This window comes from Vulpes lagopus, chromosome 8, assembly GCF_018345385.1.
Source record: "Vulpes lagopus strain Blue_001 chromosome 8, ASM1834538v1, whole genome shotgun sequence".
NCBI lineage: Eukaryota > Metazoa > Chordata > Mammalia > Carnivora > Canidae > Vulpes > Vulpes lagopus.
In genome coordinates this window covers 129130301-129201365 of record NC_054831.1, presented here as the reverse complement: position 1 = coordinate 129201365, position 71065 = coordinate 129130301, and the positions used below count along the sequence as shown (strand labels likewise).

The following is a 71065-nucleotide window of genomic DNA, read 5'->3' as shown; positions in this document are numbered from 1 at the left end:
TTCCACCACCACCGCCACCACCACCCCCACCACAGATTCCACTTTTTAATCCCCTTTTACTTCAGCTAATATTGGAATGGGTTTGCCTTGCCCTGGGCACAGGCTGGGGGCGTGACCCCGAGGTGCATCTGACGGGTTGAACAGCTTCAGGTTTGATTGGGCAACACAAAGAGCTCCGTAGGGAATCCAGGGACCCAGGGACCCAGGGAGTGCAGCAACCCCAGATGCAGGCCCTGCGGTGGTCCGCAGGTCGGCTAGGCCGCTGCCCGGCTGTCTGCCATCAGGGACCTCTGGTTGAGCAGCCCTGTCTCCAGAGAAACAAAGAACAGCTCCTCGCCACCACCCCTAACCACACAGGGTGCAGCTGCATGCATGTGGGTGAGTGTACACACACACACACACACACACACACACACGCACACATATACTGGACCAGCATTTCCCAGGAAAAGAAATCAAAATCACTTCTCACAAACCTAGAAGAACTTCTCAGAACCCTGGCTCAGGACAGAAATCCCACTCTCTCTGCCATCCATCCTTTTCTCTGGCCCCTGGGGAATATTCACTCCTTCGGGGTGGAAGAATGAATGGATCTGGAGGCACATTTTTTATCTGCTACTAGCTGGCTCACCAGAAGTACATCACTTAACCTCTCTGAGCCTTACTGTCCTCTGGAACATGGGTGATGGTCCCCCCAGTGCCATAATGGTATTTACTGTTAGTTGAGCTCTTACTCTATCTCAGCCTCTGGTTGCAGAGCTTTACATATATTAATTCACTGAATCCTTAAACAACCTTCTAGAGCAAGTGTTATTATCCCCGTTCTCTTTCTAGAAATTCAGATATGAAGGCTGACCAAGGAGCCCCGAATCTTCCAGAGCCAGGACTCAAACCCAGCTAGGCCCCGGCCTACAGTGGAATATTGCCATTCCCACAGGCCCATGAGTGGCAGGGACACAGGGATGCAGAGAGAGGGAGGGACAATGAGCCATCCGCTGGCAAGGAAGCCAACTCTGACCTTTGGAAACGAGAGCCGCCAGCTGCTTAGGCCAGCTGGGTGATGCAGCACGGAGTGAACACACTGACCCTGATGACAGGCCTTGAAGGAGGAACTGTACCAACACTAGATGGGCATCGGGGATCTCTGCCTGCCCGAAATTCCCATCTCCATCTGCTTTGAGCAGATGTTCTAGAAACTTCCATTGGAGCCCCATCGCATACCAGGCTCCAAGGTAGGGCCTGGAGACCTGACCCAGGCTCCCCTGAGGGTCCCCTGTCCTCACCCCATTACTACAACCTAGAATGCCCCACTTAAGGCAACACTTCCTGGGGGCCAGTTGGACACCCCCCCCAACCCAGCTTCCAGGCCTGGGCAAAGCCAGAGGTGTGTGAGGGATGTGAGCATCGTGACCTTCAGTGGGGAACCTCTCGTGGCAATGTCCTCCTAGGAGGGACCCTGCAGCAGACCAGGGCACAGGCTGGCCTCTAGATCGCAGCCAGGCAGGGAAGCCTCCTGGCATGTGGAGGGTTTGATGCACAGAAGCACGGGGAGCAAATCTCTGTTGGAGCAAACAAGGAACAGAGTCTCTTTTTTCCAGGAGATGAATCCCTGTCCTGATAACTCTCTGTTCTCTCAAATCCCTCCTCAGACAGGATAATGGAGGGTTCTCGGCAATGAAGTCAGAAGATGAGTGTTTAACACTCGAATGTGCCACCTGTTAATTAGCTGCGTGACCTTGAGCAAAGTCCTGTTTGGGGCCTCAATTTCCTCTCCGGGGAAATGCATCCGCACTGGTTTGCTCCTCCGCTGCGGTGTCCACGGCAGACACGGCTAATTCCTTCATTCAATGAAGTATTTATCATCACAGGGTACCACCTGTGTCGCAGGTGGTGTCCCGGGCACTGCCTGGAGAGACAATAATTTACAAGACAGAGCCGCTCTCTGCTCTAATGGAGCTCGTATTCACTTTATTCTTACTCGTCGAGCCCACATGTGGTCTCCGACTCCCTCTCAACACAGCCTTCAAGGCAGCCACTAAATAATCAGATTAGCTTGAGAGATGAGTCCCGCGTCGGTCAGGGCTCTCCAGAGCAACAGAACAAATAAGATATAGGTACAGATATAGACACAGACACAGATTTATAGAGAGATTTATTTTTAAGGAATTGGCTCATGCAATTGCACAGGTAAAATTTGTAGGGCAGGTCGGCAGGCTGAAAGCCCAGGAGGGATTTGAACGTTATGATCTTGAAGCAGAGATCAAGACAAGACACACTTGTCCAAATTTTCACTCTTCGGGCCTTTAACTGATTGGATGGTGCCCACCTGCAATTACCCCATTATTGAAAGTAATCTCTTTTACTTAAAGATACCTGATCAGAGATGTTAATCACATCTCTCAAATACCCTCACAGCAACATCTAGACCGGTGTTTGGCCAAACAACTGGGCGCCGTAGCCTCGCCAAGTTGTGGCACATAAAACCTATCGCAAACCCTATTTCCCATCCCCAGGAATCCCCTCGAAGTGAACGTTGAGCACTGAGTCTGGGGTTCAAAGCCTTCGGTTCTGTGTTGATCTCAGGATAGGGTCTTCAGCTGGCAGTAGACGAAGTAATAAGAGCCCATTTAAGTCCCTACAACAGAAGGTGAGGAAGGAGCATTTCTGGTAGGACAGTTTAGACGATTATGTCCATAGAACCCTCTCGGGATGTTTCGTTAAAATGATTGTTATTATCAACCAGGAACAATTTCTTCTTCTTTAACCTGCGAACGGACAGGCCTTGTGATTTGCAGAACGTTCTGTTGTAGGGCAACAGGATCTTTCCCAGGTCAGTGAAATCTTTCTCCCCTATACCTGCCCTTTCTAGTGGCATGTGGTTTATGCCTGAGTCACTAAGGGAGGGGACAAGAAAAAACTTTGAGCACCACCGCCATGGGCCAGGTCCTGTGCTAGGAGCTCGAGTAGGCAAGCCTTGTCTAAGAGCATTGCAGTAGTAAATATCCCTGGTCTCTCAGGGACTCGACACAGCAAACGTTTCTTTCTCTCTGTTGTATTGTGTCTAATGCAGGCTAGCAGGTGGCTCTCTGCTTCAGGGTCACTCAGGGACCTGGGCTGATGGAGGCGCCACCACTCCGTGACTCTGCTATCCCAACATGTGGCTTCTGGAGTCTCCATGGTAGGCTAGAGGCAGTGGAGAGAAGAGACACCTGCTTTTGAATGCCCTGGCCAGCAGTGGCACATCTATTCAATCCTATTGGCTCAAAGTAGTCACATGACCCTGACTGACTGCTAAGGATGCTGGGAATTGTAGTCTTCTGTGTGTCCAAGAAGGGGCGTTGAAAACCAGATCTGCTGTAGGCCTCTCTTCTGAGCCAGGTGCGGGGAAACTTAGTGTGGGGATTTTCAAGGGCTGCTTTTGGCAGCTCCAAAATCTTTTGTAATGCCCTTCCTGGTTCTCCACCTGTGTCCTGGGACACACCTGTCCCCCCCCCCCCCCCCCCCCCCCCGCCCCGCAGGGGCAGGGTTCTCCAACCTATCAGCTATTAACAAAAAGCAGCGTGTAAAACTTTGCAAGTTAATTGCTCTGCGAAAGAATCTGTGAATTAGAGTAAGTTCAAGGTTAACCCCCCAAGAAGGGCCACAGTCTCTGGGAGACTGGGAACAGGATGGGCGTTAGAGTAGGAACAAATAGGAGCGCCTGGGTGGCTCAGCGGTTGAGCATCTGCCTTCAGTTCAGGGCGTGATCCCTGGGCCCCAAGATCCAGTCCCACATCGGGGTCCCTGCAGGGAGCCTGCCTCTGTCTCTGACTCTGTTTCTCTGTCTCTCATGAATAAATAAATAAAATCTTAAGGAAAAAAAAAAAGAATAGGAACAAACATTGGTGAGACTGTTCCCCCCCCCCCCGCCCCCCGGGAATCTGAGTCCTCCCAAATAGGCTGGAAACCACTGCTCTTAGCACTGAGGTTTCCGGTCAAATGGCCCCACAAAGCAGCAGCATTTTTATGTGACCATCTGAGAGGAGAAGGCAGCAGTCATGCCATCGGGTAGTAGAACTGTGGTCCTCTGGACACACTCAAGGCAGAGCAGGAAGGGGTGGAGAGTCAGGCAGGCTTCAAATCCTGGCTCGAGTCAGCTCAAAGACTGTCATCCTGCCCCCTCAATGTCCTGAGCCCTGGTTTCCCCCACGATGAAATGGGGAGAAGAGTGTCTACCTCCCAAAACCGTGGAAAATGCTAGGGAAGCTCCTAGCATGTGCATGGTTGTCCCTCTGCCTTCCCCCTCTCTGTCTGGTGGCCCTTTGGCGGAGGCAGATGTGTTGGCCTCTAAACGTGCCTCCTTAGAAACCCGGGGGGAGCTGCTGCACCCACCTTACCTGTTGGGGGATTTTTGAAACGCTGTATTGAAAGAAAAAAAATGAGAACGACTTTAAATATCCGAGAACAGGAGATGGGTTAAGTAAACTCATTCAGATTGATGAAGCTTGTGTTGCCAAATGTTTCCAGGGAAGTTGAAGTAGCAAAGGAAATGTTTATGATACAATTTCGAGAAGAAAAAATCAGGGCACAATATGGTATATGCAAGATGGTATCAACTCGGCAAACACAGGGGTTCTGTGCCCGCCCCTGGGAAAAATGTGCTGTGGGTCTTCCAATGACTCATTATCCTTTTCCTTGCACTGTGTTTTGTTTCAGGTTTATTATATGTTGCAGTTTCAACTTTTCTGGTATTTACTTTCATATTTTAGAATTTAACAAATTACAATGAGCAAAGTGTACCTTTCTTTCAAAATGTGAATGTGGGGGCACCTGGCTGGCTCAGTTGGAGGAGCATGTGACTCTTGATCTCAGGGTTGTGGGTTTGAGCCCCTCATGGGGTGTAGCGGTTACTTAAAAAATAAACTAAATTTTTTTTAAACATGTGAATGTGTTGAATCCAGGGTCCTGGGGTGGAGCCCCATGTTGGGCTCCTTGCTCGGCAGGGAGTCTGCTTCTCCCTCTGCCCCTCCCCCTGCCTGTGTTCTCTCTCATTCGTTCTCTAATAAATAAATAACATCTTAAAATAAAATAAAAGATGTGACATTTCCCTAGGTGCCTGTTACACCAGTGTGTCCCTGAGGTGGCTGTCGGACGCTGGATGGTGTTGGACAAAGGAGGAGTGGAAGGGGAAGCAGCAGGCACCATGGGAAAGGGGGAGCAGAACCTGACCTCTTCCCGACCCCTTTCTAACCTTGGGCTAGTCACTGAAATTCTGGGAGCTCCAGGGTGAGTGTGGGTCAAATGGAGATGAGCACCCCCACCTCCCCGCAGAGCTGCATAAACCACTTAGCAAAATCTTTGGCGCAAAGGAGACACCTACAGCCGGGGCTCCAGAGGTGTTAATGCTTTTCCTTCTCTCTGTCCCATGGGTCTCTGTGGGGTGGGGTGGGGACTGCCTGCCACCCAGGTCAGGACACTGGCAGCTGCTGCGGAGGCCTTTCACCCCGGTTCGAGAGGCAGAATTTCTCTACCCCGTGTTTACTTCCCACCAACGTGGATCCGGCCCCTGTGTGCGTCGTGAGCACTTCCCCAAGACCCCTGGCACCTGAAGCTGCATCGCAGCCCTCTGGGCGAGTCACGGGGTGTTGCTGTCCACAGCTTCATCCTCAAAGCGAGGTCGAGGTCTTCCTTCCTTCCCTGGAGCCTGGAAGCACAGGCCCAGCAATCACAGTGATTGGACCAGATGACCTTGAAAGTTCCCTTCTGGCCCGGGGATCTGAGATGCCCTTGATGCTTTCATCACACTCTGCGGGAGGTCACATGCGCTGAGCTGGGCCACACGAGCTCTTGCTGCCCCGGGGATGCCCACCCCTCCTCTAACTCTGGTGTGTCCTGAGGTTCCACACAAGCATCGCCCGTCTAGGAGCCTTCCCTGACCTCCCTGCTCAGTGGGCTGAGCCCTCTCCCTCAGTTCTCTTCTACATCCTCGATAGTAGAAGTGCCTTGCATGGGACTGTCACCTCCACAGACCTCCTGAAGGCAGGGACTGAGGCCTGCTCACCTTCACATTCCTGAACCCAAGGTAGGATCTGGCACAGGGCAGGTGTCAAGAGATGTTTGATGAGTTAGCTGATCCCATTCCCTCCCCTCCAGACACAGTATCTCACCAGCAGGGCCAAGGCTTAGCTGTGGCTCCCCTAAAAGGGACCAGAGTATATGACATATCTCTGTGCTGTGCACCTGCTAAACCTTTCATTACCCCTTTCAATTCCCCTAAATTGCCTTAGGAGGTAGGTGTCATCATCCCCATTTTACAGATGAGGACACTGAGGCTGGGAGAGCTTAAAAGACTTGCCACGCATGTTTCAGAATGGGGAGTCAGCCTGGGGCCGTGGCCCTAAGATTGGGCTCTTTGGCGTTCCTCTCTGTCACCTCCCTGGGAGCCCTGGAGCCTCTTGCCTAAGAATTTCTTAATGATTTCCCTTTGGAGACTATGGGCTAAAAGCATATCTAGTATTTAACAACTTTATTGAAGTATAATTGACATATCACAAAATTCACCCATTTTAAGTACAGAATTCAAAGATGTTTCAGTAAATTTGATAGGTTTACTCCACAGTCTCCACAATCAGACTTTAGAATATTTTTTTAAGATTTTATTTATTTATTCATGAGAGACAGAGAGAGAGAGAGAGGGGCAGAGACACAGGCAGAGGGAGAAGCAGGCTCCCTGTGAGGACTCGATCCCAGGACCCTGGGATCACGATCTGAGCCAAAGGCAGACAATCAACCACTGAGCCACTCATGCATACCCTAACTTTAGAATATTTCTGGCAAAAAAAAAAAAGAATACTTCTGGCAAAAGAAATATTTCTACATCTTTGGCACAAAGGAGATGCCTACGCATCTATGTCTATGTGCCCACGCATATTTCTAAAACGAAACCTTGTGCCCGTGATCGGTCACTACGTGTTCCCACTAGCAGCCCCAAGCAGCCACTAATCTGCTTCCTGTCCCTATCGATTTGCCTTTTTTTAGGACATTTCACATAAATGGAATCTGACCACATATAGTCCTTTGTATGGGCTTGCCTCAGTATCTCAGACGGTGTTTCGAGGTCCCTCCAAATCGTAGCACATGCCGGCACCGTGCTCCTTCTCATCGATAGAAAGCGTGCCATCGTGCGTGTAGACCGTATTTTGCTATCCATCCACCACTGGACGGACGTTCACGTTGTGTCCAACTTGGAGCAATTACGAATGATGCTGTTGCTCTCGATGTTCACACGCAAGTCTCTGAGTGAGCATGATCTTTCATTTCTCATGGGCAGGTTCCTAAGAGTGGAATTTTTAGGTCAAGTGGTAAAGCCACACTTCACCTTTTAAGAAACCGACAAACTGGGATCCCTGGGTGGCCCAGCGGTTTGGCGCCTGCCTTTGGCCCAGGGCGCGATCCTGGAGACCCGGGATCGAATCCCACGTCGGGCTCCCAGCATGGAGCCTGCTTCTCCCTCTGCCTGTGTCTCTGCCTCTCTCTCTCTCTCTCTCTCTCTGTGTGACTATCATAAATAAATTTAAAAAAAGAAAAAGAAACCGACAAACTGTTTTCCAAAGTGGTTGCACCATCGTTCGTTCCCAGCAGCAGTGAATGAGGGTTCCGGGTTCTCACAGCCTCGCCAGCACTTGGTGTTACCTGCTTTTTGTTTTTGTTGTTTTTGGTTTTGGGGTTTTGGTTTCTTATTCTAGCCATTCTCCGGGGTGTGAAGTGGTGTTTTGTTGTGGTTTTAATTTCCCTTTCTTTAATGACGGATGGTATTGAGCATCTTTTCTCATGTCTAGTGGCCATTTGTACATCTTCTTTGGTTTGGTGAAATATCTCTTAAAAACCTTCTGCCCATTTTTAATTGGGAAGTTTTTCTTGTTGTTGAGTTGTGAGAGTCTGTGGGGTTTTTTTTTTTTCCCCTATTAAAGCCACATAGCTTTATAGCTGCTGTGGGGAGAAGAAGAGAGGAGCTTATTTGGTGGGAAAACAGATCTGAGTTTAATCTTGGCTCTGCCACTTTCAGGATCGAGGATTTCAGACGAGCGCCTGCATTCCCTCTGTTTCAATCTCTCTGTGGCAGAACAGTAATAACGCTCTGAAGGGCCGTGGTGCACGTCAGCTGCAATAATGCAAACAAAACATCAGCACAATGTAGGGGCTCATCTTCTATTCACTCAAAAGTGTTTACAGACCACAGCTCTGCTGAGCACAGTGCTGAGGCTGGGTCTAGGGCAGGGGACAAGGCAAACAGACAAGTCCCTGCCTGCATGGAGCTCGCATCCCAGAGAGGGAAACCAACAATAAATGAATTCACAAAATACATGCATAATATAAAGTCAGGGAGTGATAAGTGACAGGCGAGGGGACACAGCATGGCCAGGACTGACCTGGCACTTTCTCAGATTAAGTAGTTATTAGAATACAGATTTGTCTGAATGTATCATCCATGATCCAATGTAATAGTGATTTCAACAGAATAAATGTTTCTTGTCTCTCACCCATCACCAGGGCGGTTTCGATGGCTCCATTCCCTGAGCTCGACCAGGCACCCTGACTCCTTCTACATTGTGGCTCTGCCTTCCCTAGAGCAGAGCCCTCTTCCAAACAATCCACAGTGGCTGATCTCCTCGTCCACACTGCATGATGCCAGAAGGAAGCAAGGAGAAGGGGCATACACTGTCCCTCCAAGAAATGCCTGAAAGTTTCTCACTCACACACCCTGCCCTGCCATTCCATCAACCAGCTCTTAGTCCCATGGCCACACCTACCTTGGACTGGGAAGAGGGAGTAGGAAATAGAATCTTTATTCTGGTGCCCAGCCAGGTGTCCAGCTAACAGCATTCTATCACCTTGAGTTAAGAGGACAGAAGATATTAGAGGATATCAGATCATCTCTGCCATGGATGGTCAGGGGAGACCCCTCTGAGGAGGAGGCGGTTGAGCGAAAATGCAAGTGAAGTGAGCGAGGAAGCCATGCAAGGTTCTGGGGGAAGAGAGTTCCATAGCAGAGCCAACAGTAGTCGCAAGAGTTGGGAACAAGTTTGAGCACTGGAAGGAAACCAAGAAGGCAACAGTGGCTGGAATGGAGGAAGCAAGGAGTAGCTTGGTAGAAACACGAGTGTGAAGAAGTGGTCGGGCCAGGTAATGGAGATCATGGTGAGAAGCATGGACTGCACTTCAGGAGCAGGAACCCTCTGGAGAACTGTGAGTCTCCATGACATGGCATGGTCTGCATGATGTCATTTCACAAGGACCACTAAGGCGAGAGCTTGCACTGGGGTGGAAGGTGAGACGTGGTCTGTGTGGGGAGAGTCTACAGGACTTGCTGAGATGAGCTGGAAGTGGAATATGCAGAAGCAAGAAGAATCAAGGGTGACTCCTATTTTTCCAACTGAACATTATAGGTCTGGCTGTGACCAACTGTGATGACACTGAGCACTACAGACTCCAAAAGTCAGGGGCACCTGGGTGGCTCAGTGGTTGAGTGTCTGTCTTTAGCTCAGGGTGTGATCCTGGGGTCCTTGGGTCAAGTTCCACATCGGACTCTCTGCAGGGAGCCTGCTTCTCCCTCTGCCTGTGTCTCTGCCTCTCTCTCTGTCTCTCATGAATGAGTAAAATATTAAAAAAAAAAAAAAAAAGAATCCAAAAGTCAAACCATGCCGCTCTTCTCCAAACCTCAAGGCACACTCATCTGTACCAAGCCCTGGACCATGTGCCAGGCCCTCCCACCAGGTCCTCAAAACCTCCTGGGGGCAGATGCTGCCCACCCCCCACTGTGGTGGATGACAAGACCAAGCTAGGAGGGTGAAGTGGAACCCAAAGTAGCACACCCTGTGAGTGGTGGATCCAGGATTTGGGGCAGATTTATGGTCCCACCTCTGACTTACTAAGCCAAGCTGAGTGGGACCTTATGCCCCGTGAGGCTCAGCAGGTATCGATGGAATCGTGCTCCTCCCTAGGCTGGGTCTGATTTTCCAACAACCCTCCAGCCTCCGCCTCCACACACACGCATGCACTCATGCACACCTGCACGTGGACCCACACATACATGCACAGACATGCCTTCACACGCACACGTGCTGTGTATACATGCACCCACGCACATGGAGACATAGACACCTCTGTGTACGTAGGTGTGCACACATGCACACAGATGCACAGACATGTGCGTGCTGTCGTGCATCCATGCGATGAACATGCCCGCACGCACACACATCTTCACGTGCATATACACATGCGTGTGTGCACATGCACACAGACACACCTTCGCATGCACACGTGCTGCATACAGACACGTGCACAGGACACATGCACATAGGCACACAGGCACACACACCTTTATGCACATGAATGTTGTGCACACGTATGGGGCATACACATGCTTGCATACATGCACATGCACACAAACACACACACACCAACCTCTGGCCCCTTTCCTCTGCTGCTTCTTCATCTTTCACTCGAAGCCCAGCAGGGGGTTCAGCACGCCAGGCTAAAACAGGCCCAACTTCATCACCTTCCAAGGCACATGGGACTCCTCTCTTAGTGGCGCACAGACATCCGGAACTGCTTTTGCACGGCAGGTTTTCTCTGAGCCCTCTGCAGGGGCTGCAGTGTTCCCAAGATCCCTCGGATGGGGTCTTGCGGATCTCTGGGGCCCTCCCTAAGGCTCCTTGCAAGGCGCCTGGCCATTGGAGATGCGCGGTAAACACAGCGGGGGGCGGGGTGCCAAGGATCTTTCTCAGGCTGCCACCTTCGCCTGGTGGGCCCCTCTGCTGGGCAGCTAACAGTGAGGGCCTAGAACCACACTGCCTGAGTTCGAGTCCCAGCTTGACCACTTGCTAGCTGTGTACCGTCTGGGCGAGAAGCTGAATTCCGTAAGCCTCGCTTTCTTCCACAGACCGCCGAGCATAGACCCCCCAGCACAAGGGATTCTCGAGAGAATTAAGTGTTTGGATTAGTGCCCAGCACACAGAATAAGCGCTAGATCATTATTATTGTTATAGTGATGAACTCTTTCTGAGGCTGATCCTGACAAAACCTCCCTCCACTCCCGTGCAAGGCAGACAAAATAATTCTTAGTTTGTGGCCGTGTCTCCTCTCCTTTATCCATTGTTCTGCTTTAAAGCTTACCATGACCTACTTTGCCTTCCATCCTCAGCGTTAACCTCACTTCTTTCTTTCCACCTTCCAGCCACTCTGGCTTGCCAGCCTGCCTAAATTATATTCCTGCCTCAGGGCCTTTGCGCATCCCTCTAAGTGAGAAACTCTGGGTCCAGGAATAAGGCATCTCGAGCACGAGGGTCAGGATTTGAACCCAGGCCCCCCAGTTACAGAGACTGAACACTAAGCCACTACACCAGCAGCCTTCCTCCTCCCTCTGGCCCTCCCATGGTGCCATGGATCCCACCTCCAGGGCATGTCCTTTGGGTATATAACTATCTGATGAAGGCCTGTTCCCCTGGCCTGAGAGCCAGCTCCATGCGGCTGGGCTGACGTGCATTTTGCCCCTGCGGCCTCCCTGGTGCCCAGCACTTAGCGCTTAGTACAGGTTTGTGAACAAACGGATGAACGTCCACCTGCCCTGCTACACACGTGCTCCCCAGGGCCAGAGACCGTGTCTTCATCTCCGCACCCCCAGCGATCAGCCAAGCGGCCAGGCCTGGAGGTCACGACTGTGCTCGGGGGTGAATTGAAACCATCCAATTTCCGGCGTGTTCACCGTGTTCATGCTGTCTCACTCGCGTGTGAGTAGGGCACCTCTGCCCCCCAAATACCCACACATGTTCGTGCCTCTACACCGTGTTCATTTTGTCCCTTCTTTCCTCTTGCTCCTTCGGCTGGAAACTTCTTCACATCTTTCAAGGCCTTGGGTAAACAAGCCCTCCTCCACCCTCCCCTCCAGGGCAGAGTTTGGGCTCTCTCTCCTCTGCAGGCCCCCAGCACGTTGTGCCTTTTGTTTTGTTTTGTTTTCCTGCTAAACCATGAGCGTCCTGAGGGCAGAGCCTGTCTTATTCCTTTCTAACCCCAAGGTGGGGGGCGGGGCTTTCACCAGGGACTCCCAGAGAAGAGTGATGTGCAAGAGATGCATAGAGATGCATAGATGAACAGTGACTCAGGCTGCCCCCCCGCCCCGCCCCAGGTCCTCCTTGGAGGCAGGCGTGCTGCTTCTCAAGTCCTCACACATAGAGTTGGGGCGGGGGGGAGGGGGGGCCTGGCTGTCAGTCCCATTTTCAGGGTGGGGAATGGAGGAGCTGACATTTCTCAGCACCAAAGCCTGCCTTTGTTGGTGGCAACCAGGCAAATTCCGGAGGGTGCAGGGGGCAGGATGGGGGATGGGGACAGGGGGCGTCCTAGGGCAGCCAAGAGGGCAGGAGAAGGGCTCTGCGTCAGTGGGTCCAGGGGAGCCTAGGTGACAGGTCACTTCCTGTCCTCATGGGGGTGCCAAGTCCCACAAAGCTCACCCCGCCAGGTTTACTTACAGGCTCGGGTGGTGAGGCATGAGGGCCTGTGCCACTTTCCAGAACCTGAGCAGCTTCAGGAGAAGCTACTTTTCTGCTGAATGAGGCAGGGCTGGGAGGGGATGGGGTGGGCAGGGGCCAGGACATTCGGACACAGGGGTTGGCATCGCCGAGTCGAGCCTCGGCTTCCCTAAAGAACACGAGCCTGGAGACAAACGGAGGGACACGGTAAACCAGGAGCAACAACACAGGAGCAGCTTTGCCTGGGACCTCCCTTGGCCCTCACACCTCACACGACTCCCTGCCACCTTCCATGCCAGGCCTGGAGGCGGCTCTTCCCCAGAGGGGGTGCCGTGCAAGGGCGGGGTGCCGCGCAAGGTGGGAACAGCACACAGACAGGCAGGGGTCTCTGTTGGGGCCCCGGGGCCTCCCGCGCTCACTATTTCTCTGCATTCATGTCCTATTGCTCCTGCCCCTGAACCACGGAAGACAAAGTGGCTTTATCAATGCGGAGGTACGATCCTCTGGTCCTGGGGGTCGGAGCTCTGACACGGGTCTACTGGGCTAAATTCCAGGTGTCTGCAGCCCCCAGGGACAATTTGAGCCACAATTTTTATTCCATCTGCAGACCCAATACCCCTTTGCCGTGTCAACTATGGTCCCAGGTTCCAGGGATCAGGATGGGGACATCTTTGGGGGGCTGTCACTCTGCTGACACACCTCTCACCCAGATCCAGCCAGTATTTGGGGGGGGCAGCTCCGGTGTGGCAGGCGAGCTTCACACGACGATCTCATTTCTGCCTCCTGACAGCCCTGGGAGGTGAGGACTATCACAGAAGCGACCCTGGGAGACCGGGGCCGCCTGTGACTTTCAGGAGCCTGGGGGCACTCCTGCCTTCTTTCATAAAAAAAGGCCTGTTGTATGGCTGCACTGGTATAGACACGAATATAACCAGGATAGATTATATTCTTTTATTTCTGATTTTAGAAAGAAATTAAAACATTTCAAGAGCCCCTAAAAGTGCCATGGGCTCTCAGCACTGTGCCCAGTGTGCCAGATGGATAAGTGAACCCTGGGGACCGGCAAGGGAATGCCCAGGGTCACATGGCCAGCAGGAGGCAGAGCCAGGGGTCACGCCCGGGGTTCCCCTGACCCCAGGACAATACTCACTTCTCCAATCAGCCCCAGCACTCCATTAGTATCCAAACAACTCTGAGGAATCAGACTCAGAGCCACAGCAGCGCTAAAGATTATTGGGCCAGAGGCTCTCAGATGATGGAGACCCATGTGCCCAGAGAGGGGTTGCAGAGTTCTCAGGGACACACAGCAAGTCAGCGCGGTAGCCAGGATGAGGCCCCCGTCTCCCGGCTGCCCATCAGGGGCTCTTCCCCACACGCCTCGTTCTTCCATGTGCCCACCCCCCTGACCTGAGAAGGGCCCAGGTCCTCCCCATCCCACACACGCACACACCTACACGCACACACCCCTCCCCGTTATCACACGTGCAATATCAGTGTAACTCTTGACCACGGCTGTGTCGACTATTCTTTATCCCTGAGCTGTTTAGGATCCGCCCAATGTCCTCATTTCACAGATGGAGAAACTGAGTCTGGAACAGGAGGGGCCTGGCCCAGAGCCACTCGGCAGATCCCGGGGAGAGCCAGCACTCCAGCCCAGGCCCCGACCCCAGTCCCGTGCTCTCTGCCCTGCGGCCGCCTCGCCCACACGAACTCTCCGCAGCTGGTCACAGAGGCCAGGCTGCAGCCCCAGGGCCCTCCCTTGGCCCTCGCCCAGCCCACGGGAGCAAAAGAAGATCGTGTGACCAGAAGGTCCTGAAAGAGCAGTTGCTAAGTCCTCAGCGTCCAGACTTGGCACAGTGGCTGCCTCCAGCCCAGACCCAGAGCAAGAAAAACCAGTTCCCAGAGGCCGCCCTCCGGCCCAGACTTCACCTCCGCCGCGGTTGGTTGCCCTGGCTCAGGGGGGTGGAGGCCTTGCACTGCCCCCTCTCCGGATACCTCTGGTCTCCAGTCCACGTCATTTGTCCCTTCTGAGCCTCAGTTTCTCCACCTAGGAGTGGCCATCGTACCTACTTCTCGGGGTTGCTGTTGTTCGGGGTGGGTGCCTGGCACCTGGTGAAAGCAAAATAAATGTTTCGGCTTTCGCTGTGATCGCTAGCGATGGTCAGGGGTGACACAGGGAGGAGCCAGCACCTAAGCTGGACCCTGAAGGCCGGCAGGTACCGGTGGGCCGGCGAAGGATGGCGCAGGTCCCTGGGGGAAGGCGCGGGGGGCAGAAGCCAAGGCCAGAGAGAAAGCAGGGGTGTGGGCCCCGACCGGAGATCCCCCTGACCCCCAGCACACGGGGATTCTCCGATTCTCCACCTGCTGCCTCTGTGTTGGGCAAACGCACTCTCGGGACCACGACGATGCCAGGACTCGTACCCAGAGCAACCTGACTTTTGAGGGCAATGACTGACCACAGGCCTCCCACTCAGCTCTCCTAGGAATGGTTTTTTCTTCTCTTTTGCATTATTTCCAAGTCCTCGCTGACATCGAACTCAACACAACGGACTTGTCCCTGCAGCCCCGAGGACAGCTCCAGGAGAGAACGGATGCGAGCTCGGAGATGCCCCCGCGGCCCTCAGGTCACCCCGCACAGGCCCCTGCTCTGGCCGCGGTCGTGCACCTTGCTCCCACCCCGGCCGCTCACTCCTACCTCCGAGCCTTTGCACAAGCTCTGCTGCCTCCCAGAATGCCTCACTCCGGCAATCGCTCTGTGAAGCCTCCTCCCAGAGGCAGCCCCTCCCAACAGCCCTAATGCCCCAGCCTTCCCGGATGGTTCTCAGTCCGAGGATACCAGCTCATCGCCTCTCAGGATGTCAACCAACAAAAGGCTCAATCTGGGCTGTACTCATTTGCTTTTATCAACGTGGCAGCTTGTCTGTTCCCATGTATCCATTTGTGTCCAACAAATGTTTATGGAGGACCGAGTAGGAGCCAGACACCCCCACCACCTCCAGACACAAACCTTCTCGTGGGGGGGCGTGTCCTTCGGGACCTCCCTGTCTGTTAGGTCCGAGCGTCGCCAGGGGTTGAACAGGGGCCCTGTCTCCATCTCAGGGTGGCTTCCTGGCCAGGCACCTCCCATCCCTACCCGCACTGCTTGGAGATGATGAGGACGCTGGATTTCCTGGGCCATCTGGCATCCCCCCCTGGGCGGCCACGGGGCTCAGGGGACCACAGTCCCAGTTCTGTCAGCTTTGAGCTGAGGGATTTGGGCAGAATCCCCTCTCCTTTGGGCCTCGGTTTCTCTTTCGTGAACAGCACGAGGGGCCCCTCGCTCTTCGGTTTGCTGCGGGATGAGGGCACAGCCTACAAGTGTGCAGGGTGGGGTGGAGGACCTTTGCATGGCGGGGTGGGGTCCCTGAGCTCACCTCAGTGCCAAAGCCTTGGCACTGGCACGTGGCTCCCCTCTGCATGGATTTGGGGGCATCACCTCCCTCGGTGTCACCTCCGGGTAGCACGAGATGGTGGGACCTCCAGCCTCCGAGGTCCCTCTCCGCTCTGGGAAGCTCCGATCACCGACAAAGCCAGCCTGCTGCCTAGAAACCGTGGACTTCGAGGCTCTGCCCCAAGAGGTTTGTGCTTTGTCCGCTCCCCACCCTGCCAGGCTCTCGGGCAGCAGTGAGAGTGAAAACAAAACACCTCCGAAGACGGAGAATAAAATAAGCAGCGTTCACCTGTCGCCGACTAGAGGAATGTGAAGCGAAACCATTCGGCAAGCGGCCCCACCACCTTGCATCTGGGGGCGCAGAGTAGGGCTGGGCCACCGTCTTGTCTTTACATTACAGCACCTGGGAAGTGCGAACGCAGATGGAAAAGCACAGTGCTGCTGGGGGGTGCTGATAAGGGGGGGCACCCCCGGGGCACGTGGACAAGGAAACACCATGTACGCTCCCCTTTCCCTAAATTGAAACCATCCCCTCTCATTTCCACCCTCTGTCCTGGGTGACAGCTGATGGGGGACACCCCACACCTTACATCATCAAGGGAAGGCCTGTCTTGGCTCCTAGCTCCATCTTTCTGGCTGTAAGGCCCAAAACTCATTTGGTCTCCGTGTCATTCCCCCCAGTTGGAGACAGCTGGTACATCAACACCCCCATTTGCTTAGAACCATCCCTACACCTAGAACCCCTGATTATGCCCCCCAACCCCAGGGCCTTTGCACCTGTGGGATACTAGAATCCTCAGCTCCAACTGTCCTTTCCCTACCTTACCTGTCAAATCCCTCAAGACTCAGCTCTGGGAAGCCCTGCTCCCCCAAAGCCTTGGCTCCTTCCTTCTTGTTTCCATAGAATTGCACAATTTGCTCCGATATTATTCTCTGCCACTCGACCAAGGTGAGCTTAAAAGGGCAGACGGGAGGATACATGTCGGGGTGAGGCTGAGCATGCTGGCTGGGGAGGTGAGTCTCTTTAAACTTCAGTCTCCATGTCCGCAAAGTGAGAACAATCCCTAGACCAGTGGACTTTACATTGGCCCAGGAAACGGACGCAGACTTCTGGAACCAGCCAACCCTGAAACCTGTGTGGCTCAACCAAATACCAGTTCACTGTCCCAATCCTAGAGGGGCTGGGGGAGGGGCGGGCTGGGACACGTGGCCTCTGAGGTCACCACTGCAGGGGTAGCAAGGAGGGTGTGCAGCACACTGGTTCTTCCCTGACTCAACCCAGCAGCCACTGGGGTCAGCTCAGCTTGCCCTTCCTAGGCCATGCTCCATTCAATGCCCCCCAACACCCATTGCAGGGGTGTCTGGGAAATGTCATTTCCCTGGGTGCCCAGAAAGAGGAAATGAACCCAGATTTGGTGGAAACCATAGCCTTGTCTCAGCCACGGGGTTGTATGAAGATTAAATCATGAAGCATAGGGATCCCTGGGTGGCGCAGCTGTTTGGCGCCTGCCTTTGGCCCAGGGCGCGATCCTGGAGACCCGGGATCGAATCCCACATCAGGCTCCCGGTGCATGGAGCCTGCTTATCCCTCTGCCTGTGTCTCTGCCTCTCTCTCTCTCTCTCTGTGACTATCATAAATAAATTAATTAATTAATTAATTTAAAAAAAAATCATGAAGCATATAGACTACTTTGCCCGGTGGCTGGCACATAGTAGGTGCTCAGTGAAGCTGTTCATTCTCCATTTGTTTCTCCCTCCCCAGAGCCAGGCTTGGGTGCATCCTATGGATGCTTGGTGCAGAGTCTCCAGCCCCTGGCCCTGGCTGCCCTGGGTGCTCTCCCTGCAGCATCTCCACCACCCCCTACCCCCCACCCCGGCTCTCTGCAGCTTGGCTGGGACCACTCTCTCCACCTTATGCACCTGGGCGGCTGTCTCTTTGCAGAGCATTGATTTGCAATCAGCCCCAGCAGCTCTAATGGGCCAGTGAGGCCCCTGGCTGCGCTGAGTTAGCTCCATTTAGAGGCTCAGGACTGTGGAACACAAACCTGTCCTGCCTCTCAGGGGTCAGTACCAGCTCTCTAGTGTCTGGGGGAGACAGGAGTGAGCTGGGGACTCGGGGCTGCAGCAGCTGGTCTCCCAGACAGGCCTACCGCCCTCCCACAGCCCCTCCCTGCTGGCTCAGGGCACCAGCCGCACCCTGGGGGCTCCCAGCCCCTCCAGCCCCACTCTCCCCTAGGCCTGCGTGAGAGCCGATCTCTGCTTCTCTCCTTCCTGGTGGTCTCTTGAGAAGAACACAGGATGTTGGGGCCCAAAGAAAAGGTTGTCCCCCATGCACTGTAACTCATCAGATTACCACGACAATTTATATAGGAGCAGGTTTTATTGGCCCCATTTTACAAAGGAAGAAATTGAGCTCAGAGGTCACACAGCAGTGCTTTCTAAACTTATCTGGCCAGGAAATCTTTTTTTTTTTCCATGGAGTAACCCAAAGCACACATTTCAAAACATACCTTGAGCTGGCATATTTCTTTTTTCTTTTCTTTTTCTTTTTTTTTTTTTTTTTTGAGCTGGCATATTTCTTATCCCCGAAACCAATCCAACACATACTTCCAAAAGCTCAGGATGCACCTTCCCCTAACTCAGGGATATCCTAACCAGGGCTCCAAGAGCCCAGAGACTTCCAGAATTTGCATACGTACACATATATGCATTTATCGAACGAGGGTTTGTAACCTCCAGAGGAGTCTCAGAGGGACCTGAGACCCAGAAAGAGTAAATAACTGTTGCCCTGGCTTGAGTCCCTGTGGAGAAGGCCCAATTTTGATCTGGGGTTTTGCAAAAGTGAACAGAATAGCAGAGGCGTAGGAAAGCATGCCATGAGTGGGAGAAATGGCCCGTGTGACAGCAGGGACGAGGGGACAGTAAATGGATGAGCTTGGCTGGAGCAGAACGGGTGTTTGGGAACAGTGACAGACGAGGTTGGACCATCAAAGGGACCTTGGAGAACAGGCTGAGGTGTTTAGAGTTGATAAGGGAGGCCATGGGGAGCCTGCAAGTAGAGAGAGTGGAGGGGAGCCACGGGCTGCTAGGATGGGGCTCTGGGGACAGCCGCACCCAGAATGCCAGCTGCCCCTGATAAGGCACACCGGGCTGGCGACTGTCAGGAATGTCCCAGGAGGAGGAGGAGGGACCAATGACAAGAGAGCATGACAGCCTGGCTGAGAGCAAGGCCCTTCCTTAGACATAAAGTTGCCTGGTTGGAAGCTCAGGTCCATCATTTCCTAGCTGTGTGGCTTTGGGAAAATAGCTGAACCCTTCTGGGCTCCTTCCTTGTACAATGGGGATGACCCACCTGCTCAGGAAGGTGATGGAAATTCGCTTAGACAAGTACCTGCCTCTGAAGCACTTGAGAGCAAGTCACACCTCCAGGCCTCGACCAGGATGGGCTCTCTTCCGATCCATCAATATATTCTATAAACATTTACCAATCCCTGCTAGGCACCTGCACCAGGTGCCCTCCTTGGGCATCCTAACGTGTTTTCTGACGATAATCGCATGGATGGATGGATGGCATCGCACCCATTTGGGAGAAAAGGAAGCAGAGGCACAGAGATGTTGACACTCAGAAACCATGGCGATGTCTCTTTAAGTTATTACAAGAGTTCCAACGTCAGAGGGTCAGTGACAAAGCTGGGACCTCTCTCTGACCCGGGTGGGAGAAGCCACACTCTCTTGAGGTCATTCAAGGCCATACAGTTGGGACTGTGGGTGGGCAGGGTACTGATCCAGGTATTTATAGTGCTTCACGTAGGCATCCGGTCGGCAAGAGGATTCTAGGCCGGGGAGGGGCCCGAGATCCTGCGCGCTAACGAGGGTTTCTGGAAAATGTCTTTGGAGGTAAAACAGACTTAGCCTCCGGCAGGAAACTGGGCCTCGGTGTTCTCACGTCTAGAATGGGTCTTACCCCTGCTGCAGGGCAGGTGCCGAGATGCAAGGAGACGGCGCCTGCAGCCTCAGCAGAGCCCAGGGCCGGACACAGAGTGGGCGCCCCGAGATAGTGGCTTAGTGCTCCTACTGTTATTTCTGGCTCTGGGCCTCTGTGAGAGCTCTCTCACTGCTCGCAGGCAGCATATTCCAACCTCAGGATGCTCCCCCCGCCCCCACTCCACCCTACCCCTGGAGCAAAAATCAGGATTCACTGTGTCATCTCAAACGGCACCCATGAATCGTTTCACGTTCAATTTCCCCATCAAATTCACAGGCACGTATCACATGCCATTATTTCACTTCCTAATGGTCTATGCAGTGGAATTGTAAGTAGGACATTTCTTCATGCCCTTGGCATTCCCGACTCTTTGAAACTCCCTTTCCTGGTGACTACAGCACGCCTCGTCATCTCCAAAATCCTGGCAGCGCCCGGCCCTGGCCTCTGCTTGTCCCAGGACCTAAGTGAACAACAGCGACAATGTCTCCCTGGAAAGCAGTGTCAGCCTCCCTCGGGTTTCCGTGGAGGTAAAAACTCTGGCAGCCGACAGCAGGGTAGGCCGGGGGGTAGAGGTCAAAGACTTGACCTGAGCCCCACCTGCGTACTACTTGCAAGCTGTGGGACCTGGGCCAAGATCATCACCTCACCTCTTGGGGGCCCCGGTGCCCCCACCTACAAAATAACGGTGACAACGCGGCCCACGCAGCGTGGCCCAATCAGAAATGCCGCTCACAGGCTGTGCCCGCCACGGCTCTTTGGAGGTCATGTGAGTAGAAGGCTTGACGGGACGCGCTGGAAGGGTCAGCAGGCGGCGTTCACCACGGCGGGTGCAGCGGGGTCCCTGTTTGGCCTCACCTTTGCCGGCTCGGATTCCTACTGTGCCAGCATCCCTAGATGGAGCTGAACACCAGAGCCCAGCAGCATAGTCTATATTTTATTGTCTGCTAAGGTGCAGCGCTGCCCGCAGCAGAGTGGTGCGGGGTCGAAAGGCCCTTGCGATACTAAGCATCTGGTTCCCAAGTGGCAGACAGGACGGGAGGGGTCCTGGAGGAATGGCAGCCAGGCTGGTAGGGTTGGGAAAGTGGCTAGAATGGGAAGATTTCAGCATTTAACAACCCTCGTGGAGGTGGCGGTGCACGCCGGCTGGGAGCGCGAGCCTGGGGATCCTGCACGTAAGGAAGCCCATCCGGAGGTCAAGGAGAGCTTGTGGAGGACACACCCCTGGGTAAGGGGGGGCCACCAATACAGCGCCAGATACTTCCCGTACTCCCTCGGGTTGAGCAGGAATTTGTCCTTGGCTGGAGGACAAGCCTCCTCCCACTGAGGCCGACCCAGATGCCCTGTGCTCTGGTCCCAGCTACACAGACTTTCCCTCACTAGGCCTTGGCCTCCTCATCGAGCAGACCAGGATCCTCTTATCGCTGTGTGCGCATGTGTATGCGCATATGGGCACCCGCATATGTGCCCACGGGTGTGTGCGTGCACATGTACGCGTGTAAAAGGGCATAGTCCTCCCCGTCTCCCTCCTTGGGAAATGCAAACCCTTGAGCAGGTCCACGGAGGGACCAGCACCACCGAATTGGAGCTAACACTGGCGGACGGGCCTGTTTATTTGCATGGCAGGCGGTTGGCTCTATCTCATCCACCCCGAGGCCACCCGAGACGTCTCTGCTTGTCCCACCAGCGCGGAGAGGCCAGATTGGCGGCGCGCACGCGCACACACAGCAGCCGGATATAGGCTTCCAATTATCTTTTAATTTCGCTCCCGTCTTCATCTGTTCATTTCACTTTTTCCAAACAGACCGGGGTGGGGGTGTTGGGGGGGACGCCGTAATTTACGGAGCTTGGAGCAGCTGGTGGAGTGAGGTGCTCACCTGCAGGATGCCGAGAGCTCACTCCCAGCCGCCCTGCAGGGGAGCTTGCCACCGCTTAGAGGCCCCCACGTCCTGGCTCTTTTGTCTTCTGGTCTTCCACTCCGGAGAGGCTATATCCTCTTGTTTTCTGTATGGTGGACGCGGGCAGCAGCAACCTGGCTGAGCTAACGGTGAACTCCCAGGATTAGCTCTTTTTGGTCCCCGCAGGCGGCAAATGACTCACCCAGGAGCGCACCTTTCATTTGCAAATGAGCCAGCCCAAAGCAGAGCCACAACCACCTGCTTTATCAGACCCTCTCGAGGCACCTGTACACCAGGGCCCATAGTCCCCCGGGAATTACTCCAGGGCCAGGGATGAGACAAATGAAAGACAGCCCTGGGGCCCCCTGAAATTATTCAGAGTAGCCGATGCTAAATCTCTTCTCCTTGTCTTGCCCACTCCTTCCCATGAAAACCACAGTAATGCTCCCATTCTGTCCTCCTGCCCTGTCTGCCTCCTTCCTGACCCCAGTGCCTTCCCGCAAGGCCCTGCGTGGTGCGGCGTGGGGGACCCTTCTGGGAATTGTGAGTACCAACTCTCTCTTCTCTGGCAGGTGTCTCCCGGAAGGCAGGCTGCACCCCGGGGAAGCCCCATCGCCTGCAGGCCCTGCTCGCCGTGCTCCCCGTGCTCCCCGTGCTCCCCGTGCTCAGCATGTGTTACTTCGGCCCTCCAACAGGGAAGGTCTCGGGAAATGCCAGGCCAACAGTCAAACCAGTGCTACCTGACACAGCGCCCACCCCTCCCCACACACACAGCCTGCACCTGCCCCACACCCCAGTCTGGAGATGTCCAGGCCCCGTCATGGTGGCCACGCCCCTGTGTCCTCAGACCTGCTATTTCTCTCCCCTTGGTCTTCCCTGTTCTGACCACATCCACACTCTGTGCTATCCCGGTGCCCTCTCCCATGGAAACCCTCACCAACGAGCATCACCACCCCCAACCATCCTCCTGCTCAGCATCGGCTCCCCGAGCTCGCAGCCCTCTGGGGTGCCCTGTGTAACCCGAGTCATCCTACCAGCAAGGGGCCTGTCCATGCTGAGCCTCTGCTGAATATTTGTTCAATCACTCCGTCTGCACCCCCCCTCCTTCCTTTATCAATACTCGATGCTCAACACCTGTTTCTGGAATACTCCTTTGACCTCTCTTCTGATGCCCCTGGCTCTGGCCTCCCTGGCCGTGGTACTTTGCCAATGAGCACCTGTTGACAAGTCACCTCATTAACTTTTCCTCCATGATACAGTATAGCTTGGTCATATTTCAGGGCCCTGTGCCATCTTATGAGTCAGGATGTAAGGCCCCTAGGGGCTGGGACTGTGTTTTCTGCTCCCAGGGGCCCTTCTCCACTCCCCTGCCACCCCAGGGGACCTGTTTGGCCACACCCAGTGCCCAGGATCAAGTTTCCAAACAGAAAGAGTGATTGTCTGACTCAAAAGGTTTAAGCTGGAGTCACAGAGAGAGTGCTCCCTGCGCAGTGGAGTCTTTATTGGGTGGGAAGCAGCATGCTGAGGGGGGCCGACCCCCTGCTCACTTGGTGGCATCTGGAGAGGACAAGTCCAGGTCACAGCGTTGTCACCCAAGGGGCATCCCAGAAGTCTGTCCCTCTCCAAGGGTATGAGAGTCCCAAAGCTGCCCCTACCACTGAAATGGTAGCTTGGCCAGTGGAGGGGAGGGAGAAAATCCTGGATTCACCACTGGACAAATCATTTGTATGACCCTTTATACCCTTCACACCTGGTCCTCCCATTCCCAGAGGAAGAGAAATGATCCACGCAGCCAGAGACCTGTTTATACATCAAGACTCTTCCACTCACAGTCTACGTGACGTTGGCAGACGCCTGTGAGGCCATGTCCTCACCTGGAGGATGAGGGCGATGACAGCATCTGCCTCCCCTGATTACTAGGAAGACTAAATGATCTTACATATGCAAAGTAACCCCACTCCCCATTTCCGGTCACTGGCCCTGGTGAAACAAAGTGCTCACACACCCACCTGCACCCCGGTGATAAAAGGAATTCTCAGCAGCCAAGTAGCAAAGTGGACTTACTTTTCATTCCTAGACTCAGGGAAGTGAGGTGGGTGTCAGACAGATTTCCTGGGAGACACCCCAAAACTATGGAATCAGAAAGCCCGGGAGCAGAGCATGGAGATGTGCATTCCTGACAAGCACCCCAGGGGCTCGCATGCCCACTATATTCCATCTGAATCACTATTTTGACCGTGAGGAAAAGTAATAGGGGGGGACCCCACTTCCAGTTGCCTGCAGAACAGGCTGCGGAGGGCTGATCCCCGGGAAAACCGTACCTGGTGAGTGAAGTCTGTAAAACCCTGGACTCTGGACTCTGGAAACAGGGATGCAAGTCCCCATTTGCAAGCCAAGGGACGTGAGCTTGGAGCTGCCATAAAACGGGGGTGACAACTGCATCTCTCCCCAACGGGATGGTAGGCATCCGATGAGACTCATCCAGAGTGCCCATCTCCATTCTACCCGTGGAAAGGCACGGTGCACGCTGGCAGTTGTCCCAACTGTGCTCGGCCCAGCAGATCAGAGTGCACTTTGACCCCTGGCCTGTGTGCCAAAGGCTGAAGGAGGCACGCCACAGAGAACAAGAGACCCAGAGAAGGGGAAGCCAGCTCTGGAAGGATCGAGGCGCCGGGGAAGAAGGCTTGGGAAGCACAGCCTCGGACCCAACTCTGAAGAGCCAGAGGAATGAGGACCCGCGGGCACCAGGGAGGTCGGCCTGGGTCAGCGCTCAGATGAGCTCAAAGGGTAAGCTGGGGGTGGACGTGGAGGCTCTGAACACCAGTGTGGACAGTCAGGAGTTTCTCTGCAAGTCAAGGTTTTGGGGTCAAATTCCTCCCAGATATGTGTGTCCTTTGGCCCACAGAGTGGTGGGTTGTTGTTGTTGTTGTTGTTTTCCTCCTTTTTAAATTAGATACCAGCATTTAGACTCCAAGAGTGATCTGGGTACGACCTAGACTCTAAGGGTCTCCAACACAGGGGATGAGGCCCTGTGGGGCACGTCAGCCACTCTATGTGTTGGTCCCATAGGCAGCACGAGTCTGAGAGCCCTGCCCTGGCCTCTGGGTGCCTGGAGAGGACCTTGGTCTGGAGAGGTGCAGAATTAGAGCTGTGCTCCAGGTCCAGCTGGTCACCATTAATGAGTGATAATGACCCCAAGGAGGAGGAGAAAGAGGAGAGGAAGAGGATTGGCTGATGTTTCCTGAGCATTCACGAGGTGGAGGCAGTCTAGATCTGGAACCCACAGCACTGGTGAGATAGGGGCGAGTGACTCTCCCTTGGCCTCTCACCAGAGGACGTTGTCTGTCTTCGAGGGCAAGGAGGTGCCGCACGTCTAGCCCTGATCTGGGCACTAATGCCCGGTGCTTTCCCCATCTGCTCTCAGGAGGGCCAGAGGGAGGGCAGAGGCACTCACAGGCAGGCCAGGTGGCTTGGCTGCGGTCCCGGGCTCAGCCTTCCCTGCTGCTAATCTTGGACCTTCCCGCCGGGAGAAGCAGACCCCATCAGGAAGGAAAGAGACGGGGAGGATCTCATGCCACACCTGCCATGGCTCCACCTGTCTCACAGCTCACCACACCCAACACTCAGAGCCCAGTGGATTTGCAAAAGAGAAAATAAAACACACACACATGTAATAACCAACCCCGTGCATTTCCTGGCATCGGGTGACTGTTTGGTCAAGAGCTTCCTCCCTCTTTGTGTACCTGCTGGACACTCCTAACATCCTCCAGCTGCTGCCGGCTAGGAGGCCGATCACAAGCTCAGCCCTGGGGCACAACCCCCACTCCCACCCCCAGGAAAAGCATCGAAGCATCCGAGGAGGCCAGCGCAGAGATCTGTTGGCCTTGAGCCCGGTGGCCACCCGCTGCCAGCTCAAAGTCACCTTTGCTCCACCACCCACCGGCCACTGGCTGACCAGAGCCAGCCCAGAACCCCCTCCAGCTTGGCTCGGCAGGAACCAGGAACCGGGCCCTATTGGGCAATCATTAATAGGATTCTTGACATTCTTCAGCCCCGGGTCTGCTTTGGGAAGCATGCTCCCCGGAAGAGGAGGAGCGGAGGCCCAGGACTGGCATTTGGACATGCAGCTGGCAGGCAAGGTGGTGCTGTCCGCCGCTGCCCTGCTCCTGCTGACCATAGCCTACAGGCTGTACAAGTCGAGGCCTGCCCAGGCCCCGCCGCGGGGCAGGAACACCAAGGCCGAGGCCAAGGAGGAAGCCCAGGGCTCCGGGCAGCCTGCGGCCCAGGGAGCTGCTCCCGGGGCACCGCACAGTGTGCTGAGACGCCGGAGGGGAAGCGAGGGAGCCAGAGCAGCACAGGGCCGCGGCTGGGAGAAGCAGGGGGACTCCCAAGTCCCGGCAGCAGGACCCTCTCCCGAAGACTCAGAGGCCCAAGAGGTTCGGGAGCCCGAGAAGGACGGCGCTGGTGAGGAAGGGGGTGGGCAGCGCCCGGACTCTGGGCTGGCACCTCCTCGCTGCAGTGGCCTGGAGGTGGGAACAGCTGCTGGCGGTAAGCCCGAGCCGCCCCGGCACCTCCATTTGGGCCGCGAATCCCAAAACTCTCCCGCAGCAGACAGCAGCCGTGCGGGTGGCGAGCCTGCCCCTTGGCAGGACGGCGGCCCCCCCGGGCAGCTGGGACCCGGGCAGCAGGACCCCGCCCCCACCAACTGGGCGGCCCACGTGGAAGGCAAGAATGACATGAGCAAGAGTTGGATCTTCACCCGCAGGGAAGAGGCCGGGGCCCTCCGGGCCGCCGGGGACCTGGGCCTGATCCTGCATCAGCGCGAGGGGGCCACCAGCGCCTCCTACACCTACTGGTCAGTGGCCCGGGTGCGTGTGGAAGAGGAGGTGGAGGGGATCGGGCCCAAGCTGAAGGGCAAGGTATATGATTACTATGTGGAATCCACCTCCCGGGCCAGCTCCAAGGGCAGTTTGGCCCCCAGATCGGCTGCCAGGGCTGAGGCCCCACCCCCTGTGCCCCTGCCAGGCCCCTTGGAGACAGGGACGGCATCAGGAGGCCACGCCGATGACCGGGAAGGTGGAGCCCACACACCCATCGCCCCCCAGCCTGCGCCGTCACCCTCCACGCAAGGCTTCAGCAGGAAGGACAGCCTCCTCCAGATCACGGAGAACCCGGAGCTCCAGCTACGGCTCGATGGCTTCGGGGCCACCAGGCCGTCCTGCCCAGATGGGAGCAACCAGCCCGGCTGCCCCCTGCCCCCTGTGTCTCTCGGGGCCGACTCGGCCGGAAGCAGGGGGGAGCCCTGCGTGCAGCTCGTAGCGGGGACCAATTTCTTCCACCTGCCGCTGGCCCCTAGCTCGGCTCCGGATGTGCACCTGGATCTGGGCAACTGCTACCAGGTACTGACCTTGGCCAAGAGGCAGAAGCTGGAGGCGCTGAAGGAGGCGGCCTACAAGGTGATGAGCGACAACTATCTCCAGGTCCTGCGCAGCCCGGACATCTACGGCTGCCTGAGCGGGACGGAGCGGGAGCTGATCCTCCAGCAGCGGCTGCGTGGCCGCAGGCACCTGGTGGTGGCCGATGTGTGCCCCCCGGGGGACTCGAGCCGTCTCTGCTGCTACGATGAGGAGGGGGATGTCTGGCGCCCACTGGCCTGCCTGCCCCCCGAGGCTGTGTCCCGGGGCTGTGCCCTCTGCAGTCTCTTCAACTATCTCTTCGTGGTGTCCGGCTGCCAGGGGTCTGGGCCCCAGCCCTCCAACCGCGTCTTCTGCTACAACCCGCTGACGGGGATCTGGAGCGAGGTGTGCCCGCTGAACCAGGCCCGGCCGCACTGCCGGCTGGTGGCCCTGGACGGCCGCCTGTACGCCATCGGGGGCGAGTGTCTGAACACGGTGGAATGCTACGACCCCCGCCAGGATCGCTGGACCTTCGTCTCACCGCTCCCCAATGACACCTTCGCGCTGGCGCACACGGCCACAGCCTGCGCCGGCGACATCTTCGTCACGGGTGGGACCCTGCGCTACCTGCTGCTGCGCTTCTCGGCCCGGGAGCAGCGCTGGCAGGCCGGCCCCACGGGCGGCGGCAAGGACCGCACGGCCGAGATGGTGGCGGTCAACGGCTTTCTCTACCGTTTTGACCTCAACCGCAGCCTGGGCATCAGCGTGTACCGCTGCAGCGCCAGCGCCCGCCTCTGGTACGAGTGCGCCACGTACCGGACGCCCTACCCCGACGCCTTCCAGTGCGCGGTGGTGGGCGACCTCGTGTACTGCGTGGGGCGCCAGCACACGCTCTGCTTCCTGGCCGACCACATCTCGCCCAGGTTCCTGCCCAAGGAGCTGCAGAGCTTCCCCTCCCCGCGGGGCACCCTCCTGCCCGCCGTCCTGACCCTGCCCGGCCCCGACGTGCCGCAGACCAGGGTCTAGCCACCCGCTGCCGCACCTTTGCTGCCAAACCGGGAAGCGGAAAGCATCCCCGACCTGTAGCTCCGTGGGCCATTTCTGGGAGAGCAGGCCGCTCAGGCGTTTGGCCAGCAAGGGGTGAATTCTAATCCTACATGCTCTGCTGGCCGGGGCCCTCGGATGCAGCTTTGCTGTCGGTGGGATGCAGAGGTGCAGTGTGGAAATGGAACCAGGGCCTGGTGCCCTGAGGCTGAGGGCAGCCACGTGTGCAGGGATGAGTCCCCCCTTGCTTCAAATCTAAATTGTTGGGGGAAGGGCTGTCAGAACCTCGCCAAAGTTCAGGGGTGCAGCCCAATCCCAAAGACAGTGCCTAGTGCCAGGTGATCCCCAATAACCTCCTCGAGCCGACCCTGCTGGAGGTGGGCCAGCTCCCTATAAACCACTTCGGTGCCTTCCTAAACACTGGCCACTGAGCCCCTAACTCCAGAGTTTCAGAAACACCTGGGACACACAGGGGGGTGGTTCTGGTTGTGCCAAGAGCCCCGGGGAGCCCCAGGGGGGCCCGGCCAGAGGAAAGATGGTTGGAGAAGTAGAACAGCTGCAGTGGGAGCTGCCCATGGGACCCTTTCCTGCAGAGTAAATTGACCCTTACCCATTTCACTTTCTCTTATTACCTGGAATTCTAGTCTACTAGGAGGAGACACCTCCAATTAGCAGCCATTTGAAAACATACATCTTGGGACGCCTGGGTGGATCCCAGGGTCCCGGGATCGAGTCCTGCATCGGGCTCCCCGCATGGAGCCTGCTTCTCCCTCTGCCTGTGTCTCTGCCTCTCTCTCTGTCTCTCATGAATAGATAGATAAAATCCTTCCAAAAAAAAGAGAAAAGAAAAGAAAAGAAAAGGAAAGAAAGGAAAAGAAAGGAAAGAAAAGATACATCTTGTAGTGGTCCACGAAGAACCCAAGGGATTCCACATCTGAGGTCTCCGGAGAGGGAGGAGGAGATGTGATCTGAGGGCACCACCCCCACTCCGTCCTCCTCTGAGCTCCCCTGCTTGGATACGGTGATAAGTGACCACTGACTCCCGCCCCAGATCTCAGAGCCTGCACGAAACAGCTGTCCAAACAACACAGCCCTCACCTCGGGGAGCAGGGGCAGCCACCACCAGGCACCCGTCCCGGGCTGGTGAGAGATGATGGCCTAATTTCTCCTCCCTGCCTGTGCCACATGGTCACCTGGTCTGCCTGGTTGGACAGGAGAGCAGGGAAGGGCAGGTCCATGCGGGAGCTGAGGACCTAGAATAGTCCAGTTGCCCATTCCTCCTGGAGGGAAGGGAGAGAGACCGGTCAGATCTACTGCCACAGCCCTGTCTCCTCGCTGAGGACGACACACACACAGATACAAGGGCAGCGATGCTCCTGGGGCCAGCCGGAAGCCGGGGCAGCTGGGACCCCTCCTAAAGTGACAAACAACCTGGAGGAAAACGGTAGAGATGGGGGTGCAGCAGGGCAGGCCTGGCAAGTGGGGAGCTAAGGATGCTTTGGATTTCAGAGTTCCTACCTTGAAAATGGGAAGGACGATTCGCGGCCTTCTCTGCCAGAGAAATGAGAACCCCGCAGAATATCCTTCCCAAACTCCCCTGGGGGTCTGGACAGGCGCTCTCGTTCACTGCAGCTGCCAGGGCTGAGCCAGGGTCTTCCTGGAAAATGTGCGATTAGAGCAAGGAATACCGGGGAGTTTGGCATGGAGACGAGAACTGTTATTGGACCACTCAAGGCCACTGTCCCCATTCTAGGGCCTAGAAGGTGAGGCTGCCTACTTTACTTCTAAATTGGAGCCTGGTGACCCCACAGCCCCTGCCAAGGCCATGCTCACGCTCAGAGCCAACACTCAGGCAAGAGCCTCCAAGGGACCCTTGGCGGGGAAGCAAGGTAACTCAATGACAGGACTGAGAGGCGGCGTTGGCATCACGATGCCAGGCTGGGGGTTGTTTGGGAGGTGAACCCCATGTGGGAGCTGGGGGCAGATGGAGCCAGATCCAGCCCCCAATGGCAGGCCTCCAGCGAGGAGCCAGGCAATGGACTAGACTGCAACCAAGCAGGGAGACCATGCGGGGGGGTGGTGCTCCAAGCCCAGGGTGAACTGGGGATCACTCCAGAAAACTTTTCAGAGCCCCCCTGCCTGGGCCATGGTCCTGTGGTCAGGAACAGGGAAACAGCGGAATTCGTTCCAGACCCAGTGATGGTGGATATGGTCTTCAGGATGAAGGGAGGGTTGAGATGGAAAGTACGGGCATATCTCATCCACCTCCCTGTGGTCCTGGGCAGACATCACTAATCGATCGCCTTATCTTTTCATGTTGAGCCTCAGAACCGGTCTGACCCAGGTGAGAGCTGGTGCATTTCTCATCCCCGGCCTGGGTGTCCAGAGCTAGCATCAGGGCCATCATGGTAGATAGAGCAAGGTAGTTCGGGGGGTCTGCAAAGACCACCTGGGGCCGACAGTCAGGATTCACTCGTGGAACATTTAGGCCAGGCACTGTTCCAGGTGCTGGGTATGTGGAAGGTCCCTGCCCTAACAGGGCCCATGTCCTGGTGGAGGAAAACAGGTAATTTTTACAAACAAATGCCTAAACAAATGAATGGAACCTATGCTGCACACATGCTAGGAAGGCAGGGGAGGCAGGGAGGTAGCATAATGCCATCAAGGGCAGGGCTGCCTCCGAGGAGCTCCACCTCTGCGTGAAGAGGACAGGAAGCCAGCTATCCTGCTCTAGCCATTCCCGCAAGGGAGAGAAGCCCGTTCTGCCAAAGATTAGGAAGGAGGCTCCTCGCAGGGAGGTAAGCTACCTTCGCAGGAGAGAAGCAGAGAGCACGCATATAAGGGGAGAGTCCAGATCACACGCCACCGCCACCCCTGAGTGTGTCCGGGTGTCAGCCTGCCCGTGGTCCTTCATGGGGTCAGAGTCTAGGATCAGCACTCGGCCTCGTGTGATAGCCTTGTCTGGCCACCTCAAGCCCTCAGCCTCCCGGGGGGCCTTGTCCCTTGCCTTCTCCTTGGGTCATCCATCCTGCTTCCCCATGAAGTGTTTGTTCTTTATAATACGACAACAAAAAAAAAACCCAACCCTTCAGTTTGGGTTGCTTTCCACGTTAGGCCAACCACGACATTGTAGGAAAGAAATTTGGAAAATACAGAAGTACAAAAAAAAATCTCCCTAGTTTCACCATCCAGAGACAACCCCCTCTGCGGTGTGTGTCCCTCCAGCCTGGGCATCTTTTTCTGCGGCTTGATTTTTGCCTACGTGTGATTATACCCAAGTTACAATTCAGCTGCTTCCTTTTTTTCACTCAGCTTTTTAGTATATGCATTTCCCGTGTTGCTACAAACCCTCGGTAAACAGCATTTCAATAGGTGCAAGGATGCTCCATCGAGTGGCTGTACCACGGTTTATTTAAACACTCTCTCCTCCTGTCGGGCCTGTGGATTTTTTTTCCCCCTGTTGGTTTCTTTTTCCATCATAAATAAATCGTCCTTTGTTTTCCTGTTCCTCTCTGTCTGGGGCCTCCATCAATATTTACAAGAGAAGCCCAGTCTAGGGCTGGTCTGGAATACAGGGCTGCGGAAGCGAGCTTAGAAGCCACAGCATCTGCCCGGGGCTGGGCCCGGCCGCACTCCGAATGTGGGGCATGGGGCTGCTCTTGGCAATGCCCCGCCAGGAAGGAAGGCTGCCTGGAGGGGCCGTCCCTGGTGCCCCACGGCTTGCTGGAGCCAGGATATAGGATAGGGGCCATGTTTCTAGAGCCCCTGCTCAGTATATGCCAAGCACTGGACTAGATGTGAATTTTCTACACATCACTTCGCTGACCCTGATGACAACCCCATTGTACAGGAGACAAAATTGAGGCTCGTGGAGTTCAAGGAGACTCACCTTCGTGGCAAAGATCCAAGACCCTCAGTTTCCTTCAAAACACTCTTGAACCTGACCTGCCCACTCGATGCATTCCATTCCCCTCTCTTGAAGCGCAGGGCCAGAAGCTCGGTGGGCATCAGCCATCCCCTGGGCCTCTCCCGACCCCTCCCCAACTCACACTGATCACGGATGCTCCATCCTTGACCTTTGAACTCTAAGAAAATATTCCTTTTTTTTTTTTTTTTAGGATTTATGTATTTCTTTTCGAAGGCGGGGAGGGGCAGAGGGAGAGGGAGAGAGAGTCTCAAGCAGACTCCTCGCTGAGCGTGGAACCCAACTTCTGAGTTTGATCTCACGACCCTGAGAGATCAGACCTGCGCTGAAATCAAGGCTCGGATGCTTAGCCAACTGAGCCATCCAGGTGCCCCTCAAAGAAAATATCCTTAAACTCTCCGATCCTCAATGTCTGCATCTGCAAAATAATAGGTTTGCCCCCACCAGCCTCAAGACGATGCTGTGTGAACTCACAAGCGAATGTGCATGAAGCACCCCGCCCAGGGACTGCTCCAGGGTGGTCTCAGAAGTACCACTGGCTTCTGCAGGGGCCAGCTGGGAGGGGGTCTGCTGGTTCCCCCCACTCCCCTTTCTCAGCATCCCAGCTCCAGAGGAAGGTTGTCTAATGTTTAACCTGCAGGAGCCCTGTCTGGCTTGACAAGATCTGGGGGCTTGGGGGAGGAGGGGGCGGCGCTCAAGTAATTCATGCCTTACCCTATTCAGGTTTTGAGGCCCTGTACCTGTTCCCTCCCCTTCCACAGCAGCTGACGGCCTGATTGGAGCCTCCCCAGGCTCAAAACCCTAAGCATTTTCCCAGTGCACTGGGCAGTGCAGGGGAGCCTCGGGAGCTGCTCAGAGCTCCCTGGAGATCTTGAGGAGGTGCAGCGGGGAGGGGGCTCCTTTCTTTTACAGATGGGGTGAGGGTCCCTCAGAGCCATCGGAGCCCCGCGCTGTGTCTGGCCTGCGGGTACTTAGAGTCATGACAGGTACACCTCACTTCAGGCCTTTGGCATCCTTGCCTGGAAGAGCCTCATGTCCCCAGGGCTCCCCTGCAAACCCCTGAAGCTGTGGCTCCAGCCCGGAGGAGCCTCCGAGGCAGAGCAGAGGAAGGGGAGGAACACAAGGGAGGAGGTGCCCTGGGGGAGCGGGAGATTAGGCGGAGAGGCTCCAGCAGCCGGAGGAAAGGACAGCTCCAGGCAGTGTCTACAAAACAGCTCTCTTGGAAAGTGGGATGTGGGTCAAAATATGAACACAACTGAAAAGGCTGGCTTGCATTTTGGTGTGCGAAGAAGAGATGGAGACAGATCTCACATGGGTAATAGGATAACAACACCGCATCCGGGCACCATCCTTCCCTCCCTCATCAAACCCTTACAAAGGGCATCGCTGCCTGAAAGTGGTTATCCTCGCGGCGTGGGGGAGGAAACAAAGACAAGACATTCCACAAAAATTAAAAATCACTGAACAGCTAGAAGAGAGAGGAGCGCCTGGCTGGCTCAGTCGGAAGAGCATGCAACTCTTGATCTTGGGGTCGTGAGGTCAGGCCCCATGTTGTTGTAGAGTTTACTTTAAAAAAAAAAAATCAGAGGAGACAAATCTAATCTATGTCAATGCATTTATTGAGCACTCATAATGCTAACAGGCGCCTGACCCGGATGATCTTGTTTTATCCTCAAAACAACCCAGTAAAAAAAAAAAAAAAAACAGTAGATGGTATAGTCCAAGTCTCCCCTTCCATTGACTCCTCCACCCCTTGAATCTGCCTGTGGAACTTTCTTTGAAGACCTTGGGCATTGGGTTTCCTCCCTTGTGGCTCTTAGAAACCTTGTGACCGTCCCCACGTGAGCAAGCCCAGGTTAGCCTGCCGGACGATGAGACACGTGGCCCCGTTACCAGTTCCCTCAGTCAACGGCCCCAGAGACCAGCCCCCAGCCGACCCCAGTTGCCTGAATGAGCCCAAACAAGACCAGCAGACCCCCTGCCCGAACCCAGTCCAAAGTGCCAATCCACTGACTCATGAGCAAAATAGAGGGTTGTGGCTTTAAGCCACTACGTTTGGGGTTTGCAACTCCCAAGTGAGTGAGTGACACAACCGTCATGTGCTCTATCACGATTACCACCACTTTGTGCTTCCAGAAAGTAGGATTCAAGAAAGTGAAGCAACTGTCCCAGGATCCTGCAGCTACGAGGTGGAGAGGCTGGGACGCTCCCCCAGGTCTGCCTGGCTCCAAATCCCGTGCTCATTCAGCAACACGGTCCTCACTCCATTCTAGCCAGAACCAGAGCACTGGGGTTCCTCCCAAAGGCCTGGCCATGGGGCTTGGGGCTCAGGCCCTCTGCCATTCCCGGAAGGGCTAGGTTCCCACCAGGACCCAAGACCCAAGGTCTTTCAGGGAATGGTTCTGAACAATCAGATCAGCTCCTTGAAAAATAGCCACCGATACCTACTGAGGGCCAGGGCCTATGCTAGGCACCTGCCTGCCAGGAATTCTTTAAATCTAAAAACAACCCTGTGTGTGAGATACTTTACCGTTTCACGGATGAGAAAGGTAAGGCACAGAGAGGTTAGGTAGCCTGCCCGCGGTTGCACAGCCAATAATTGAGAGAGCCCGTGCAACCCGGGGCAGCTCCAGGGTCGTCGGGAGATAAATCCACTGTGAAAACAGGGAGAGCTTTGCTTCCTGCCCCCCTGCAACAGCCTCCCACGGGAACACTGCGGTCAGAGGCCTTGCCCACCTTGCTCACTGGATCTTGTTCATACAGTGGATGGACAAGGGCAGGAGCTCAGTGACACCAGAGAAAGGATAAGAGTGGCAGGGACCTCTCCATGAGGCCGCCTGCTTCCCGGCTGCTTGGACCCCCTGCTGGTGATTTTTGTGGTCACCCTGGAGCATCCTGGCATGAGTTTGGTCCCTGGGGGTGAGGGTTGGCAATCCGAAATCCTGAGGCCACTCTGCGCATTACCCAACACTTGCATTCACTGAGAAATCCCTACAGAGTTTTCAAATCTATCATCGTCCCATTTCACAGACGGACTAAGGCTCAGAGAGATCTCGCAGCTGCGACAGGAGTACTCATCCTTCAAGGTCTTGAGCGTGTGGTATTGATGAAGTTTTGGAATATAGGTGAGGTTTGGTGGGGTGAGGTCAGAGCCAACGACCAAGAAAGAATTCTTGAGACGTCTTTGGTGCAAAACAGTGGTTTTGTTAAAGCCTGGGGACAGGACCCGGGGGCAGGAAGAGCTGCTGCCCCAGGCCTGTGAGGTGGCTGATTATATACCTGGGGGTTGGGAGGGGGTTAGGGAGAGCGTAAGTCTCTAAGGAATTTTGGAAGCGAGGTTTCCAGGACCTTGAGGGGGCTATTGTTGGGGAAAGGTCACTTATTACTGTCTAATAAAACCTGAGTCATCGGTGGGTCATTTATTAGTCATCTAATACAACAGATGTCTATCGGTGGGTCATGTGCTTGGGAGATGATTGCCAACATGGATCTTGGGGGGGTTTAGAGATAAAGGATGTTTCTAAAGGAATTTTTATATGGTAAAGTAGACTCACAGGATCCTGGGGGTCGGGCTAAGATTGCCTCTTGCCCTTGGCAAAGTATGAACATCGAGACAGTTGAGTCTCTAGAGGAATGTCCCTCTGCCTGTTGTCAGTGTGCAGCCCTGGGCTCGAGCTTTGTCCTCAGCTAGACTTCTGTTCCCCCATCAGTATCAGTCCCACCACCACCTGACATTGCCCTACTCCTCCATCAGGCACCCCACACTGCACACAAATGTCCCCCACATCTCACTCCTTGGCCTGCAGGTCTGCGGCCCCCGTGAAGTCTCCATGAGTAGCAAGGAGGTCTTGTCTGCCCCTGTCACGCAGCCAGCACACAGCAGCCACACAGCATGGCTCAGAGGCCGCTGAAGCTGAGCTATGTCCTTATTCAAAATGCACCATCAAGGGGCCCCTGGGTGGCTCAGCAGTTGAGCATCTGCCTTTGGCCCAGGGTGTGATCCTGGGGTCCTGGGATCAAGTCCTGCATCGGGCTCCCTACAGGGAGCCTGCTTCTCCCTCTGCTTGTGTCTCTGCCTCTCTCTCTGTGTCTCTCATGAATGAATAAATAAAATCTTAAAAAAAAAAAAAAAGTGCACCGTCAAGTGGGGTGTTTGGGACTGCCCAGCTGAGTTGCTCTCTCATCTCCGAGGGGGACTATTTTACGCCTTCTGTCCTTCCTGCAAACACCACCCTCACTCTGGGGCACAATATTGAGGCACAAAGAGTCCTCCAGTCCTTGCAGCGCTGAGCATACCTGCTCTGCCACAATTGTCAGCCCCTCCATGCTGCCCAAGAGCCTTCCGATGCCCATGCTAGAGGTCAGCTGGCACTGCCCGGGGAAGTGTCACCCCTGGAGAGCCTCACTGGCAGGAATTGGTGTATAAATACCCCAGCTCCCTTGGCCCTCGTGGATAACGGCCTCATGAGGCCCCTTTAACAAAGTCACTGCAATCCTCCCTGCCTATCCTCCCACCTGCTCCTCCTTCCTTTTAGAAGCTGCAGAAGAGGCACACCCTCCTTTCCCCTATAGCCCATCCCCTTTTACCTTCTTTAGGACTTCACACCAGGGAGGGCCCTGCTCTGGCACCAATGACCTCCCCCTATCTGCTGGGTAGTTCCAGGCAGTGAACAAATGGGCTCCAGCATCTCCCATCTTAATAGAAGGGCCACTTTCACATGATTTGCCTGATAACACAATAAATAAAAACCACAAATACACTTTAGAAGGTTAAAAACATCACACACATATAACACATCTTTATTTGTAATGAGTGTCAAAGCGATGTGGTATCTTTGTGTTCCTGAAAACAGTTCAGCCTCTAAAGATTTGTGATTGTTTTTCCTGCAATCATGGTTATGCTATCACAGTCAACAATCCCTGCTTTGTAGAAAATATGAGGGTTAGCTTTAACCTGGCCTCAATTTGAATCATAATAAATCCTGAGTGAACTCAAAAAAAAAAAAAAAAAAAAGCTTCCTGTTACAGAATGCTTCTCATCTGATCTGAAGAGGCCAAAATCTTGGATTGTACCTAGAAACATTTAAACCCATACCTGGTATCTTTTAGCTTCTCGATTTCACGTCCCACACCTGGTCTCGCTCCCCTGGACCACGCAGTGGAGCAGGACCAGGGGGTGATGGCAAATTAGGGCAGGATCAACCCCAAGAAACCCCAGGTAGGTAGCATCTTTAGTACAAGTTGCCTTTGCGTTTTTAAGCACGTTTGTATGTGTTAAAATATACACAACAAGATATTGGCCATCACGGCCACGTTAAAGTATACAACTCAGTGGCATCAAGTACATTCACGGTGCTGTGTGTCCACGCTTAATCTGACTGCAAAAGATACACAAGCATTGACCATAGAATATCCAAATGGAAAAATACAGAGAAGCCCAAAAGAAAACAGTAGATATCGCTCCCACTCAGAAATAATCAATTATGTGCTTTGACACTTTTTATTTCCAGCCTCTTATTTATTATGCATAATTTTATTTTTTTAAAGATTTATTTATTTATTCATGAGAGAGAGAGAGAGAGGCAGAGACACAGGCAGAGGGAGAAGCAGGCTCCCTGCAGGAGCCCGATGTGGGACTCGATCCTGGGACTCCAGGATGATGCCCTGAGCCACAGGCAGATGCTCAACCGCTGAGCAACCCAGGTGTCCCTGCATAATTTTAAAATAAAATTTTTAAAAAGTGGGATCTTACTCTGTGTTTGCTGCATAACTGACCTTTTCTCCTATCAGAATACTGTGCCTACTTTCCAGTAAAATATGTCACTGGGCTTCTTTTTATTGTAGTAGAGATACACAACATAAAAGTTACCTTTTTAACCATTTTTAAGTGTGCAATTCAGAGGAAGCAGGTGCATCCCCATTGATATGCAACCATCACCACCAACTATCTCCTGAACTTGCTCATCCTCCCAACCTGACGCTCTGCACCCACTAAACACTAACTCCCCATTTCCCTCGCCCCCCACCTCCCCCACCCCACTGTTGCCTTTAACTTTGGAAAATATCCCTTACGAGGATGAGGGAGTTCTCTGCTCCATCAGCACAGATAATTGGGAATGTGCGTTAAGCACAAACACACACTGGTTCCCATTCATTCTAGAAAATTCAGCAAACAACACAGAGCCGGGCTCAGGGGGATGCTTTGGGGCTAAAGAATCAATAGCGTCTTTCTCAAAGATGCCAGGCATTCCCTCCTCATTACCACGTGGAAAGACAAAGGGGAGACTGCTTGCTCTGTTCTCTAGAAACTTCCTCCATCCTCACGCTAAACTAATTACTTGGGGTGCTTTAACAAAAATTTAGTTTGGAAGAGGCCAAGGTATAAAACATGTTAATGATTGTGTTACATTATGGGTCCTAATTATGCAATTATGGGCACTTATAGTAACGCGCAACTGAGTAGCATTAATTGCATAGTAATGATCTCCACGGGGTGCGCACACCCAGGACAGGGCTGTATTTACAGGGCCTGATGCTGCAGGTGCAAGGGGATGAGGACAGGGAGTATGGAAGGTTGGAAGATTGGGGCTGGAGGTGGGTAAAGGGAGGTGTCCCATCCAGAGGTGGGGGGAAGTCAGGGCACGGAGTGACAAGGCTAGCAAGTCAGCAGAGACGGGCAGACGTGAATTCTGCTCCACTCATCGGGTGTTTATTAAACTCCTACCTCCCACGAGGCCCTAGGGTTATGGCTGTGAGTGGGTTGGGCACATTCTCCTGGGGTGGTCAGGAGTACACCGGTGAACAGCTTATGTAAAATAATGGCAGACTGACATCAGTGCCAGAAACCGATGTAGTGTGATGGAGAAGGATGCAGGTGGGGGGGACATGCGTCATTGTTCTCAAGGTGGCTTCTTGGAGGAGGTGGCATTTAAACTGGGATATGACAATTGAGAAGGATTCAACCAGAGGATAGGAGGGGGGAAGAGGGAGAGGGAGGGAAGAAGAGGGAGGGCGGGTGGGGCAAGAGAGAGCAAGCTCTGGCAAAAGCAGGAGCATTCTGGGAGAAGAGGACGCAGGAGCAAAGGCCCCAGTGTCCTTGCCCGAGACAAGGCCAGAATGTTCAGAAAGGTGGTGGGAGACAGAGACCAGCCGGGTCCCGCAGAGCAATGTCAACTGTCCACTAGGATAAGAAATTTAGATTTTATTCTCAGCCCAACCAGAAGCCCTCAGAGGATTTTGTTTTGCTTTGTTTGCTAATAAATCTTTTCTCTCAGAAGAGTTTTAGATGCATGGAAGAGTTGCGACGTGACAGAGAGCCCCCCAGAGACCACACACCCCGTGCCCCCGGTGGTTAACATCTTATGTTAATATGATACATTTGTCATAACTAAGGAACCAACGCGGACATGTCATCATTAACTGAAGTCCATGCTGGATTCAGATTTCCCAAATTTTTACTCCATGTCCGTTTTCCATTCCAGGATTCCATCCAAGATACCACATTACTTTTAGAGGTCGGATCTCTCGAGGCTCCTCTTGGTGGTGATGGGTTCCCAGGCTTTTCTTGTTTTTGATGACCTGGGCTGTTTTGTTTTGTTTAAAGATTTTATTTATTTATTCATGAGAGACACAGAGAGAGGGGGGGCAGAGACATAGGCAGAGGGAGAAGCAGGCTCCATGCAGGGAGCCTGATGCGGGACTCGATCCCAGGACCTGCAAGCCAAAGGCAGATGCTCAGCCACTGAGCCCCCCGGGGTGCCCCAATGACCTGGACAGTTTTGAGGAGTACTGGTCAGGTACTTTGTAGCTCATCCTTCGGTTTGGTTTTGGCTCGTGGGCTATGAGTTCCTCGACTGGGATCCCGGGAGAAAGAGCACAGAAGTACAGGGTGCCTCTCATCACATCATAGCAAGGGTACCTGACTTACCAAGTGTTGGCTTTGACCTTGAGCACCTACCTGGCTGAGGGTGCATTTGTCGGACTCTCTGCTGTAACATTACCTCCTTTTCCCTCTTCCCATGTCCTACCCCCAGAAGAAGTCTCCATGAGTTCCCCCTCCTAAGGGACAAGAAGTTCTGCTCTGCCACCTTCATGCAGGAGCATCTGCATAAATAGTTGAAATTCTTCTGTACAGGTGGTCGATCTCTTCCTCCCTGTTTATCTGAATAATTACCCGAAAATTTATCTGTGAAAATCAGTACAGACTCATAGATACTTACGTAGTACTTTGGGTTATATTCCAATACTATATTGTTTCTTTTTTTTTTTTTTTTTTTTTACCTATATTATTGCTGTTTCGGCCACTAAGACCTCCTTCAGGTGACTCCTGTGTCCCTTCGAGACATGTCCCCATCATTTTGTTTCTTGAGCACTTTGTTATTCTCTGGCATGGCAAGATGCTCCAGGCTCAGCTATACTTTCCCTGCCCCGTCCTACAATCCATCATTTCTTTAAGGAGCCCTAGCTCTTTTTATTAGACAACAGTATTCGAAGCCAAGATCTGAGCATGGGTCTGCAGAGGTGTTTAAGCGCAGGATGGCATTATCTGATTCTGGTTTTAAAGACATCCCTCTGGCTGCTGCAGGGAGAACGTATGGGCGGGAAGCCAGAGAGGAATTGGGCAAACCAGCTAGGAGGGTATTGTGGTTATTCAGGGGAGAGGTGTGGGTACCCACGTGGACACTCAGAGTTAATATGAAGATTGTTTTAAACTGAAGACATCTGAGATTCACAGATGCAGAAAGAAGCCTTCTGTGAGCTTGCTTTATCTCGCTAAAAGCAAAAACTTCTGGGACTGAAACTATCATAAACTCCATCCTCTGGGGGAGCTTTACGGCCATGAAAAAGATGGAAAAGACCACTCACACTTGCATAAACAAACATTATCACAGATTTCCTTATCTCCTGTTTGTTCCCTTTGAAACCCGTTTGTTTTTTTCCCATAGAAGCCTCTTCTCTCCCTTCTCTTTCCCAAACTTCAGCCACTTAGAGAGCTACTTTTTCTGGAAGCTCCTGTATTACACATGAATACATTTGAGGGTTTTTTTTTTTCTCTTGCTAATTTTTTTTTTTTGTCCATTTAATTTGCATGCTCCCAGGTACTGAGACTATGAGGTTCTTCTACCCCGACAGAGGCCACAGGCCTGAGCAACACAAGGACACAAGGTCAGAGAAATGAATCCTTTTGATGGCAATCAACCCACCAGATTATTACTCTGTCAGCCCTCTTTGCCTTCCTGATCAGCCTACTTCCAACCTTTGACCCCTTCACTACATTCCCTTTCTCTCCACTTAACCCTGAATTGATTTCTGTTGCTTACAACCCGGAATCCTAACTGATACAGTTTAGCAACCACACCTTTGACCTCGATGGTGGAGCCCTAGAAGACAAGGTCTGCATCTGGTTCATCTCACCTCCCTACCTCCCAACTTCAGCATGGAGCTCAGCACCAGGGCCCTGCTCTGGAAGTGCTTGTTGAGCTGGATTTGTGCTATTCAGTGAACACAACAGTTGGCTGTCCAATGGAGCACCATCGAGCAAGCTACAGGGGGCACCTTGGTAACCCACTTAAGAAAATAAACTGTTTGCAAGTTCTTTCCCCATATTCATTTGCATGGAAACAATTAGTGTGCTAATTAAAATTGAGTCTTATCTGTTCCTTAAAGTAAGCCCAGCAGGACCAACAGTTGGCAAGATTTTGTTGGCAGAAAGTTCGAGGTTCTCCGATAGTAGAAAGGAAGGGATTTTCATTTCTCATCAAATATTTCATAATCAGGTGGCTGCCACATTTGGCTGACCCTCTCTTCAATGGGCTCGCACGAGTAAGGTCGGCGGGCTCGCGTCGATTGACACCCCATCCCCGTTCAAATGAGTGAAAATTTGTAATCCTTCTCCCAGCCTGGCCTGGCTGCAGTTGCCATGCACCATAAAGGAAGAGTTTGTTGCCCAAATTAATAGTATAAACAAGATTTCAGAAGGGAATGTTTAACCTACTTAAGAGAACACACTATTTTCAAGCAATTAGTACCGTTTGCACACAATGAAGGAGCTAATTGCAGATAAGCCTTATTTCTGCTTTGAAGAAGGATCCAGCAGGACTGGTACTTGGCAACACTTTGCCAACGGTTAGTTAGCATCACCACATGTTCTGAAAGGAATAATGTCGCAATTCACTGAAAGCAATCCCCTATATTCAGGTTTCTAAGTAATTCTCAGTAATTCTCGCTAGGCCTTAATATCGGCATCTATAAAATGGGGGTAATACCCATCTCATAGAGCTGTTGTGAGGAGTTAATGAATACGTTCATGGCCATAAATGGCAAGTAAATCCACTCTAGCCTTCCCCCAAATTTGGTCATATGAGGGGACAGATTCTGGGCTCTGCTGCTGATGGGGGCTACCAGATAGCCCACTGAGGCTGAGCTAGCAGCCACTGTTTTCCTAGAGAACAGCACACCAGCCTTCGCCCAGGCTATGCCACCAACTAGCTAGGCACCTTGAAGCCACTCTGCTGTACTTCCAACAAACGAGCCCAGTGAATTAGCTGTGTGGTTTTTAAACTCTTCTTAAAAAGAAATTTCTTTGCTTGCTTCTATTCCATTGGGGAGGAAGAATGTTTCCCCCACCTTCTCAGGGGCGTGTCTGGGCCCTGTGAATTAAACTAACAAAAGACATATTAGCTGGAGAAAAAGAACAGAATTGTTATTAATAGGTACCTGCTGGGAGTTCACAGAACAGAAGAGAAAAATCAAAGAAGCTCTTAGACTCAGGGGCTTCTATATTCTTTTAACAAAGGAAAAAGGGCTTGGGCTTCAAGGGACAATAAATTGTAGGTAAGTGACTAGGACATATATGGGAGGAGCTAAGAGAAGATAAGGGTTATTTTAATAAGGTCTGTTTATGCAAATTGATCTCGGTGTCCGTTCCCAGTCTTCGATGATAAGAGTTGCTCTTCTCTCCCTGGTCCTGGAGGTGAGAGGGGCGGAGGGCGGGGGGCATCTTCCTCCCAGGGAAATTTCTGTCCTGCTCTTAGGCAGATAAGGGGAGCGCAGAAAACTCTTCCTGCATCTGTGGAGTCTCAATTGCCTTCAGCTCAAAATAATCCTTATGCAAAGTGGCATGTTTTGGGGTGACATTCGGATCCTCTTCGAGGCCAAGGAACCACAGGTGTGACCCAGAATTTTCCTGAGCTGAGAAGATCCAGCCCAGAAAGTCCTCCAGTTGAGTCTCTCTCTCTCTCTCTCTCTCTCTCTCTCTATCATGGAGTGTAATGTGAACCTGGATGGAAAACATTCCTCTCCTCTGTCTTCATTCCACAAATACCTGCATTGATACTTTTTGGCAGAATTAGTTATTACGATTAAAGTTCTAATTCTATCATCCCATCTCCATTTAATTGACTTTCTACGGTAAGACCTTTCTCTTTTCCCCATTCATTCATTTATTTTTATCAGTATAGACTCAGGGATTCCTATTTTAGTCAATGCATTTTAATCTGCTACTAACATCATTTATTTTGATACTCAAAATGTCTCAGATCAGGCCAGTGGTGCCCTTTCAAGGTGGCTTGTATGTCCTGTTTGACATTTTCTCCTCATATTTGAGTGTGTCCTTACTTTCTAGCATAGAAAGTTGTTCTACCTCATCTTGCACTTCCTCTGCCCCAGCTTTGAAGTCAGCTGTTTCTCCATGGGGGTCCTTATTCCTTTTAGTGGAGAAAGGCGTTTTGAAACAAAGATCTGGGTGCTAGGGTGCTCATTGCTTTTGGGGTGTTGGAACTGCCAAGCTTCTGTGACCACATGCATTTAATTCTATATTTATCCATACCTCTATGTGTTGAAAACACAAGTTATACTGATACCTCCAATTCCAATCCAATACCAGAGAGTTTATTCTAGTTTTTCCCTCTTTCCATATTTATAACCCCTCAGACGATGAGAAACCTCCCATTATTCTCAATATATTTAACTACTGGGTCACCTCTCCTGTACACAACAATCTGCCATTCCCACTGCTGCTCACATGTGCAGTCACTCCTGTCATCCTGCCAGGGCATTGTTATCCCAAGTCAAGCCCCCACGACCCGCCCCCATGCAAACACCTTCTTCTCTGCTCAGGCTCCAAAACCTCCCACCAGCTGCCAGACCATGGACCCCCATCCCTCTTGCAGACATCTACCTTGTCTGTGCTAACCTGATGGCTGGCACTCTAATTCTGACAATGCATTCTGCTCTAAGTTGGATTCTCTAGAAGTAGCACCTGTGAGCAGAATGTGTATGTATGTGAGTTATTGAGAAGGTGTTTCAGGAGAAATCAGCAAGAGGGTAAGAAAAACAAAGAGCCACACAAGAGAAGAAAAAGCTGCGGTTGGATTCATTCAGAGAAGCAGTGTAGGACCTGGGGGTGGGCAACCTAATTGCAAAAGGGATTCCAGGTGGGGCGCCAATAGCCTCTGCTACACATCCATTTCCTCTTATGCTAAAGACAGCGAAGATTTCCACTCTGCACACACTAGGACTATGTGTCCAGAGTTAACAAGGGCCAGATTGTAAACATGTTAGGCTTTGAAGACTATACGGTTTCAGTCACAATGACTTATCTCCGTTGTTATAGCTCTCAGGAGGGCAGAGATAGTATGTAGGTGAACGCATGTGGCTGTATTCTTCCATAACCATATCAACAAAAATAGGTAGAGGCCCATATCTGGCCCATGGGACATAGTTTATGAATCTCTACAGCCTCTCCTGCCAGGTACTTTGTGGTGACCCGTTGATGAATGCTGTCTCCCAAACACCAAGGTTAACCTGTCCCAGCCCTTCCCGTTATTTTTCAAGGCCTACACAGGACTACCAAACAGAAAGTGACTTGTGGAAATGAACTCAAGAGTTCTAAGTTTTCTCCCAGTTTGGGATCTGGAACTGGATTAAGGGGCAAATTAGTTGGCCAAATATGCCCAAAGTCTTCAAGGGGGCTGAACTTACTGAAATAGTAAGACAATGGGGGAAAATTAATCTGAGAGTAGCTCATGAAGGTGACAACAACGGATGCAAAAGAACACATGGGACTCCGGCCTCATGCCATATGCAAAATCTGACTTGAAAGAGATCAAAAACTTAAATGTAAGAGCTAAAACTATTAAAATCTCCTAAGAAAACATAGGTGTGAATCTTTGTCACCTTGGAGCAAACAATGCTCTCTTATACATGACACCTAAAACACGAGCACTCAAAGAAAAACATTGATAAATTGGATTTCATCAACTCTAATACTTTTTTGTGTTAAATGACAATATAATGGTTAACTTTATGTGTCAACATGGCTAAGCTATGGTATCCAGTTATCTCCGCAAATACCAGCCTAGATGTTGTTGTGAAGGTATTTTGTAGACGTACTTAACATCAATAGTCACTTGACTGTATGTAAAGGACATGACCTTCCACACTGTAGGTGAGCCTCATCCAATCACTTGAAAGCTATAAAGGCAAAGCCTGAGGTTTCTGGGAAGGAAGAAATTCTGCCCCAAGAATACATCATCAATTTTGTCTAAGCTTTCAGCCTGCAGCCCACCCTACAAATGTCAGACTTGCTAGCCTCCATGTTTGTGTGAACCCATTTCTTAAAATACATCTGTTTTGTATTGTTTACGTTGCTTGTATTTCTCTGGAAAACTCTGACACAGATACTATGAGGATAGTGAAAAAGCAATTTGCAGAATGGGACCAAGTCACATATCTGATAAGGGTCTAGAATCCAGAATATATAAATAACTCTAATAAGTCAACAAGAAAAAGACAACCCAATTAAAAACGGACAAAGGGTTTGGACAGACATTTCTCCAACAAACATGTGCAAATGACCAATAAGCATATGAAGTGATGCTCGGCATCATCGGTCTTCAGGGGAATGTGTATTCTTTTTGGGAAAGTTCATTGAGCTTCTTGAGTCTGTGGGTTTCTAGTTCTCATCAAATATGAAAGCCTTTTGGCCATATTTAAGTTTTTTGCACCCTCCTCCCCCACTCCTGGGTCTCATGTGTTAGGTCACTTGTCCTATGGGTCACTAGAGCTCGAAAATTTCCTCTTAAGTCTTTTTCTCTGTGTGTTTTGCTATAAATACTTTAAGTTGCTATGTTTTCACAGTCATTAAGCTTTTCTTCTCTCATCTGATCTGCTTCTAATGCCATCTAGTGTTCTTTTTCATTTCAGATACCCTAAGATTCACCTCCCTGATGTCCTGTCTCTCAAGCCATCTGTGCTCCCTGTTTCCAGTACCTGAAAAAAACTGAGTGAATTCTGTCTGATTTTCTAGCTGTTTCAGGGGGACAGGGTGACTCTGGCCCCTGCTTCTTCATTATGGCCAGAAGCAGCATACAGACATGTCTTAAAACCACAGGAAGCTAGGTAGGTTGGCGAATGAGGACCCAAGAAGTAGCTACTGGCTAATGAGCTGGCCGCTAACCAACTCCAAGGGGATGGGTTCTGCTCACTGCAGGAGTCTTGCTTTGTTGAATGGGGTGCGCAAATGTAAGGCCCTGAGCAGATTTCTCAGAACAAAGACTGAGTGCCACCACCAGGAATCTTCCTCTGCCTACCTGCAGAGTTCAAATTCTCTTTGAAAGAAAGATTGGACGGGTACAGAAATAATCACCTATAAAGGGTCACCGAACTATTAGCCTGCCCAGAACATGACTGTGTCTCTATCTGGTCTGTTAGAATAGGATCCCAGGAAAGCCTGGCTTGTAGGCAATCAGAAATGATCTTTTTTTTTTTTTTTTTAATCTTTCTTGAATGCCAATCTGATCATGTCACCGATAACTGTAGCCATTCTCCGGGTATGCTTCAAGCTTCTGCATGGCCTACAGGAAACGCCCTTGGACATCTGGCACACCTTTGGCTCCAGCCGCACCAGACCTCCCATGCCCTCTCACCTACCACTAGTCCTGTTTGAGCAGTGTCTGCTTGCATGACTTCTTCCTTGTTCAGAGGAATTGCCCTTTATATAGCTAACCCAAATGAAAATAACTACGCCCACTTCTGTGTCATTAAAATAAGGGGATTAGGGAGGGGAGATCAGATTTAATAACAAGGATGCTATTGCAAGAGGGACCAGGGGCATTCACAACTAAAGCATTCTGATCTGCTGATGTGGCCTTGTGGGCCTTGCCCCCTGCCACAGCATTGAGTTGAGCCAGGCTGCTGGGATCCTTGACCCTAAAATCCTACTGGAAGATTGATCAGAAGTTAAGTCTCAGCCAGAAAAGGATATTTTTATGAGCCTTGATCTTTCAGACACTTAACTCTTAACTCCTAAAATAATTAGTACAGTATAGGAGGAGTCAGAGAAAACCTGGATTCAAATTTTGAATTCCCTATTCACCAGCTTTGTGACTTCAGGTAAGTTCTCTCTCTCTCTCTCTCTCTCTTTCTCTCTCTCTCTCTCTGTGTGTGTGTGTGTGTGTGTGTGTGTGTGTGTGTGTCTCAGCCTTGGAGATTTGCCTTGGACATAAACGAAGATGACTTTAGCCACCTCACAAAGTTCTTGTAAGATTAAATGAGACGGTGGGTGTGAAGCACTCAGCCCAGTATCTGGCACATGAAAACCACTTACTGAATATTAGCTGTTGTAGAAATGGGAACGGCCAGTCCACACCGGTCACAAGGCTGCAGGGTTTTATTGCTGATGTGTCCAAGAGCCTGTCATCAGATAAGACCTCAGCGGGACCTCTGTCTTCAGCCTCTCAGCACAGTTTATATAAAAAGACAAACAAATTCAAGTTTCTCTTGGGCACCTAGCACATGAATTAGTTCCTACATGGACTCCACAACATGGAGCACTTTCTCTGATTAAATAAAGGAAGGGAAACTCATCTGGCTAACTGGCTGGCTGGCTGTTTCCTGCAAGTAACTCGTACAAACAAGGAGAAGGGAAAATCTATATCTGAACTGACTTCTATCTACTGCTGCCAGCCGGGACACTGGCCAAATTTCCTGAGCTGGAAATAAAAAAAAGGAATGTTTTTTCTCTTGTCTGCAGGGACCGGTCTGCCTTCAGGCCTGTGTATTTCGCCAGGGTCAGCACTGGATCCCGAGCTTTATTGGTTTGGAGGAGTTGCAATCCTTACTCCAAATCTTTTTCTCAAGATTAACACATTGTCTTTGTGAATGAAGATTTATTTTATGGCTCCCTGTTGAGGTGAGCATCTCAGACGACAACTGCCCCTCACCACTGGCTCGTCTGGGTTTGTGATATGTCCCTCTTCCCCAAAAGCCTGATTAGCAAGAAGTTAAATGATGTTGGGAACTGGTGGTTTTGCAATTCCTGGCAAGAAAAAAAGAAAAAAAAAGCAGAATGTTTACAGCTGATTTCTCTTTGTAGCTGTGGTTGGACCAAGAATAAAAAAGATTTTTGGAAGTTAGAAGTGGAAGAGTGAAGAGTGATCATTATTTCCTCTCCTGTTGGCCGGGACATGCCCTGGGTGATCAAGGGGCTGGTGCGCACATAAGCCTCTCGGCTATTTCTTTGGTCAGCTGTGCACCTGGCCAATTTGGGGCCAGTATGAGGACCACTGGTGACCGAGGTGTGAATGCTCCTGGCAAAGGACAAAGGCTTACCTGCTCAGAAGTAGAATCAGAAAGCCTAGAAAATGATGTCAGGTTTGTTTCTGTATATGCTGTGTAGAGCTCTTATCTCCTAAAAGGCTGCACACTTCCCTACTTTAAGAATCTGGTAAGCAAGACCCCTCTCAGAATCAGAGTAGCCAATGCCAGTTAGCATGGCTCCTGGGCTTGGAGCTCAGCTTGAGCACTGCGTTGAGGAATTTGTAAACAGTTTGTTCGTAAGATCAGCTACCATGCCCCTGCCTTTGGTCCACGCCACTGGTGCATAAATGGTGCAGGTTCACTTCCATATACTCTGCCTAACAGGCTCTATATCTAGGGCTGGATGGACAGCATGTATGTGCGTCTGTCTGTCTCTCTCTGGTAGGAGGTGAGGTACATGGATAATAAATAAGATGTAGAGACTGCCCTCCAAAACTTATCTCTGGAGACCATGAGTTGTCTTTAAGATACTCAAGGCTGAGATGACTAATAAATTAATACCAGATTCTTCCCTGGCATCCCTAGGGGGCTTAGTGCCCTCTTATGGAAGCATAAGAGACATGGAGGGAAGAAGAGATGTAGTTTGGGGGCCTGTTTGAGATGTCATCCACATCTTCCACTTCCTCCCCCCACCTCTTTTCCTATGTCATCAGGGCAATCAACACATCACCCACAACCCCCAAAGGTACAGCAGCCAGTCGGCCGGAAGGTCCACGCTAATGAAAGATGCTATCTGGAAAACCAGTGCCAAGCCAAGCTGACATAATTAACTGTATTCATGGTCCTTGAAGTTTGGCAAGTGAAGGTGGGATGAGAGGAGATTTGGGGAGAGGAAGGTCCTCTTCCGAAGCTTCTGGAACAAAAAGAGCCATTTGGATGGCTTCCAGTTAACGACAGCATCTTTGCGAACGGCTATCTAATTAGTGCCTGCCCAGCTTCGGAGAGATGGCCGCACATGGCAAATAAGCAGGGATGTTCGACTTCCCTTAGGTCCAGCTTGTGAACTTTCAGGATGTCGACAGCTTCAGATTCAGCCTTTGTTGCTGCTATTCCAATGCTGGAGGGTGTTTTTCCCCAAAAAAGTGCCACTTGCATCATGGCATTTGGAGTGCAGCTTAATAATGTTGTTGACATCCCAAATACCCCCAGAGCCACTTAAGAAGAGTCATTAGTTCTCTGAAGTTGATGGGGAAAGGAGAAACATGTATGCAACAATAAACATCTTTTTTATCTGGCTTTTAACTTTCCAGTGAGTCAAGCTGAGTTCTGTATGGTCTTGAGCAAGGAGATTAACCCGGGCTAGACTTGACTTCCTGTAAAGGAAGGTTAATACTACACACATCCAAAAGGATCGTTGTGAGACTCTATGGCAGGGGTGTAGCTCGGTAGATGCTCAAGAAGCAGTACGTGATGATGGTGACATTAACAATGACGCCGCTGCTTCTGATGATGATGAAGAGGAAGATGGTGGTGATGATGAAGGTGATGGTGATGGTATTTGCTTTCCCCTCAGTGATCTTGTCTCCCAGAGTGGGATGAACTCAACCACGTAACATAAAGAGGGGCTGTTGGTTGATGGGCCCATGCGCTGGTGTTCATTATACAGGGAGGCATAATAACAGTAATTATCACGTGTAAAGAATACATTTTCAAAGTACTTTCACATGTATTACCTCACTTGTATCATTCCGTTGTTCGGTGAGGAAGTTACTATCATTGCCCTCAGTTTACAGATGAAAAAAAGGAAGGAAAGAAAGAAAGAAAGAAAGAAAGAAAGAAAGAAAGAAAGAAAGAAAGAAAGAAAGAAAGAAAGAAAGAAGAAAGAAAAAGAAAGAAAGAAAGAAAGAAAAAGAAAAGAAAAGAAAAGAAAAAAGAAAGAAAGAAAGAAAGAAAGAAAGAAAGAAAGAAAGAAAGAAAGAAAGAAAGAAAAAGAAACAAGACTCCAAAGATTAAGAACCTTGCCTGAGGTCTCACACTTGGTAAGTAAAATATAAAATAGCCAGGTCTTGAATGGAAGCCTTGAAGCCACCAGTCTGATATTCGTCTTGAGGCACACATATTGCCTGGCAAGCATTTCAGGGAGTACAGAGAGAAGCGTAGCACATGGATTGAGGTCCCAGCATATGGACTTTATCAATAAAGGAGCTCAAGGGACAGAGACCTGTGACAGAGTGGGCCTCGATGGCCAATGACGTCAGCCTACAAGGGGAGGTGTGGAGCAGATACGAACGCAGAGAAAACCAGAATTCCAAAACATTTAAAGAAATTGTTTTCATGATCTCTTACTGCATAATGTAGTGGCTCATAATAACAACTGTTTTATGTTGCCTCACAGTTTGGGAGCTGAGTGGACCTAGGTGGTTCTACTCCGGGTGTGTTAACTAGGCTACGATCTTGGTGGGGGGTAGACTAAGCAGAAACACCCCAGACGGTGACTCCATACAGGCAGATGATGATGCCTATTGGCTGAGGTCTCAGCTGGGGAGCCCTGGTGCTCCTCCCCATGGCTTGGGCTTGTCACAGCTGGGTGGCTGGCTTCTGAACGTGAGGACCTCAAGGGCAAGCATTACCAAAGAGAGGCAAGAGAAGCTGCCAGTTTTCTTAAGACTTGGGCTCAGAAGTCTCAGAACATCACGTCTAGCACATTCTACTGATCAAAGCAGTCACAGGGCCAGTCTGCCTTCAAAGAGAAAGGAAATAAGCTCCACCTCTTGATGCGAGGGAAAGCTTGTGTGTACGGGGAAGGGAGGAATTCATGACATCGGTCTCTGAGACTAGAAGCCAAATCCTTTTTGAGTATAAATCATACTGAAATTGGGCTGACATAGTATTACCTCATTAGAGTAATAGAAACAATGATGGCTAATTACTGAGTGAATGCCACACACAGGTGATTTACCTGTCATGTCTGTTCTCACCAAAGGTAGGAATTGTAGAGATTAAGTGATTTGTCCAAGGCATTACACACAGACATAACATGACATTCAGAGGAAGGAAAGGGCCATCTCTGGGGGTCTTTTCTAGAAGACGGAAGACTTTCCCTGGAAGCCTCCTCCCTTCCCCAGAAGATTTCCCCTCACTCCTCTTAGGTCAAGATTGAATTGCATGTTTGTCCCTAATCAAATGAGTAGTAAGGGGACAGAAGTTATCAGGAATGCTGTAAGCAAGTGCTTCCCCACACAAAAATTGATTATTTGTGCACCTCCCTGGGAGTACCTATCCCAGGAGGTTCCAACCACCCCATCCCACACCTAGTTATCTTAAGGGCTAAAGGGGTTCATCTCTCAACTTAGAAAATCACTTGGGGGTGGGGGTGGTGGCAGAATGGACACTGGGGAGTCAACCACAAAATGCCCTGGCTAGTAAGGGCAAAACTAGAACCAAACCCCCAATTCTTCCCATCCTCAAGCCCATATCCCTTCTATCCTCTCTGCACCATCTCAGAACAGATGTGATGAGGAAGGAAGCTCCGGCTTCCTGCCTCTGCTGTCCATGCTGATGATTTGACAGTCCCCATCAGGCACTTGAGTGGCATGTGTTCTTCATGCCTTTGTCTCCAAAGCTCCCCTGTACCACAGTGGGTAATTGAGACTAACATTCAGAGCATAGCCTCCCAGGAGGCTGGGAGAAACTGCTCTCCTGCTGGCCTGGGCTTTGTGTGGATATAAACTACATAAGCAGGTGGACTCTGAAGAGCCCATGGGGTTCTGAATCCCCCTGGCCAGCCTTCAGAATCCAGCCCATCCACAGATTTTCTCCGCAGGGTCTGAGCAATGGTACATCTTGTGTAAGGACATATCTTGTCCCTCCATCAAACCAAACCCAGGCCTCCAAATTGTAGCTCTTGGGAAAGAAGTCTCAGGATTAGGCAGAGGCATTGGATAACCAAAAAGCCCAACAGAGTGGGTTGTAACATCCAAGCTGGCCTCTTCATGCACATGTGTGGTGTCTCATGCTCCTCAGCATGACTTTTTTTGCCAGTAGGTTAGTTGAATATATTACTTGGGGTTCAAAAGAATACAAAAATGGAAGCTTCCTGGTCTTCACTTCTGCTCCATTCTATTAGCTAAAATGAGTCACTGGGCTGACCCCAATCCAGTGTGAGATGAAATTATCTAGAAATGTGAAGGCGAGGAATGATAGTCATGGTGGCCATCTTCAAAGGACATCGACCACACAAGCAAACAGTAAGAACTTCCAGCTGCCCAGGCTAACACACTGAATTCAAATTCTCTGGTAAGTTCACCTAGATCCATCTATCCAAGATTAAATCAGAAATGTGGTTTCAAATTACATTTTTCCCTCCCTGGTTTAATGCCTTCAGAGTCCACGCATATCCATCTCTCACTTGCTGCTAATGTGACTTAGCAAAAAATTACCATTCTTTAGATGCATGGGATGCTTGGATCTGACTTTAGTCACAGCTCTAGAGGCAGCAGTGTAGTAGAAATGGTCAGGAGGAAGCAAGGTGAAGGTCACTACAGGATTTCCAAACAAGGCAGGATTTGCTGACAGGGGATGCTCAGCAAATTTCAGGATTGGTGGTATTTTAGTCATTAAAAAATACCAAACATCTCAATTCCAAGACTCAGAGTCGCATTCTTGTAATGCATGCCCAAGCTCTCGCTTAAGAAGCCTATTGAGGCTAATGATTTCAACCTATATTATAGTTCAGAACCTATAGTTTCAAGTAACGTAACTGATTTTCAACTGTTAGACTTGTAGTCAACAGAGATGACTTTTAAGGAATACATAGAAGTTCCCTGGTCCTCTTACCTGGAGACATGAATGAAAAACCCTGAGTTCATTGTTTCCTTTGTTTAAACTCTAAGGTACAGTTAGAGATATCAACAAACCCCACAGTGCTTATATTTTCATTCTTGCACTAGTAGATTGTCACAGAAAATGATTGGTCTACCAAGACTCACCTTTAATAGAGCATTCACGCTAGATCCTACTGTCTCTGCCAACTGGATCCTCACTGCCTTCAAGTGTAACCAGGCTGGATGATCAACCACGGATTTCTGTTTTCTTAGAAATCTTAGTCTACACCCTCTTAAGATTCAGTTACAGATAGTAGGCAGAAGTTAGGCAGAAGGGGATCTACCATCAAGTAGATCATTATGGATCATTGGAAGAGCAAGAGAAACAGGCTTTGAGTGGAGCTCAGAGGCGAAATCTCCAGTCTTTCCTATGATCAGAAAGCCCCTCTCCCTTTGTCAAAGAAAGAAACAGTTCAAGAAACTGCTTAGGAACACTGTCTCTTCACTACCCATGCCCGCAAAACAGGGCTGCCTTGTGTCCTACCTGCTTCCATTATCAGCTCAGTCCAAATCTTGTGCAGGGGATTTTGACTGATGGAATGTAGAGCATGCCTGAAACACTGGCTGCAAAGGACTCTGGGAAATTAATTTTTATTTTTCCAGCCTCCATAGTACAGGAAGGCATACTAGAAGGAGGTCAGAATAGATGTTGAACATTTATAGCATCCACTGCATAGCCAATTTCTTCAGATCTAAATAATTCCTTTCCTGAAAGCCTCGCTCAGAAATACACTTTCAACTCATTGAGGGAACTTTTATCTCCATCTTCATTCAGTTCCACCAAGGGCCAAGAGAGAACCTGTTTAGTGCCAGGCCCCATGCTAAGAGCTGCAGGCATGGAAATGAATAAAGCCAGGCTCTAGGCCTCTCAGAGTTCAGTCTAAAGAGGGACACAAAGAAACAGAAGATAAGCTGAGGAAGGCATAGAGCAGAGGCAGTGGGAATGAAGTTGACTCCACGTCATGGGTTATATGGCATGCTACGGTTCTTATGTCTTTATAAATCAGATAATATTTTTCAAGTCTCTAGCCTGCTGGGTAGGGAGAAAATACAATCCCAACCATTACTGGGACTCCCCTATTTGTCCCCAAGGTCCCAGGGTCTTAACATCCCAAAACATTAGGGAAGGCAACCAATTGCCTACACATACTCCCATCCAAGCCTGTAGTGGTCTTTGAGTTCAGGTGGCTGCACTGCTTCCAAGCCAAACCCGAATATGGTGGCTTTGATGAAGCAGGTTAAGACTGATGCTCCACCCATGCAGTTATTCTCTACATGTCTTCCATCTTGCTGGAGTGACTGCAAGAGTTTAAGGTTCTGCTACTCAGTGGGATTCCACGATGACTTCTGTGTCATTCCTAGTCCTGAGAGAGGTTTTCAGGCCTTCTTCTCCTATGCCACTCCCATCTCCTCTAAGGTCCATCCATCCCCTTTCCTGTACGAACTTCTCCACAGTGGGGTATTAGGGATACGATGCACCCAACTTGGTTTTCTGAGGCCAGAATAACCCTGACACCAAAACTGGATAAGGACAATTACAGGTAGAAATTTTAAACCAATCCCACATTTATGATCATGGATACAAAAAAAATCGAAATAAAACATTGGTGAATATAATCTAGCAGTACATTTAAAAGCAATATAGCATGACTAAGTATGCTTTATCCCTGGAATGTAGAGACAATAATAAAAGCTGACCTTCATCGAAGGTTCACTACATGCCAGATACTGTTCTAAATTCCTTTCTAAAACTTAGAATCGATGAGAGTATATGCTGATATTCTCAATTTTGAAAATGAGGAAATTAAAATACAGAGAAGTTAAGTAACTCACCCTAGAAATTCCGCTGGGCACTTCAACATCAAAAATTTATCAAGTGATCTCTTACAGTACCGTTTAAGAAGAATAACCACTTTTCTTATTCCAAAAGATGCAGAAAATAACCTTAAAAATTTTACATTTCATTCATGATTTCTTTATAAATCCATAGTTCTAACCTTTAAGGAGCTACCTCTCCATAAAAGCAATGATAACACTGGCAAAATTCATTGTGATCAACTTTTCCAGAACTATAAAGTAACCAATAGCTAACAATAATACAAAGAGCATTTGTCAAGAAAATAGCAGAATCTTGGGAAGATCAGTGAGGTTTGTGCTATTTTAACTTCCTCTGTTCTCATTCTTTTCTTCCTAGTTTCATGTCCTTGAAAACCAACAGCCACAAAAACCATAGAAGCTGTGAAAAAGAGTCACTGAAGGGGACAGATTGGGTTTGGAGCTCCTCAAATAGCTTCATCCCCAGAGAAGTGTCACTTTTTGACTTTTGGCAGCTCCCTGGAAAAGCCCTATTTGCAAGGCTTGTCATTATTTGATCTGACTCAGAGCCTGCTCAGTGGAAAAAGCCCCAAGCCAGAGCATTTGTCAAAAAAAAAAAATCCACAAAAATACAAAAACAAATTAGTGGCAATTGTTCAACATCACAGCTCCCTGAGGTGGTGACACCAATTGGAGCAAATAAGAGCCTGGCCAAAAACCTTAGAAGGAAAATCTGGAGAATGTGATGCCCCCAAGGGGTTTCAAAAATCTACAATATATTCTACAATGTAGAATATATAATTCTACAATGTAATATCTACAAATCTAGAAGATCACATACATATGCATCCTGTGGACATGCCTCCCAAAAAAGGTCAGAGAAGATCCTAAAATCTCACTTTGGATGACCCTGAGACCCTGAACAAGGAGAAAATGAAGGCAAAAGCAGAGCTATAGTGAATGCAGACACTGAGACTGTTGGCAAAAGGTAAATGATTTATTGGTTCAAGGCACTTAAGAAGATATCTGTCCAATAAGGCAATGCCCGGGCGGCTCAGTGGTTGAGCCTCTGCCTTTGGCTCAGATTGTGATCCCAGGGTCCTGGGACCAAGTCCTGCATCGGGCTCCCCACAGGGAGCCTGCTTATCCCTCTGCCTATGTCTCTGCCTCTCTCTGTGTCTCTCATGAATAAACATGAATAAAATCTTTTTTAAAAAAATATCTGTCCAATAAGCTAAAAAAAAAAAATCTGACCATGAGGCAGAACAAGCAGAGACTTTGGTGGCCTCAAATGACAGGGAACATTTACATCATTAGCCCAGAAAAGTTGCTAAAAAAACAAATGCTGGGGTTGGGGTTTGGGGAGCAGCAACAACAGATTCTGGGAAGGAGGGAGAGTCTGAGTTCCAGAGTTGCCACATTTTATTATTAAAAACATCCAGTATTCAACCAACAACTTCAAAACACACAAAGTGACAGACATGCATGGTCTTTACACAGGAAAAAAATTCAATAGATTTTGCCAAAGATATCTAGTTGTTGGACTTACTTAAAAAAATGAAAATTTAGAAACAAAGTCTTTAAATCAGCTCTTACAAATATGTTAAGATAATTAAATAAAAGCATTTCTAAAAAAATAAAGTGTGAGAATTGTTTCCTGAAACACAAAACATCAAAAAAGAGGTAAAAATTATAAAACAGGACTAAATAAGAATTCTGGAGTTGAGAATTATAACTGAAAGGAAGAATTTAATTGAGGACCAGTAGCAGATCTGCAGTGACAGAAGAAAGAATCTGCAAACTTGAAGATCAGTTAATTGACTATATCCTGTTTGTGGAACAGAAAGGAGAAAGGATAAAGATAAATAAGCAGAGCATCAGAAACCTATGAGACATCATTGAGCACACCAACATATGAATAATGGGAGTCCAAAAAGAGAGGAGAGAGAAAGGGACAGGAAGACTGTTTACAAAAATAATGGTAGAAAACTTCCCAAATTTGATTTCAAAAATTTAAAACCCCAGTTATCTACACATCTAAGAAGTTCAGCAATTGCTTGCAGCAACCAAAATACAGAGACCAAATGTCTTGAAAGCAGCAGAAAGAGAGAAGTGACTCTTCACAGACAAGGGAACCTAATAAGCTGACTTCTCATTAGAAACCATGGAGGCCAGAAGACAGTGGGATGACACATCCTAAACACTGGCCGGAAAAGACTGTCAACCTAGACTTTTATATCCAAAAAATATATATTTTTCCAAAAATGAAAGAGAAATCCTAGACAAATTACTCATTCATTTGGGGAATATAAAAAATAGTGAAAGGGAATAAAGGGGAAAGGAGAAAAAATGAGTGGGAAATATCAGAAAGGGAGACAGAACATGAGAGACTTCTAACTCTGGGAAACGAACAAGGGGTGGTAGAAAGGGAGGTGGGCAGGGGTAGGAGTGACTGGGTGATGGGCACTGGGGGGGGCACTTGATGGGATGAGCACTGGGTGTTATGCTATTTGTTGGCAAATTGAACATAAATAAATAAATAAAATAAATAAATAAATAAATAAATAAATGAAATCCTAGACAAATTAAGACAGAGAATTTGTCACTAGCAGAACAAAGAAATACTAGAGAGAGTGCTTCGGGCTAAAATAAAAGGATACTAAGGGCACCTGGCTGGTTCAATCAGTAGAGCATGTGACTCTTGATCTTGAGATTGTGACTTTGAGCCCCACGTTGGGTATACAGATTACTTAAAATCTTAAAAAAAAAAAAAAAATAGCCGGGCACCCCGGGTGGCTCAGCGGTTTAGTGCCTCCTTCAGCCCAAGGCATGATTCTGGAGACCCGGGATCGAGTCCCACGTCGGGCTCCCTGCATGGAGCCTGCTTCTCCCTCTTCCTGTGTCTCTGCCTCTCTCTCTCGCTCTGTCATGAGTAAATAAATAAAATCTTTTAAAAAAAAATAACCAAAGCAATCTTGATAAAGAACAAAGTTGGCAGACACACCTTCCAATCTCAACACTTACTACAAAGCTACTAGTCATCAAGACGGGTGATATTGGCATAAGAACAGAAATATAGATCAATAGAATAGAATTGAGAGTCTAAAAATAAACATATGTAGTCAACTGATTTTTGATGAGAATGCTAAGACAGCACAATGGGGAATAATAGTCTTTACAACAAATGGTGCTGGGATACCTGAGCATCTACATAAATAAATAAATAAATAAATAACAAAAACAAAAAGAATTTGGACTCACACCACATACAGAATTAACTCAAAATTAATCAAAGCCCCAAATGTAAAAGCCAAATCTATGCACCTCTTAGGAGGAAACAGGTGTCAAACTTCATGACCCTGGATTAGGCAATGGTTTCTTATATGTTATGCTTAAAGCACAAGAAAAAAAAAAAGATAAAAGGACCTTATCAAAATTAAAATTCTTATGCATCAAAGGATACCATTGGAGCACCAGGGTGGCTCAGTCAGTTGAACATCTGTCTTTAGTTCAGGTCATATTCCTGGAGTCCTAGGATCGAGCCCCACTTCGGGCTCCCTGCTCAGTTGGGAGTCTACCTCCCAAATGCCACTCTCCCCCACTCATGCTCTCTCTCTCTCTCTCCCTCACTCTCTCTCTCTCAAATAAATGAATAAAATCTTTTTTAAAAAATGACATTGTAAGAAAGTGAAAAGATAATCCTCAGACTGGGAGATAATATTTGCAAATCATATGTCTAACAAGGGACTTACATCCAGATTACACAAAGAACACTTCCTACTTAAAAATAAAAAGACAAATGACCAGTATTTTTTTAATGGGAAAAGGATTTGAATAGACATTTCTCCAAAACAGATATAGATGTGGACAAGAAGCATGTGAAAAGATAGCCAACATCACTGGTCATCCGGGAAGTGCAAATCAAAACCACAATGAGATACCACCTCCCACCCACAAGGAGGGCTGTAATTTTTTTAAAAAGACAATAATGAGTATTGGCAAGGATATAGAGGCATTAGAGCCCTCATGCACTGCAGGTGGGAATGTAAAATTGCGTGGTCATTTTGGAAAACTGTTCAGCAGTTCTTCGAAAAGTTAGTATAGAAAATATATGTTTACACAAAGGCTTGCAAGCAAATGACAACACTATTCACAAGAGCCAAAAAGTGGAAACAACCCAATGTCCATCAACAGGTAAATGCATAAACCAAAAGTAATATATCCAAGGGATGCTATACGACTCAGTAATAAGGAATGAGGTACTGACACATGCCACAGCATGGAAAAAATTAAAAACATTACAGTAAATGAAAGAAGACAGGCACAAAAGACCACACATCTCATATGCTTCCATTTACAGGAGGTCCAGAAGCGACAACTCCACAGAGTCAGAAAATAAATTAGTGGTTTCCAGATGTTGGAAAGAGGGGATGTATGGAATTTCTTTGGGGAGTAATGCAAATGTTCTAAGATTAGATAACGGTGATGGTTATACAACTCTGTGGGTGTATTAAAAAACCACTGAATTGCACTCTTTAAAATGGTGGATTTTCGGGGCACCTGGCTGACTCAGAGGAGTGTGTGACTCTTGATCTCAGGGTCATGGGTTTGACCCCATGTTGGGCATAGAGATTACTAAAAAGTAAATGAATTTTTTTAAAAGAAAGTTATTTTTTAAAATAAATAAAATGGGTTTTCAGTATATGAATTTTATCATAATAAAACTGTTACTTAAAAATAGTAAGCTAGAAATAGGAAAGTTTCTTTGCTGTGTAATATGGATCTACCTATGGTCTATAACATTAACCTAAAGTAAACATCATATATAATATATATAAACATCATATATAATGGGCAAAATTATAAAGACATTATAACTAGAGTGAAAAATAAAATTACTATGCTTGCTATATCTGTTTAAGCAGCAGTGTACTAGAGATCCTAGCTAGCAATATAAAGCAAGAAAAATCAGATAAGGAATAGGAAGGAAGGAAGGATGGAAGGAAAGAAGGAAGGAAGGAATCATTATTGGTGAGTGGTATGATTGTTTAAATAGGAAATTCAAGATAATCTACAAATAATTAGAACCAGCAGGACAGTCAGTAGAAGTTTTTGGATACAAAACCCCATAGTGTTCTTATAAGCCCACAACAATTAGAAAATATAACCGAAAAAAAGTTCTCAGTCATAAAAGCAGGAATAAGTCTGTTACTTGAAAATAAATCTAACAAAAGATATGAGAGACCTTTATGGAGAAAATTATAAAAAGTTACAGAAGGACATAAGAGAAGACCTGAAAAAAAATGGAGAAATATAACATGTTCATGCATGGGAAGGTTCAGTATTATACAGATGTCAGTTCTCCCCAAAGTTAATCAATAAATTCATTGCAATTCCAATCCAAATCCCAGTGGAGCTTTTCACAGAGCTCGACAAACTGATTCTAACATTAATCTGAAATGGCTGAGGGCAAAGAAGAGCTGAGATAACAGAACGTGGAGGAGGAGCTTCCCCAACTAGATATAAAGACAGACCAGAAAGCCAGGTAAAATTAAAATAGTGGGAGAGAGATTCAAGATAGACAAATCTGTCGGTGGAACAGACCAGAGAGCTCAGAAGTTCCATGTTCCATGTATTTATGAAGACTTGGTATATATCAGGGGTGGCTGTAGTCACCAGCAAGGAAAAGAGGATTATTCAACAAATGGTGTCAGGAAATAGGTACCTCTATGGGGGATATTTCTTTTTTTTTTAATTTTTTTTAATTTTTATTTATTTATGATAGTCACACAGAGAGAGAGAGAGAGGCAGAGACATAGGCAGAGGGAGAATCAGGCTCCATGCACTGGGAGCCCGATGTGGGATTCGATCCCGGATCTCCAGGATCGCGTCCTGGGCCAAAGGCAGGCGCTAAACCGCTGCGCCACCCAGGGTTCCCTGGGGGATATTTCTTTATTGGATTCCTGCCCCATACCACATATGAACATAAACACCAGGCAGATCAAAAACAAAACTTTCAATCTATTGTGAGGAAATATAGTTGGACATCTTCACGATACAGTTAGGGAAAGTTTTCCTAAACAAACAGCAAAAGATATGAATCGTAATAGAAAAACAATTATATTCGACTACATCAGAAACTCAAATTTCTGTGTGCCAAAACCATCACAAGGCAAAGCCAAAGAAGAAGCAACACATTTGGGAAAAGCAGTCACAACAGTATGGAAATCATACTCAGAACACATAATACTCCTGCAACTCAAAACCAAAAAGGCAAACAACCTGATTTTTAAAACGGAATGAAAGAAGGTACAAAAGAAATTCAAGAAGGAGATACAAAAGAAGACTCGCAGGGCTGACACAAATTTGCGAAAAATGCAACGTCTTTACTCATCTGGAAAATGACATTTCAAACAAAAAAAAAATGAGTTCTATTGCATAAAGATCACACTGGCTGAGAAAAATCGAGTCCTACCCTTCTTGTCCAGGCAGGATCTCTCATGCTATTGGGACTGCAATGGGGACAGTCACCCCAAGAAGCCGTTTTGTAGTATCTCGGAAAGCTAAACATGCAGCTCTTCTATGACCCACCTGCTAGGTATATTTAGACCTACCAAAGCCCATGCACAGCACTGATTGTAATTGCAAACAAAAGGAGACAACCCGAATGATCTTCAATAGGGAAGCATTTTTTTTTCATTGTGTTATATACGTATGATGGACCGCCTAAGTGAATGAACTAGACCTGTATCAGCCTAGATAAAGCTCTCACACATAGATAGAGCTCTCCCACACCATACTGGGTGAATAAGGCGGACTGCGGGAGGTTAAATACAAGGTATCATTTATGCAAAATGTTTAAACAGAAAAAAAAATCACCTGCATATCACTTTTAAGTGCAAATGCACAGAATAAGAACGTAAAGCATGAACAGGAAGGACTAAAACAAATTCCTGATCATGATTGCCTCTGAGGAATAAGGAAGGAAACTGGGACGAGGAGGGGACAAAGGAACTCAGCTTCATTCGTCACGTTTAAATGTTCTTATTTTGCAAAAGGATGCGAATCGGGGAGGACAAATGTTGACAGTCATGAATTCGGAAAGGTATAGGTAGATGGGAGTCTCTTCCCTCCCTTCCTCCTATCTTTCCTTTCTAATAATAAATAACTATACTGGCCTGCCCATTCTTGAGGTGGGCAAGAGGGGAGAATGAAAAACTAAAATTAATCTGTTTCTCCTGAACCCCTTCTCTTTTGTATATCTTGGACCCCCCAACCCAGGGGGTTATGATGAGACTCCGGGAAGCCTTCCATGATGAGGTAATACTTTGATGGAGTTTTGACGGATGAATACAAGTTTCCCTGTGTGGGTCCGAGACAAAGGTGGAGGAAGGACATTCTGGGCAGGGAGGAGAGCGTGTGCAGAAGCTCAGAAACCTGGAAGAGGCTGCATATTCAGGGATGATCAACAAAATGGGCAAGAAGGAGGGGGTTTCGGGGTGGGGGAAGCAGCAGACAACAGGGTCAGATCATAGAGACCCTGGTGAGACAGTCTGAGGGTCTCAGATAGGATTCGGGGTTAAAGTGTCCTACAAGGCAGGGCCCTTCAGCCTCTGCCTGCCATGCACTAAAGTTTGGAACAATGTCCACACCACTTGGAATGGGTTAAGGTGGGCCTGGCATTCCAGGGTAGAGACCCTCCCTCTTGTCATTGTCCCTTCTTGAAGTGCTCCCTTCAGAGCAACCGTATCAGTGAGGGATACAACTGACCACTTGGTAACCAGATAGTGGGGGCAGGCAGCAGTGTGTAGGAGCTCCCTGGAATGCCCACTGGGTGATCTGGACACACCTCAGTGCCCAGGGGGTGTTTCAGCCCCTCTATCAAGGAGGAGAAAGTCCCAAGTCCCATGGGAAGCTGAGCTTGGATGCAGACCCCACTAGGAAGAGGTGGGTGTGAGATATCAGTCCCCTCTGAGTTATTGTGCAGCCAGCCCAGAATCTGTAGCCAGGATCACCTTGGGTCATTCTATTCGTCACCCTATAAGCAGTAAAGGGACATGGCCAGGCTTGGATTTTTAAAGCCTGGCATCAAGTAAAAGATGGATTGGGGTGAGGAGGCAGGGCCACATTGTGACTTCACGGGCCTTAGGCACACACACCTTCATGAACTCAGTCCTCCATAAAACATATTAAAAATTCTATTTTGTGTTATATATGAAAGCATTTTCTTTGACCTAAAATTTTATCTTTTTCTTCTGATTTTTGAAAGACATTAAAGTATCTTCGTGGGCCCCCTACAAGTATTGTGAGCTCTAGGCACTGTGCCTAATGTGCCTAATGGAGAAGTCAGCCCTGGGGACAAGACACAAGGAGACCATGCAGGAGGCATCACAACAGTCAATGGGGTGGGTACTGATGCAGTCGCCATGGTGATGGAGAGCTGGGGGTGGTGAGGATGATGTTGGGGAGCCAGGACTGGAGTGAACACAGATAATCCTCGCAGAAAGATAAGGATAGAGGGGAGGTGGGGAAGGAGCAGAGGCCCAGCGACCAAAGAAGGGCCTCTGCCCACCCTCCACACTCCTCTCTGCCTCCTATACCTCATGCAATTTAAATGAAGACAGAGAAGGAAGCTAATTGGAGCCGTTTGCAGCCTAAATGGAGCTGCTTCCTCATCCCTCCAATGGGACCTCCCCACTCGGGAACGAGCATCCAGAACAGTTAGATTTAGGAGCTTGCTCTCTTCCACGCACATGGCTGCTAAATGAGTTCCCGGGAGAGCTCCTCGTGCCAGAACAGAGACACAGGCGTTCCTGAACTCTAGAGCCAGGCTGGGGGCTGGGGGCTGGGGGCTGGCCCCCCCATCAGGATGCTCCTTACAGCTCCATCCATCAGTGGGCAGCCTGCCCAGCTGGCATCGGTGCCCCATGTAGAGCCCATGCCTCAAGCAGAGGGGGGACATGGTCTGGCCGCTGGCCGCTTGTCAGTGTGTCACTTCCACTGAGCTGAGCCAGCAGCTGGGGAGAAAGAGAAATGGATCCTAATTAGGGGCTGCCTCAAGCTGTGGCAGGATGTCAGCGGGTCTCTCCAACTACCTCTACACAGACACACACACACACACACACACAGTTTTCTCCTATTCTTTCTTAGAAAGCTGAATCAGCATTCACGGTTTCGAATTCTATTCCAAAACCCTGGGCTCAACTTCCTAGCCAGCAGAAAGAAGGCAGGCTTCCTATGCTCCCGTTCTAGAAAATGACTTGATACCCTCCACAGACATCCTGCTACGACTTTCCTAAGTCTCTCCCTGCTGCCCCTCAAGACAGACCCGGTACTTGGCCAAGGGGGCATGCGGGGACCTACCTATTGATCACAGCCCAAGTCTTGAACCGACTGAAGTTGGTCTCAAACTTCAGTCTGCATCGGAATCACCTAGAGGGGCTGTTAAAAAACATTGCAGAGCCCACCTTTGGGGTTTGTGATTCAGTAGGACTGGGGTGGGGCCAGAGAACCCGCATTCCTAGCAACTCCCCAGGTGAGGCCACTGCTGCTGGTGCTGAGCCCACACTTAGAACCACTGCCTTCACCTGTCTTCCAACCTTACCCTGCTCTGCTTCTGACCTTCTTGACTATCCCCCAAATCCTTTCAGTTCTGCTCTCCTACCAGTTCTCCCAACTTGACTTTTGACTCTGTCTTCCCACCCAAGCCTTTGATTCCTCTCAGCTCCAATGCACCATGCCACCTGCATCCCCTCTGGCTGCGATTCTCCTGCCCCAGAACTGCCCCAGGGGTGACAGCCCCACCTCTGGTGCTCATGAGTCTCTCTTTTTTAAGAGCCCCCACCACATGCCTCACCTTAAACACTTGAGGGGCCCCCTCTGTCCACATGACGTACTCACCAGAGCACCATCAGAGGGCACTTCTCCTGTGTGCAGCAAGGGGACACTGGTGCCGGTGTCACTGCAGCCTTGCCACAAGCCAGATTTTACTTGTCACAAACCTGACACACACATCAGTTAAGTAAGTGGTCCAAATGCTGGCTACATGACAAAATTGAGCTGCTGCCAGGGCTTCTGGTAGCAGATTCCCTGCTCTTCCCACTTCTGTTTGGCTTCTGCGTCTGTTGGGGATGCTTGGCTGTAAGTAAGAGAATACCTAACAGCAGCCAAACCCCACAGGGGTGCATTCCACATGGGTTCTCACATTTCCTCCAAAGTCAGGAGGTGAGGTGTTGTGGGATTGGGAATTTACTGATGATCAGGGCATAGGGAGCCTCTGCGATTCTATGACCTTGCTCTTGGGCTCACAAGGTGGCAGACACAGCTCAGGCCTGAGCCCATCTGCACGCCCGTGACCATGTTAAAGGCAGCACATAGGCAGGCGGGAAGCAGAGCTTTCCCCCAGCTTGTTCTTCTCTCGTCAGAGAGGAAGCTGCCTCCCCCAGCAGCTTTCCCCTTCCATCTCACTAGCCAGAACTAGACAAGCAGGGAAGTTCTATCAAAGAGAAAAAGGCAGTGATAGCTTTGAGGCAGGCAACCGCGACAGTGTGCAGTCTCCAGACTCCGGGAACATCTGAATGGCCAATACATTCAAACCTGCTGGACTGTGAGACACGGATCCACATCCTCTCCCTCTTTCTATTCTCAGGGCCTAACACAGTAAATCTGTTCGTTCAACACACATCTATTCTTCTCCAAATGCCTGCTGTGTATCACATACTATCGCAGGCGATGAACCAGCATGGCCTGGTGGAAGCAGTGTGAGCTTTGGAGCCAGACCAAATGGTCTTTGAATGCCACCATTTTCAAGCTGTGTGACCCCGGGCAAGTCACTTCACCTCTCTGCACTTCACTTTTGTCATTGCAGAGTGGTCACGAAGACTTAATAAGATAACACATGATAGGCATGGGACACATTGCCATTCAGGGGGTGAGAACAGATGATAAAGGCGTGAAGACAGCATGAAGGTGGCGCTGAGGAGGGGGTGGCTGATGTGCCAACATGCTCATCGGTGGCTTTTCTGCGTGGATTTGCAGCAAAAGGCTCCCATCTCCCTGTTGGGGAGAAACGGAGTCCTCGTCCTTTAGAGCTCTGAGTCCTCCTGGAAGCAACCATCAAAAAATATAGAATGAGGGGGAACCTCGATGGAAGCAGTTAAGCTTCCAACTCTTGGTTTCAGCTCAGGTTGTGATCTCCAGGTTCTGGAATCGAGCCCCACATCGAGATAGAGAGAGAAAGAGAGAGAGAGAGGGAATGATAACAATAGCTACCATTTATCGAATGATTACTATGCACCTGGCACTAGGCCAGAGCTTTACAATCCTAACAAGGAGGTACCACTATGAACTCCATTCCTCAGTTGAAGAAACTGGAGGTTACAAACTCGAACCCCAGCCTCTGGCTCTGGAGCCCAAGCTCTCACTACTGCTCACTGTCTCTCTAGCCTAGATCCAAATCATCTTTCCTGCCCATGGTCTCCATATGGCAGATGCCACTTGCTCACCTGGAGGATATCCAGACGAAATCAGATTTGGAAGTATTTCCACCAAGAGGAGCAGCCAGTGGCATCCTCACACCCCTGCTCCCCACCCCCGCCCTCAGAGGAGGGACACTCCACTCTGCACCTCCAGGGGGCTGTGAGCACAGTGGCGTGAGCCTGAGTGATGCTGTGGTACCCTCGGCTCTTGGAAGTACTGCTTCCTTCTTGTTGCTGGCATCCTGCATCCCCAGACCATGCTGCAAGAGCCTCCATCCCTTCCCAGCACCTTGTTACACCAAGCTCTGGGCTGCGCACCTGACACATACAGACTCAACCTCAGCCCCTGAAGGGCTCAAGGTCTACGGAAGGACACCAAGACAGCCAACAAAGACAGATGCTTATAAGACTGGTTGCAGGAGCCCAAAGGGAGGTCTCTGACCCAGCTTTGGGGAGGGGGTGGGCAGGGAAGCCTTCAGGGAGACCAGCCAGGCGGTGGGAGGAATAATAACGAGGGCAGCAAATCCAGTAGCAGGCACTTTTCTGAATACTACTGAAAGCCACTCACCAGGACTCAAAAATAACTCAACCAGGCAGATATACCTGCCAACTCCATTTTTCAGAGAGGAAACTAAGGCACAGAGAGGCTGAAGAACCTGCCCACAATCACAGAAGATGGTAGATGACAGAGCCAGGATCTGGTTCTGGCTTCTGGGCTCTCCAGCTCCGCACCACGCTGCAGAGTGCTCCCTCCTACGGGCAGCATGTGCAAAGGCCCAGGTGCCCCAGAGCAGGGCCCAGCCGGGGACAGCCCATCGTGGTGAGGTGGGCAAGACCAGCAGAGAGAGCGTATTCGTTCATGGAGACTACTTTTGGCCCAGGCAGCAGCCCAGCCCGGCAGCCGCGGTGAAAGCATGGTGGGCTCCCTCCAAATCCTGGCTGACCGCGGGGTCCCCAGACCCAATCCTGAAGACTCAGCCCTGATGTCAATCCCAGCCTTAACCCTAACCCCAGCCTCCGTAAAACATTCCCCTGGCAAATTAGGAGAGTGGAGACTGTCCAACCCCCCAGGCAGGATTCCCTGCCCGTTCTTCACTCGTGGCCCCGACTCCCACGTGGTCTGGTATCCATAACGCACTTGTCCACTTAATGTATGTGCTTTATGAGATTTTTTTAAATGTATGTTCTCAAACCACATCTGAACCAAAATCGAGACCCACTCAGTAGATAAATGAAGGGACAACTGTTTCCCTCGCAGGAGGATTAACCACAAAACTCTCTAAACAGCAAACTCCTTTTTGATGCCCGTGCAATACAGAAATGTTCTATTTTAAAATCAATCCACAAATGCTTGTTCTATTGATTTTGTTGATTTGTTTATATATACCATCTTATTCCACAAAAAAAAAAAAAAAAAAAAAAAGGCTTGAGGCTGTTTTCAAAATACATGTAACCGGATACAATAAATAGATGTGGAGTCAGGACCAAGGAAAAGTGGGCGTAGGAATTAAAAGGGAATTTGATCAAGTTATACAATGTCATGTCCTGTGCAGTCTGCTTGAGTTGGGTGGCTTCCTAGATTTGAGCTGCCTGGTGGCCAAAGCAAGAAGGACAAGTGTATTCATCCACTAGATTTCTAGGGCTCGTGAAGGAAGAACAAAACAGTTGCTCAGAGAAAAGGGAGAAAGAAGGAAGGGGGAGGATGAGGAGAAGGAGGAGCAGCAAAGCAACAGTAGCTTAGCATTTCTGAGTGGTCCTGACACGTATTCACCAAGGAGGCATTGGATTTGGCCAAGGTTTTAAGGGGTGCAGGGGGGAGCTCAAATTCAGCCCAATCTGGCCCAAGCACAGTCCCCACATCCTCAGCTGGGTAAGGACAATCCAAGAATCAGGTCCTGATGCTGCTGAAAAGACTGATTTTGGTCATCCCGGTCCAGGTGACCCTTCCTGACAGGTAGAAGGGATGGGTGGATGCTCATCCTACAAACCCAGGCCTTTCCCCTTGAGTTCCAATCGGGTCACCCCTGAGCCAGCTGAGTTGCATCCCCGCCCTCACCAGCGGTCCTCACAGCTCCCCATCCCCAACAGCAGTCCCGCTTGTCTCTGACCTGGGTAGACAGTGGTCCCCAAGGTCCAGACGGGCCACGCCCTGACCAGCGATGGAACTTTCTAGGGGCTCCTGGAAGTTCTTACGCTTAAGAAGGAGGGGTCTACTCTCTTTTGAAGCCCTCCTTGGTGTTGATCATTGTGCAAAACACTCTATATCTATCTTGTCCACTTCTCCCATCTCCAGCTACAGCATCTCCTTGGAGCCTAGACTCTTCCAGAAGTCCCCAGGGACTTGGGTATCTCAAAGACCCTTCAGACTCAGTGCTTTCAAGATGGTGCTCCCAGTGCTCTCCCCTGTCACCCACCTAAGCCTCTCCTCGTGCTTTCTGTCTCAGGGGTTGACGGCACCCTCCCATTGCTGGGGCGGGAACCTGACAAGTCACCTCTGTCCCTCTCCCCCAGCCTCATGCCCAGACAAGTCCACCACCATGTACCTTCGGTGTTACCTCCTTAGAGGCCCTTGAGGCCCTCATTTCCCCGTACTCCATCTTCACCTCCCTTCCTTGGTTGGCCACTGCCTCTTGCGTGGACCACTCCCAGAACCCCCCATCCCAGCTCCGCACGGCTGGTTTCTCCAGCACGTCTTTCACTCTGTAGCCACAACAGTTGCATCAAGACACAAAATACACCAGAGCATGTCACTCGCACGGGCTTCCCCTTGCTCCTAAGATGGAGGTTGCACTGCTCAGGACAGAGAATGAAGCTTGCCCTGCCTACCCCCTGCCTCCCCCACTGCCTCTTAAATCCCACCCTACCTGGCTCTTCTCCACCATCAGGGCCACCTCTCCGTTCCTCTACCTGGCCGGGCTGTCCCCTCTGCCCAGGATACTCATCCCACAACTCTGCCCAAACAGCTTTTGCTCATCGTCCTAATGTCCCAACAATCACCACATCCAGGGAGCCTTCCCTGACCTTCCCCGCCAGTCAAATCTTGCCCAGGCTTTCTTAGCACCCCTCTGTCCTCTTTGAGGTCCGTATCCTAGTTGAGAGGATCAAAGTCCGGTACGCTGGCCTCAGAGTCTGCACTTGAACCCCGAGACTGCTGAATATTGTGGACTGATGGTGTATAGTCTTATAGGGACTGAATAGTGTCCCCCAAGGATATAAGACCTTAATCCCGGGCAGCCCTGGTGGCGCAGCGGTTTAGCGCCGCCTGCAGCCCAGGGCGTGATCCTGAAGACCCAGGATCGAGTCCCATGTCAGGCTCTCTGTGTGGTGCCTGCTTCTCCCTCTGCCTGTGTCTCTGCCTCTCTCTGTCTCTATGGATAAATAAAATAAAATCTTAAAAAAAAAAGACCTTAATCCCTGGAACCTGTGAGTGTTACATTATTTGGATAAGGATCTCTGTTGACGAGATGAAGTTAAGGACTTTGAGATGGGGGATTACCCTGGATTATCCAGGTGGGCTCTAAATGCTATCACACAGGGCCCCATAAGAGTGAGACTAGAGGGAGCTCAGACACACAGAGAGAAGATGTGAGGAGGGAGCAGAGATGTGGAGGCACCGGCCTTGGGACTGGAGCCATGTGGCCACAAGCTAAGGAGGGCCGGGAGCCCCCGAGCTGGAAGATTCTTCCCCGGGGCCTCCAAAAGGGGCACTGATTTTGGAATTCTGGCCCCCAAACTGTGAGAGAATAAAGGTAATGCTTGTACTAAGCCATGGGATCTGCGGTGACTTGTTACAGCAGCTGCAGGAACCTGATACGAGGTTCATAGGCAATGAAACTGAAGCTCAGAGAAATGAAATAATTTGCCCAAGGCCACACAGCTAGCCCATCCATACCCTCAACCTTCTCTTGGGAGAGAAATGCAAAGTTCCATGAGGCTGAGGTCATTTGGGAGCAATGAGAGCAGCAGAGCTGGCAAGAGAACAGTCCCTCTCAGCCGCACACAGCACGTCCCCAGCCTGGCCGGCCTACACCTCTTGCTCTGAGGCCACAGCAGATCCTGACACACACCTCCTCACTCCCCAACTCCAGGAGGGGACCCTACTCAGAGCTTGGTCCTCCCCAGCACAGCCCCTGGAGAAATTCAGCAAGGGACAGCAAAGAGTTACCAGGAAGC

At 50.3% G+C, this 71065-nt stretch overlaps 1 protein-coding gene and 1 long non-coding RNA gene across 4 annotated transcripts; one reads left to right on the top strand and one right to left on the bottom strand.

The window, feature by feature from the left end:
• Positions 1 to 13506: 13506 nt before the first annotated feature.
• On the bottom strand, positions 13507 to 16962 carry LOC121497549. The gene is made up of 3 exons (XR_005989501.1): positions 16760 to 16962; positions 15917 to 16336; positions 13507 to 14612 (listed from the first exon to the last, which is right to left on the bottom strand). It is a non-coding gene; the product is annotated as an uncharacterized LOC121497549 (long non-coding RNA).
• Positions 16963 to 24448: 7486 nt separating this feature from the next.
• KLHDC7A (kelch domain containing 7A) lies at positions 24449 to 41786 on the top strand. Of its 3 annotated transcripts, XR_005989500.1 has the most exons (3): positions 24449 to 24600; positions 41277 to 41343; positions 41523 to 41786. XR_005989500.1 is itself a non-coding variant. In XM_041767278.1 (2 exons), exon 2 carries the CDS (start codon positions 25887 to 25889, stop codon positions 28233 to 28235), a length of 2349 nt encoding a protein of 782 aa, XP_041623212.1. In that variant the 5' UTR covers positions 24461 to 24600; positions 25238 to 25886; the 3' UTR covers positions 28236 to 31760. The 3 variants fall into 3 exon arrangements, 2 of the variants coding, with proteins under 2 accessions (XP_041623212.1, XP_041623211.1); XM_041767278.1 differs by lacking the exons at positions 41277 to 41343; positions 41523 to 41786 and adding an exon at positions 25238 to 31760 and having other exon boundaries at positions 24461 to 24600; XM_041767277.1 differs by lacking the exons at positions 41277 to 41343; positions 41523 to 41786 and adding an exon at positions 24883 to 31760 and having other exon boundaries at positions 24465 to 24600.
• Positions 41787 to 71065: the final 29279 nt, after the last annotated feature.

Coding starts and splice junctions, on each gene's coding strand:
- KLHDC7A (XM_041767278.1), top strand. CDS start 25,887: ATGCTCCCCGGAAGAGGAGGAGCGGAGGCCCAGGACTGGCATTTGGAC.